The following is a 72,089-nucleotide window of genomic DNA, read 5'->3' as shown; positions in this document are numbered from 1 at the left end:
CTCTTCATACAAGGCCACTAATAATCCGTCTTCAAATCCAAATACATCTTTGTGGCCCCGGGGTGGATCGAAAATCTTGATCTATGTGCCTCCTCCATCAAAGTGGTGCGCGTCCCGCCTACATATGGCACCCAAATCCGACCCTGAACGGTCATAAGCCCGCGGCTATCGGTAATGAACTCTGACACCTACCCAATCACCTGCTCTCTCTTACGGTTCTCCGGTCTCACGGCCTCTGCCTGGGCCTCCCGAATGGTGTCCGACACTGGATTCATCACTATAAACCGCATACAAATGTCTCGAATCGGGGCACTCCCCGCTCTACGGATCAGGCATCAGCTACGACATTAGCCTTGCTCAGGTGGTACAGAATCTCACAATCATAATCCTTTACCACGTCCAACCATCTCCTCTGGCGCATATTCAGATTGGGCTGGTCCACAAAATACTTCAAACTCTTGTGGTCCATGTAGATGGTACACCAAACTCCATACAAATAGTGACGCCAGATCTTGAGGGCGAACACCACTGCCCCTAATTCCAGATAGTGGGTGACATACCTCATCTCATGAGGCTTCAGTTGCCTCGATGCATACGCTATAACATGCCCCCTCTGCGTAAGTACTGCACCCAACCGCAATATCGATGCGTCACAATACACCACAAAATCCTCCATCCCTTTAGGGAGGGCTAGCACCGGGGCTTCGCACAATCTCTGGCGAACTGTCTCAAACAAGGTCTGCTGCTCCGGACCCCATGAAAAAACAACACCCTTCCGGGTCAACCTGGTGAGAGGCACGGCGATCTTGGAGAAATCCGTGATAAATCTCCGATAATAGCCGGCCAATCCTAGAAAACTTATGATCTCGGCACCTCCCATCTCATAATCGCCTCAATCTTGGCCGGATCGACCAATATTCCAACCTGTTAACAAGGTGTCCCAAGAACTGGACCTCTCGTAACCAAAAATCACACTTGGAGAATTTGGCGAAAAGCCTCTCCGACCTCAATACCATGAGAATCTCTCTCAGGTGCTCCTTGTCCTGCTCTCTAGATCTCGAATACACCAAAATATCATCAATGAACATGATCACCGACCGATCCAGCATCGGCCTGCACACCCTGTTCATGAGATCCATGAATGTTGCCGGTGCAAAGGTGAGCCCAAAAGGCATCACCACGAAATCGTAATGCCCAAAACGAGTTCTGAACGCCGTCTTCTGGATATCTTCATCCCGCACTCTCATCTGATGATATCCCGACCTCAAGTCTATCTTGGAGAATCAAGACACCTCCTGCAACTGATCGAACAGATCGTCGATCCTTGGTAAAGGATAACGGTTCTTGACCGTCAACTTGTTCAAATCCTGGTAATCAATGTACATCTGGTGTGAACCATCCTTTTTTCTTGACAAAAAGGATCGGCGCTCCCAATGGTGAGCTACTAGGTCTAACAAACCCCTTCCCCAACAGCACCTGAAGCTACCAGGATAACTCTTGCATCTTTGGTGGCGCAAGGCGATAAGGCGCCTTGGCGATAGGCGCTGCCCCCGGAACCAAATCGATACGGAACTCTACCTGCCTCTCGGGAGGCACACCCGGCAATTCCTCGGGAAAAACATCTGGGAACTCGAGCACTATCGGAACCTCATCAATCAAACTTGGCCTCCCAGCGGCCACTCGTGTGTCCATCACATAGGCTACAAACCCGCTACAGCCCTGCTGCAAACTCTGCCTCGCTCTGGCAGCCGAACAAAACGCTGACCCACATCAGGTACCCTCACCATACACCGTAAGTACTCCCCCACTAGGGTCTCGTATCGTCACCAACTGACGCTCGCAGTCTATAACATCCCGAAATCGGCTCAACCAATCCATGACCACTATGATAGACACGTCCCCCATCGCAATCGGGACTAGATCTATCGGGAACTCCACACCAAAGATCTTGAGTATACATCCTCGAATCACATCTGTAGCATACACCGCTCACTTGTTAGCTATAAAAACTCGCAGAGGTCGACTCAGCGCCTCTCGTCGGATATTGATGTGCTGACTAAATGCCAAGGAAACAAATGACCGACTCGCACCTGAGTCAGATAACACCAAAGCTGGTGCAGAATTCACAAGAAAAGTACCTACGCATATCATAATATAAGTACAACAACTCAAACTCAACATAAATAAATGAAAGAATACATACCAGCCACAACATCGGGCGCTGCACGGACCTCCTCCTTTGTCAACTGGAAGGCTCTCCCGCAAGCCTTCGGTGCCTCGGCCTTCACCGGCCGAACCTCAGTAGCTCGCACGACGGAAGGGGCAGATCCCTGCTGTGCTCCCTGTGCTGTCCCTCGTAGCTGCGGACACTCGGCCTTCCGATGGCCCGTCTGGTTGCAATGAAAGCAAACCATGAATCCCTTGGGGCAATCCTTGGTTATATGCATCTCCTTGCCACATTTGTAGCACGCACCCGATTGACAAACCCCGTCATGTCCCTTGTTGCACTTTCCGCAAGTGTGGCCCTTTTGGCCTCCAGATCTCGAATCGGCGGGCTTTGCCCACTTAGCTGCCGGCTGAAACTATGTCGGCCGCCGATCCATCCCTTGAGACTCGGCCTCCTCCCTGGCTTGAGTCTCCAACTCAAACCCCCTCTTCCGGGCATTTTCCTGAAGCTCAACAAATGTCCGGTAAGCCGACTTCAATACGAACTCCCGAATATCCCTCCTCATAATGCTCAAATATTGGCTCATGCGTGCCTGATCGGTAGACACCTGTTTAGGGCAGAACATCGCCCTCTCATGAAATTCCTAGTAATCACAGTAACCGAATCAGTACCCTACTTGAGGGTTAAGAACTCCAGAGCGAACCGCTCCCTCTCCACTGGGGGAACATACTCGTCTCTGAAAATGGTGGTGAACCTCTCCCAGTTCACCTCAGAAATCTCCGCAAGAGTGAACCTCACCGTCACGAACTTCCACCTGTCCTTCGCTCCCAAGTGAAGCTGGTTCAGCACGAATCGTACCCTCAGATGCTCCATACATGAACACGTGTAGAAGCATCCCTCGATATCATAAATCCATCGCATCGCAGCGATCGGATTCTACATCCCATCAAACTCTGGTGGCTTCGTGTTGCTGAACTCCCGAAACAACAACGAGTCACCTCCCTGAGGCCTGGCAGCAGCCACAGCTGCAGTGGCTGTAGCAGCCGCAGCCTCAGTCACCGCTGCGTACCGCTCATCGAAAGTCTCAATCAATGTGGTCTTGGTAGACCTAAACATCTCCGGAATCTCGGCTCGGATGGCAGCAACCACCTCTTCATGAATCAACCTGCGGATCTCCTCCTCGCTAACACAACTGCTTTCAGGTGTGTGGCGTGTCCCAACCATGATGTCTCTCTAAAATACAACATAAAATATCAGAGACCCACTCAAGCATACTCGCACTCGATAAAACATCCCTACTTGTTCCCTAGTACCCTAAGGATTCTTACTTGGACTGTGCACTGATACAGTGTCTTCGGTAGTACGGGCCCTTATACTACCATCCACACCGCATCAGTATTCACCCCAAGTCCTCCTACTTGGATCTCAGTTCACAAGTACTCTACATCTCGCTAGCATAGGCTACCCTTCGGTAAACCTCTCATAAGCTCCTCACTGCTACCTACTCACTCTCAAGCATCTAATAGCAGCAGAAATCTTCCTAGGATAAGGCATCACAAATCAGGCCACTCTAGTCCTAATATGAATACCTAGCCTACTCTAGCATGGATATCATATCATAACATATCTCATAACACATAATGTAAGGGTATTTTAGGAAATCACCATTCGGGCGCTGACTGATCGTACACACTGACCCGTTCTGCCTTTTTCCAAAATCCTTTACTCTCTTAGAAAAATTGTTTATTTATGAAAAACTTTCTCAAATCCTCAGTTTGAGTTCAGATACATCCAAAGTTGCACCCGAATCCCTCAAACCAAGGCTCTGATACCAACTTGTAATGACGAAATTTTCAAAACAATTTTTCATTTTTAAATCATATTTTCAATCACGAAAAACAATATCCAACAACTGTATCCAATGTCATCATAATAAACAAATCCCATAATCTCAAAAGATCTCAAATACATAAATCCTCACAGTGTGTATGGATCATGTCGGCGCCTTCCCACGGTCCTCGCTAGTTCCTGAAACACACAACACAACAACTGTAAGCATAAATGCTTAGTGAGTTCCCCAAAATACCACATACAACACATACGCCTTTCCAGACCATAACTCTATGGGACCCTCCTGTCCAAGTGTCTCAGGGGACTTTTGTCTTGAATCCCGGTAGACCTTCTAGCCCTACCCGTATCGACCTTCTGGTCTGTAACCTCTTAACCTTCCGGTCCATGTCCTCTTGACCTTCCGGTCCTCATCATACATAGCATACATAACGCATACATATCACATATCAGCATATAGCAGATACATATCATAGCAAATAAGACCTTCTGGTCACACATAGGTACCCTTCCAGGTATAGTATAGTGAGAAGACTCACCTCGGGTAACTCGGTAATCTCGAACTCAGTAAAATCTAGTCTAGCCTCCGCCTAAACACATGGAATAAGCACTCTAATCAATACAACTCTCAAGGCTAGACTAGATCCCTCTCTTAGCACTCTCAGAAGGGTAAAAGATCGTTTTACCCCTCTCGAGGGTCAAAGACCGTAACATCGACCAAACCCTAAAAGTCAACCAATAGTCAACTCTCCGGGTTACCTTGGGCGTACCCGGAAACCTCACAAAAACAGGGAACGCGACCCCATACGCTGCGCGTACTGGGATTACGCCCCGCGTAACTCCCAGTTTCCGACTCCTTAGCATTTGGGGTCTTAAACGGTTAAGACCCACGACCAACTTTCAGATCTGACCACCCCTAACCCTCTTAATCCATAAAGTTGGTGGCTTTAAGCCTTTGTATGGCTGTGATAGTCACCAACACCCAAATCTTTCCACTTTCAACACTCTAAAGTTCATAACTCAAGCATGACTCCATAACAACGACCAAGATGGGATTTTTGATGGATCAGCATCACACATAACACTGAAATGGGGTAGATCTAGGTCCATGGAGCCCCTCTTGCTCATAAAGTCTCCACATTTGGAACTTAAATCCTAGAAATGGACCATAAAACACAAAACCAAAATAAAGAGGAAAGTTCTGAGCTTTTTACCACAAAGTGAAGCTCCTTCCTCTGAAGAACTCAGATCCAAGCTGGAACTTCAAACCCTAGCCTCCACAAGCTCCTCTCCTCCTTCTTCACTAACACACAAAGGCACCTTTAGCTCAAAATACTCACACACAAGCTTTAGGACGAAGGAAATGCTCTCTTAGGGTTTCACTCTCTAAAATGGTGGCTGAGGATAAGGCCTTAGTATTCCTTTTATAGTGCACAAGCCTTAATTTAGGGTTTGCATCTGGGCCCGCTACGCCCAGCGTAACCCAGGGTATACCCAACGTACCTAGGCGAGTCCGCGTCCAATTTAAGCGCATGAGTACGCGCAACGTACTCTCCTGTATGCCCAGGCTACTCATTTGCACCACTTTCCCACTCAAGGGCTAATATTGACAACTTGACAAAGGAGAAGGGTTAAATATCTATACCTGAATTTAGGGATGTTAAACCTTCTCGCCACTACTCCATTTTTTTGTCGTGTGTAAGGTGCCTAGAAGTTATGACGGATTGCCTTGGAGACTAAAAAACTATTCAAGAGTTGATTAGTAAATTCAGTGCCATTATCACTTCTTGTCCTTCTGATAGGTAGTTTAATCTGAAGCTCTACTTCCATGAGGAAATTTATCATGATCTGCGGTGTGTCTGACTTGAGTCTCAACAAGAAGACCCAAGTAAAATGACTAAAGTCATCAATAATGACCAAAATATATTTCTTGTGGTGAAGACTGGCTACGGTTGATGAACTGCAGAGATCGATGTGAAGGAGCTCTAGAGGGTCAAAGATTGAAAAATCAACTATCAGGCGATGGCTACCCTTAGTTTGTTTGCCACATTCACATGTTGCGCACAAAGTATTGTTTATATACTTCAAGATTCGTAGTCCTTGGACTAATTCTTTAGTTACCAAGTTGTTGATGTATCTGAATTTGAGGTTAGCAAGTTTCCGGTGACATAACCAACTTACTTCAGACACTGCTTTTGACAGCAAACACAACTATGGTTTGTCTATGATCAAAGAGACATCCAATGGATATATTATCCATTCGGCTTTATATTTGATCAAGCATGTGTTTCTGTTATTCGTCATGATATAGCAATACTCACTGTCGAACTCAACTTGATGACCAAATTTGCATAATTGACCCACATTGATCAAATTATGTTTTATACCTTTTACGTAAGCAACTCATTGAATAGTGCAGCTACCCATAGTCAATACTCCATATCTCCTGATAATCCCATTAGCGTTGTTCCCAAAGGTGACGTGTCCACCACCACTGATTGGCCTAAAATCATGAAGGTATTCCAACCTTCTAGTCATGTGTAAGGAGCTTTCACTACCGATTAACCATTCTTCTTGTTCATCCTTCCACATTGCTTACACAATCAGTTGGTTAGTTTGGGCACCCAAAAAAGTTTGGAGCCCGTGGTAATATGTGAAACATTCTTAACTGATGCATGCATGTGGGACTTGGAAATAGATTTCTATTTTGATGTTTGTTTGGGTCCATGATGTGTTACATCTTTTTGTATATTTCAAGTTAGAATTAGACTATTCTTTGATGTTAGTGGATAAAAGCAAAAAGATAAGTTCTTTTCATTAATCCACGTACCATACTTAGTCAACAGTCTGGAGGGTGTGGTCTTTTGCTTTTGACAGGTCCGAGGATTGTATTTCGTGGAATTGTCCACTGGATTATGAAAAGGTTTGTTAAAAGACTTTGTCGTAGGTTTTGACATTTCGAATGATGGAAGGGATTTCAAAAATTGTGATGAGTGTAAGATACCCTTCATTTTTGTGTCTTTTAAGGTGGATTCGATATGGGTCATTCTGGATCGGTTGACCAGGAGTGCACATTTCATCCCAATTCAGCAGAGTATTTCTGCGGAGAAGTTGGTTGAGGTATATATCAGGGAGGTTGCAACACGACGTCAGGTGCCGGTTTCAGTGTTTTCAGATAGAGATGTCCAGTTTACTTCCAGGTTTTGGAAGAGGTTCCATAATGAGTTGGTTATTAATCTCCATTCCAGCACCACATTCTATCCACAAACCGATTGTCAGAGCGAGGAGAGTATTCAGACGTTAGAGGATATGCTTCGAGCGTCTATTTTGGACTTCGGTGGGAGTTGGGATACGTACCTTCGATTAGCATAATTTTCGTATAACAATAGCTATCACGCCAGCATCGATCGACCTCCTTTTTAGATGCTCTATGGGAGGAAATGCAGCACCCTGATTTGTTGCGGTGAGGTTGGCCAACAAGTTATGGGGACTACCGAGGTGGTACTCAAGACCACTGCGTTGATTTAGTAGGTTCGAAGTAGGCTCCAGTCAGCTCAGAGTGGTAAAAAAATTATGCCGACAGATGTCGGTCATATCTACAGTTCTATGTGTGCGATATGGTTAACCTGAAGGTGTCACCATGGAAAGGTGTCATCCGATTCAGGAAGAAGGGCAAGCTCGACCCATGCTATACCAGTACTTTCAGGTTTTTGGCTCGGGTGATTCGGGTTACATATTGCTTGGATCTTCCAGATGATTTCAGTCATCTCCATATCATGTTCCATGTCTCTCAGCTACGGAAGTGTTTAGTGGATTATTTCACAGTGGTTCTATTGGAGGATATCCAGGTGGATGACCGCCTGAACTATATTGAGAGACCGGTGACGATCCTTGACTAGATGATGAAAACCTTGAGGAACAAGGTTGTTGAGATGGTGAAAGTTTCATGGCAACATTGTAAGGGTTCGGAATGGACATATGAGTCGGAGGATGAGATGAGGGAGCACTACCCGAAGTTATTTGGAGCAGCGGACTTCGAGGACGATATGTGATTCAAGTAGGGAGAATTGTAACACTCGAGTTTGGTAAGTTTCACATTTAACCCTTATTATCTAAAAACTTTGCAATTTGGTCCTTAAGCTAGTACGCAGGGCGTACTAGGTGGTATGTTTAGCGTACTATCCTAATAAACTAATCGTGGATCTGATCCACATGCATTGAGCGTATGTAAGCCTGTGTGAAACCCTAATTTTCAGGGTTTTCGCCCTATTTAAACCATATGATAGCCTCATTTGGTCATGTCTAGCCAGCCTCCACCTTCCCTTGTCCTGAAAATGGAACCCTAGTGTGTTCTTGTGACTTTTGAAGCTTAAAGATCGTTTGTTGGTGGTTTGTGAAGGAGAATAAGAAGAGGACCATTTGTAGAGGTCTCTTGAGCATGAATATCTAGGTTAACTCATCATTTGCAAGCTTTTTGAGGTAGAAATATCACATCTTGATGATCCATGATGCTAGATCTAGTTATGTTGTTATTTTATGCTTTTTGAGCCCTTCGTGTGATTAATGAGCTTCTTGACTCACTCCAAAAGTATTGGTGTTACATATAGGCTTCTTTTGGTCCCCTTGTTCATAAAATGAAAGATTTATGGTGTATCTTGAACGTTGCATGTGTTAACATCTTTGTTAAGCTCTTTTTGATCTCATAAGCCCCATTAAGCAATGCATGTGTGTGAAGTTGCCAACTTTACATGATAAGTGGTCTTATAGAATCAAATATGAGAGTTTGGCTTGAAGTATCAATGAATTAAGTGCTTAATGGAGAGGGGTAGCCAACTAGGAAGTATGGTAGGCATACCAAGCTGGTACGTTGCACGTACTAGCCCAAGAGGGTGTACGCTAAGCGTACAAGCTAAGTACTCCCTGCGAACTCAGCAGATGGGCTTTTTGCGCTTGCATTCTCGGTTTGGGCCTTAGATTGGGGTTTCTTCATTTGAGCCTAGTTGGGCCATTAGACTTCTTATTTGGGCTTGTGGCTAGTGTCTAGGACTCATTGGATTTTAGGCCCATGATGGGTTTGGGCCCAATTTGGAAGATTGGGCCATATTTGGGATTTGGGTTGTCAAGTAGAATTTGGAACTTCATAGTAGTTGAACTGGGCAATTGTCTTGGGCCGGATTGATTAGACTAATGGTTATGGATTTGGAATCCAATTATTAGTTGGATGTTATTGGTATTGATACCACGAGGATTGTCGGACCATCAGCATGAGATTTCTCTGTGTGATTCAACAGTCTGAGGTGAGTTTCATCACTGTTTTTAGCGGGTCGAAGGCACTAATATCGACCCATGGTTTATTATGTTATGATGCTAGATGTGTGCATGACTCTTTCATGTGTTATGCATTGATATGTATACCGAGTGGGGGCTCAATGTCGGGCAGGGCCCGATGACCGTATTGTATGCTATTGCCTTTGTGATTATCGCATGTGTTTGTATGATTATATGTTTATATGTTTATATGTGTATTGGGTGCGGCCCGATGTCAAGAGGTGCATGATGATCGACAGATCCGTAAATCGAGTCTGGCTCGATGTCGAGTGGGGCCCGAGGCTGGGTGGGACTTGATGTCGGGCAAGGCCCGATGAAGTTTGGGTTGCCAGTATGTGTTTATTATGTATTGTATGTGGTTTTTTGGGGAACACCCTAAGCTTTGAGCTTACAATTTTTAGTTTATGTTTCAGGTACTTTTTGTTCGAAAGGGAAGAGCCGGGGATGATTGAAGAGCACACACCACCTTATTCTACATTTTGTGATTTCCTCTAATATGTTATGATGTAGTGATACACTTTGATCCATATCTGTTTTATGACAATGTTTTGGGTTATCATTTATTTAATTTAAAATGAAATGTTTTGTTTCTTATTCTTGGGACGTTACAAAAACTTTGATGTTTGAAATTTGGTTGTACACTCATTCGTGTGAACCAAATAAGGAAATGAAATGAGTATAATTGAAAATTTTCAATGATTTTTGGAAAAGTTCAAATACGCTCTAAGAAGGTACTCTCGAGCCTAAAAAGTGTCACTTCCCACTATCTAAATCCAACTGTGATATGTCCTTAGATAGTCAATATAATGTGGAAAACAATGAAAACATAATTTGGTCAAATGGAGATCATTTGAGAAAAATATGAGGCTCAAAGTTGGAAGAAAATCAAAATGCAAAAAACTTGGTTTCAATGTAGGATATTACACAAAGTCACCTGGCCGAGTCAGCCGATGTGTGGCTGACCACTTCCTACTTTTTCAATGCATGAGACGTAAGACAACTCTACTAGATCTAAATTTTTGATATGTTCTACGTAGAATCCATAGTTAAATTTGGATATGATGTACATGTCATTTAGAGATCATTTGACAAATCTAAATGAAGTGATCTCAAGCCAACCAAACCTCATTTCATCCAAAACTCTCTCCAACTTTTATATATGTGTGTATGTGTTTTTGGGGCCATAGAGCTGGTATATAATATCTAAGTAGAAATCAAGATCAAATCAAGGGGTTTTTCTAGTTAATTGAAGAATACAGTGTATTAAACAACACCCTTTCATTTATATGCTTCAATTCAAGTATTGTTGATATTTCAAGAACCTATCTATGAAGGTTTGGTAATTTGATGAAATTGTACTTAAATTGTAACACTCCATTTTCACATTCCAATAGAACTCGATGTAAATCGTTGTTTATAAAAAATTAAACATAGAATATATATATATATATATATATATATATATATATATATATATATATATATATATATATTACTTTTTAGTGAGTACAATCATTATAAACATGTAGAACCGTTAATACGAATTATGTAGATATATAGAAAGCTTCTATCTAACTTCGTATGAAGAAGTTATGATCCTTAGAAGTTTTTGCATTCAACCTTATACGACAAAGCACGTCGTAAAATACGAATCGGAGACAAATTTTTGATTATCCTTAGTAATCTAAATGAAGTCTTAGTAATCATAAAAGCAAGAATGTTTATATAGAGAACATCTAAATGTGACTTCATATGAGGAAGTTATGATTCTTAGAAGTTTCAGTGCAACTGTGTGGACAAACAAATCGAAATTCAAAATGGTTGATTGTTAACCGAAACAATCTAAACAAGTGTTGAACATCTCGTAAATAGGAACCCGTCGATATAAAGACAGTCGAGAATGGAGTTCATATAAAGGAGTTATGAATTGTGCACGGGCTTTAACAGTCTAAACCGCTCTAAATACGAATTTAAGTTAGAAAGGAATTCGTTGTAGAGACCTAAAGGACGGTGGTAGAGCTTGTTGAGAGGATTATTAGGATATAAAGAATGTCAAAAACAGAACTTGTATGAGAATGTTATGGTCCTCTAAAGATTTCAAGAATATACCTGCTGCGATGATGTGGTGGCACCAGTGTGCGCCACGTGGTAGAAAGAGCGTCAGACTCTCTACCCGACATGATGACATGGCACCATAAGGATGTGACATGTTGCACCACAAAAACATGACATTTGGTATGTTCTAAAAGGAGGTGGTGTGGCACCACCTGGCATCGGCACATGGCGATGTATGAGAGGCTCCAGCCAACACGACCGACGAAGGGTGTGGCGCGCCCAAACCACTTGAGCAGCGTATGCCCCTTGCAAAGTCTATAAATTGTTGTTTTTGGCTATTCTTTTCTCACACCAAAACCTTCCTTCTCTTATCTCTCTCTCTCTCTCTCTCTCTCTCTCTCTCTCATCCAAATTCTAAGATTCTTACGGGGTTTCTGAGTAATGGTAGTATGATTTTTAAGGCAGTAGGGCAGATAAAAATAAGTGCTCAGTATCGGGGTCCTGCTCAAGAATTTTTTTGGTTTTTCGCTAGAAATCTTTGTAGGTTAAGCTACACTTGCTAGACTTTTAAGTGTAACTTATATTTATATTGATAGTTGTTATTAAGAGTGTGTAAATAAGATTTATCAGTAATTCCAGTAATAATACTGAAGGATCTACTTACCCTAAAAGGTTCATAGAATGGTCACGTTGGCTTGGTTGTTGGATTTCAAAAAAGCTATATGCGGAAATAATCATGCCTCCCAACTGTCCTACCTGACTGATCATTATTCAATAGAAGTCTCAGTATTCATTGGCATTATTGAAAGATATAACTTTCATTTCCAGATTACCACAGGGATTAACAAGTTATAGTATTATAGGTTATTACTTGTCAAGCACGTTAGCCACCAATTGGATTGCTAGTAGGATCACCCATATAGCTGCCAATCTTCTAATTAACTATCCAGGTAAGTTATCTCACTAGACCATGTATTAAAATATATATCCTTGTATGTTAGGATAGAGAGCTAGAAGACTAGAGCTTATAGTATAATATGTTTAAGTTGAAATGTGCATGCACTAGTAGAATCTAGATGTAGCCACTATGTATGTAATTATTGTAATATTCGATTTAGTTACAGGAATATGGTTGACCAACAAAGAGTTCGTGAGGCTATAGGCATGTGTGTTGACAAAAAGGCATACAGGACGTAAGTACACATAGAACCGTGTTTAAGACGAAATGGTTAGGCTGTAAGACTAAAATACACATATTATTGGCAGATCGTGAGCCATTGTTTGTATGTATGTATATGTGTTGTGGTATATGGTATTTTGGGGAACTAACTAAGTTTTGTGTTTACCCAATTGGATATAAATGTTTTTCAAGAACACCATTGATTTGTGAGAAGGGAAAGGCTCGACGGTGCGCACGCGCATTCGCAACATGTTTCCACATAACATAATTATACTCTGATATATTTGAATTATTAATAAAATTTGGGTTGAAAATTGCTATGTTACAAGTTGGTATAAGATTCTTGGTTTGAGAGATCCGGATAAACACTCGTGCGATTCCGGGAATAAGATGCATACAGTCAGCTGGTGCTCAGAAAGGAAAGTGATTCCCAAAATATCCATAAGTTTTATGATTACTGATGTAAGAAATGTTAGAAATACAAAATAACAATTAGAGTAGGGATATTTTTAGGAATTGCAGGATAGAATTGTCTGACACTTAAGATGCCTTATAGCCTAGGGATTTATTTGTTATTTGTTACAACCTATATTGATATCAATTAGTTATTCGAATAATGCGTTAGGTTGCATGCTCCAAAAATTAAATAGTTTTACATTGCTTGATTAGGCACTATTCCGTAGCTCTCGTCTGAGTCTAACCGTTATGGTGTCGGATCTGTCGGTCAACGGGCTACTTGATTTTAGAGGCATGTAATCGTATTCTTCAAATAATTAGTTAACATTGATAGAATTTCTTCCTCAATCAATAGTAGAGAGGAGTGGAAGGGATCCTAGAATGAGAGCCTAGGAAGTTTAACGTATGCTTGATAGGACATATATTCGTAAGGTAGGGCGTTGGTAAACACACAAGGTCTTAGTGAATTCTAGGAAAGAAATAATTAGGTCCTTAAAACAATGTATATCTAAAAAGACCTACCAATAGCAGACTATAGGCACTTGGAAACCTTGGACCAATTCTTGGGTCTAATATGGATAGGTGTGGAATGTAGTATGGGCTCATACTACCGGAAGAACATGATCCATACAGGAATCCAAAAAAGCCGCAAAGTTGCTAAGGAACTAGAGAGGATTCAAATATCATTTTAGAGTTAGTTCACTTTGTATTAACCCATTGTTGCTACGTCTTCAGCATGGTAATGATCACAAGAGCAAGCAGTTCGGGTTCTGGATCTAAAGGGCCAGGATCGAGCGAGACTGGTATATGCGATTAGATAAAGGCGGCGGTATCAACTATAAGAGTAATGATTCCAAAAATGTTCGGAACCATTAAGACTGAATTGATAGCCTTGTTTAATGAATGGTATGTTGCCATTTCTAGTATTGTTGTTGATGCACCCACTGTTGTCGTTACTGCTACAACCCCATTTGGAGAAAAGGAAATGCCCTATCGAGAGTTCAATGACAACAAACCTCTTGAGTTTAATAGTGTTAGTGTAACATCCGGGATTTCAGGTATATTAATTAATCCTTTTATTTTGAGTTTTGAGAAAGGACTCGACGAGTTGGTGCGTAGACTCGCCGAGTTAAGACGCGGGTTCTCATCCGGATGGATGCTCGGACTCGGCGAGTCTGCGTCGTTTAATGAAACCCTAATTTCTCGGGTTTGTGGCCTATTTAAAGGCCTTATGGCCGTCATTTGCGCTCATTAGTCCCCAGAGTGAAACCCTAGAATATTTGAGTGATTCAAGTGAGGGAAGGAGCCATTGTTGATTCTTGGAGTTATTGTCTAGCAAGGGAAGAGAAGATCTAGCCAAGAGGAAGCAAGTGAGGGGTGGATTCTTGAAGAGCTAAGGTCCAAGAGATCACATCTGAGGTACCATTCGAATCCTTCTTTGTTATTATGATGTTCACATAGATTTAGGGTTTTTGAACCCATTTGTGGCTAGATCTAGCATCATCATGGTCCCTTGGCGAGTTATGGCTCTGAATCTAGACCCATAGAGGTCCAGAGCACCTCCTTGCCCAAGCTTTATGTGCATCCATGGAGGTTTTAGATTGGGATCTATGTATTTGAGGCTAAACCTCCATTAATGAGCTATTTGATGCTTAATGAGCACCAAGACTCGGACTTTATGTGGTCAATAACCTTAAGGGGACTGGATCTATGAGTTACTAGAATGGATCTGACCTTAGAAGTTCGTTTGAGGTTGTGCATGGAGTGCACTCACTGAGTCCAATCCCAGACTCGGCGAGTTGGTGCGGGTTGTTCTGAGACATCGGACCAGGGACTGTGTAACCGATTCGGGTGAGTGACTCGGTGAGTTGGAAGAGATTCAGAGGGAATCGGGTTCCTGTAGGGACTCGGTGAGTCCACGCCAGACTCGGCGAGTCGGGTTGACCGTTGACCGTTGACCAGTGTTGACTGGTTTGACTTCGTGGTATTAGTCAGCCAGAGTCAAGTAGTATTAAGTAAAAATACACCTGTGTTGTAGGAGGACGATAGCTCGGGAGATCGAGCACTAGTGGTTAAGAGCTTTACGAGTTACCGAGACACGCGAGGTGAGTCTTCTCACTATACGTTACCTTGAGTGGTATTATGAGTTGACCAGAGGGTCTTATGTACTATGTATGAGATTATGTGCTATTTATGAGATTGTATGCTATGTGTTATTTGTATGCTGTATGACTATATAGACCGGACCGGAGGGTCCAACGATTCAGATCGGGCCGGAGGGCCCAATGAGCTATGACTGGACCAGAGGGTCCGACGAGCTGCGGGACTAGAAGGTCCCACTGAGACATCTTGACTAGAGGGTCGGGTTAGCGTCGAGTGGCGTATTTGTAGTATGTGGTATTTTGGGGAACTCACTAAGCATTTATGCTTACAGTTGTTATGTTTGATGTCTCAGGTACCAGCGAGGACCGTAGGAAGGCGACGGCTTGACACGTACACACACTGATAGAGATTTTTATATGTAGAGATCTTGGGATTTTTTTTGAAAACAGAATTGATTATGGATTTTGATTTGTGATGTGATACATTATGTGATTTTGGAAATGAAAAATTATTTTGAAAATTTACGGTGTTACAAGTTGGTATTAGAGCCTTGGTTTGAGGGATTCGGATGCACCTTCGGGCGTATTTGAACTCAAACCGAGGATTTGAGGAATTTTCAAATAAAACTAAAATTTTCTAAAAAGAAAAAGAGGTTTTGGGAAACGAGCAGAGTGGAAGGTGTGTACAGTCAGCCAGCGCCCGAACGGTGAATCCCCCAAAATACCTTTATATTATATGTTATGAGTTATGAGATAATTATGTGGTGCATGTTAGAGAGGCTAGGTATTCCTATTAGGACTAGAGTGGGCCTGATATGTGATGCCTTAGCTTAGGAGATCGCTGCTGCTAGGAGACACTTTGAGAGAGTGAGTAGGTAGCAGTGAGGAGCTTAGGGGAAGGCTATTGAGAGTAGCCAGTGCATAGCGAGAGTAGAGTGTTTACGATTTGGGATCCTAGGAGGAGGACTTGGGTTGTATATCGATTCGGTGTGGACGATAGTATTGGGCCCGTACTATCAAAGACACCGAATTGGTGCGCAGTCCAAGTAAGAATCCTTGGGAGTACCAAGAGAGAGGATGTTTGAGTTATCGAGTGTGAGTATACTCGAGAGTATTCCTGATATTTCTTATGTTGTATTTCAGAGGTTGATCATGGTTGGGACATGCCATAACCCCGAGAGCAGTGGGGTGAGCGATGAGGAGATCCGTCGGATCATCCATGAGGAGGTGGTCGCTGCCATCAGAGCCGAGATTCCGGAGATGTTTGGGTCTATTAAGACCACACTGATCGAGACGTTTGACGAGCGTTACGCTGCTTTGACTGATGTTGCTGTTGCTGCAGCCACCGCAGCTGTTGCTGCTGCGAGATCCTAGGGTGGTGATTCGTTGCTGTACCGAGAGTTCAACAACACGAAACCACCGGAGTTCGATGGTACACAGGATCCGATCGCCGCTATGAGGTGGATCTCAGACATAGAGGAGTGTTTCTATACGTTCTCGTGTCCGGAGCACTTGAGGGTGCGATTCGCACTCAACCAGCTTCGCTTGGGGGCGAAGGACTGGTGGAAATTCGTGACCACGAGCTATTCTACAGTTGAGCTAACTGTAGTGACCTGGGAGAGGTTTACTGCGATGTTTCGTGATGAGTATGTTCCCCAGGTGGAGAGGGAACATTTGGCTCAGGAGTTTCTGACCCTCAAGCAGGGGACCGAGTCGGTGACAGTGGTTACGAGGATGTTTCATGAGCGGGCGCTGTTTTGCCCAGAGTTTGTGTCCACTGAGCAGGCTCGCATGAGCCGTTATCTGAGCATCTTGAGGAGGGACATCCGTGAGTTCGTGGCGAACTCGACTTATCAGACATTTGTCGAGCTCTAGGAAAATGCCAGGAAGAGGGAGATCGAGCTTGAGACACAGGCGAGGGAGGAGACTGAGTTGCAGAGGGGTGATCGGCGACCGGCACAGTCGCAGCCGGCCACCAAGCGGGCAAAGCCCGTTGATTCGAGGACAGGCAGTTCGAGGGGCCGCACTTGTGGGAAGTGCGGCAAGAGCCATGACAGGCCGTGCAAGACTGGGGTATGCTACAAATGCGGGAAGGAAGGACATTTTGCGAGGGACTGTCCGAAGGGGTTCTCGATTTGCTTCCATTGCAACCAGACCGGCCATCGGAAGGCCGAGTGCCCCCAGCTTCAGAGATCAGCGCAGGGATCTGCACCTGTGGTTCGAGCTACCGATACCCGGCCAGTGAAGGCCGAAGCACCGAAGGCTAGGGGGAGAGCCTTCCAGCTAACTACGGAGGAGGTCCGCGCAGCACCTGACGTCATGACGGGTATGTAATCTTTATCTATTTTATGTTGATTTTATGCTATTATAATTGCTATATGTTATGCGTAGGTACTTTTCTTGTGAGTTCTGTACCTGCATTGGTTTTATTCGACTCGGGTGCGAGTCGGTCCTTCATATCTTTAGCTTTTAGTCAGCACATTAGTATTCCGAGAGAGGCGTTGAGTCGACCTCTGCAGGTTTCCATAGCAGATGAGCGTGAGGTATGTGCTACCGAAGTGATACGTGGATGCGTGCTGGAGATCTTCGGGGTGGAGTTCCCAATTGATTTGATTCCGATTGCTATGGGGGATGTATGTGTCATAGTAGGCATGGATTGGTTGAGCCGTTTCGGGGCTGTCATAGATTGCGAGCGTCAGTTGGTGACGATCCGAGATCCTAGTGGGGGAGTACTGACAGTTTATGGCGAGGGGACTCATGGTGGTTCGGTATTCTGTTCGGCTGCCAGAGCGAGGCGGAGTTTGCAGCAGGGCTGCAAGGGATTCGTGGCCTATGTGACAGATGTACGAGAGGCCGTTGGGAGGCCAAGTTCAGTAGATGATGTGCCGATAGTGCGTGAGTTCCGGGACGTGTTCCCCGAGGAGTTGCCGGGCGTACCTCCCGAGAGGCAAGTGGAGTTTCGTATCGATTTGATTCCCAGGGCTGCGCCTATCGCTAAGGCGCCATATCGGCTGGCACCACCAGAGATGCAGGAGTTATCCTCACAGCTGCAAGAGCTGTTGGGGAAAGGGTTCATCCGTCCCAGTAGCTCTCCCTGGGGAGCGCCGATCCTTTTTGTCAAGAAAAAGGATGGTTCACACCGGATGTGCATTGATTACCGGGAGTTGAACAAGTTGACGGTCAAAAACCGTTATCTGTTGCCGAGGATCGACGATCCATTCGATCAGTTGCAGGGGGCGTCTTGGTTCTCCAAGAGTGACTTGAGATCGGGATATCACCATATGAGAGTTCGGGATGAGGATATCCAGAAGACGGCGTTTAGGACTCGTTACGGGCATTACGAGTTCGTGGTGATGCCATTCGGGCTCACCAATGCACCAGCGGCATTCATGGATCTCATGAACAGGGTGTGTAGGCCAATGTTGGATCGTTCAGTCATTGTATTCATTGATGATATCCTGGTGTATTCGAGGACCAGAGAGCAGCATGAGGAGCATTTGAGGGAGCTCCTCGGGGTTCTGAGGTCGGAGAGGCTATTCGCCAAATTCTCCAAGTGTGATTTTTGGTTACGGGAGGTCGAGTTCTTAGGGCATCTCGTTAACCAGAATGGGATATTGGTTGACCCGGCCAAGATCGAAGCCGTGATGAGTTGGGAAGTGCCGAGGTCACCTACAGAGATCCGGAGTTTCTTGGGGCTGGCAGGCTACTATCGGAGATTTATCAGGGACTTCTCCAAAATTGTTGTGCCGCTTACCAAGTTAACCCGGAAGGGTGTTACTTTCTCATGGGGTCCGGAGTAGCAGAACTCATTTAAGACTCTTCGCCAGAGATTGTGCGAAGCTCCCATGCTTGCATTGCCGGAAGGGATGGAGGATTTTCTGGTGTACTGTGATGCATCGATATCGGCGTTGGGAGCGGTGTTGATGCATAGAGGGCATGTGATCGCGTATGCATCGAGGCAGTTAAAGCCTCATGAGACGATATATCCCACCCACGATCTGGAGTTGGGGGCTGTGGTGTTCGCCCTCAAGATCTGGCGTCACTATCTGTATGGGGTTCGGTGTACGATATACACAGACCACAAGAGTTTGAAGTACCTGATGGATCAGCCAAATCTGAATATGCGGCAGAGGAGATGGTTGGATGTGGTAAAGGATTATGATTGCGAGATCCTGTACCACCCGGGCAAGGCTAATGTGGTAGCCGACGCCCTGAGTCGTAGGGCAGAGAGTGCCCCATTGCGAGACATCTGTTTGAGGTTGACGGTGACGACTCCGATTTTGGACAGCATCCGAGGGGCTCAGGCTGAGGCTGCGAGATCAGAAAATCAAAAGAGGGAGCGGGTGGTTGGTCAGGTATCGGAATTCGTTACCGATGGTCGGGGACTTATGACGTTTCAGGGTCGGATTTGGGTACCGTTTGTGGGCGGGACACGTACCATTTTGATGAAGGAGGCACATCGATCGAAGTTCTCGATCCATCCTGGGGCTACCAAGATGTATTTGGACCTAAAGAAGGAGTATTGGTGGCCCTGTATGAAGAGGGATGTTGCTTGGTTCGTCGAGAGGTGCCTAACTTGTCGCCAAGTTAAGGCCGAGCACCAGCGTCCGCATGGTAAGCTGCAACCGTTGGAGATTCTCGAGTGGAAGTGGGAACAGATTACCATGGATTTTATCACCAAATTGCCAAGGACTGCGAGAGGAGTTGATGCGATTTGGGTGATCGTGGATAGATTGACGAAGAGCGCTCATTTTCTAGCCATCAGCGAGAGCTCTTCTGCGGAGAAATTGGCGGAATTATATGTGAGAGAGGTGGTATCGCGCCATGGGGTTCTGATGCCGATTGTGTCAGACCGGGATGTGCGTTTTACTTCCAGGTTTTGGAAGAAGTTTCATGAGGAGTTGGGTACGAGATTGCATTTCAGTACCGCATACCACCCGCAGACGGACGGACAGAGCGACCAAACGATTCAAACGCTTGAGGATATGCTCCGAGCATGTGTTCTGGATTTTGGAGGGAGCCGGGACACCTACCTACCTTTAGCAGAGTTTTCGTATAACAATAGCCATCATTCGAGCATTGGTATGCCACCCTTTGAGCTGTTGTATGGGCGGAGGTGTCGCACCCCCATCTGCTGGGGAGAGGTGGGGCAGCGAGTGATAGGTAGCACGGAGATTGTACTCCAGACGACCGAGCAGATTTAGTAGGTCAGGCAGAGGTTGTTGACTGCGCAGAGTCGCCAGAAGAGTTATGAGGACAGGCGTCGGTCCGAGCTCGAGTTTCAGGTCGGTGATCTTGTGCTCCTAAAGGTCTCTCCTTGGAAAGGAGTGATACGATTCAGGAAGAGGGGCAAGTTAGGACCCCGGTACATTGGACCCTTCAGGGTAATTGCTAGGGTAGGCAGGGTAGCCTACCGGTTGGACCTACCTGCTGAGTTGGGGCAGATCCATGATACCTTTCATGTCTCGCAGTTGAGGAAATGTATTGCCGACGAGTCGGCAGTGGTGCCGTTAGAGGATATTCAGGTGGATGCGAGCCTGAACTACGTAGAGAGACCAGTTGCGATTGTGGATCGAAAGATCAAGGTTCTGAGGAACAAGGAAGTGCCTCTGGTACAGGTTCAGTGGCAGCATCGGAAGGGATCCGAGTTGACCTGGGAAACAGAGCGGGAGATGCGGGAGCAGCATCCAGAGTTATTTCAGGAATGAGACTTCGAGGGCGAAGTTAGATTCTAGTGGGGGAGAATTGTAACATCCAGGATTTCAGGTATATTAATTAATCTTTTTATTTTGAGTTTTGAGAAGGGACTCGGCGAGTTGGTGCGTAGACTCGCCGAGTTAAGACGCGGGTTCTCATCCGAATTGATGCTCGGACTATGCGAGTCCCCATAGTGGACTCGGCGAGTCTGCGTCGTTTAATGAAACCCTAATTTCTCGGGTTTGTGGCCTATTTAAAGGGCCTTATGGCCGTCATTTGCACTCATTAGTCCCCAGAGTGAAACACTAGAATATTTGAGTGATTCAAGTGAGGGAAGGAGCCATTGTTGATTCTTGGAGTTATTGTCTAGCAAGGGAAGAGAAGATCTAGCCAAGAGGAAGCAAGAGAGGGGTGGATTCTTGAAGAGCTAAGGTCCAGGACATCACATCTGAGGTACCATTTGAATCCTTCTTTGTTATTGTGATGTTCACATAGATTTTGGGTTTTTGAACCCATTTGTGGCTAGATCTAGCATCATCATGGTCCCTTGGCGAGTTATGGCTCTGAATCTAGACCCATAGAGGTCCAGAGCACCTCCTTGCCCAAGCTTTATGTGCATCCATGGAGGTTTTAGATTGGGATCTATATATTTGAGGCTAAACCTCCATTAATGAGCTATTTGATGCTTAATGAGCACCAAGACTCGGACTTTACGTGGTCAATAAGCTTAAGGGGACTGGATCTATGAGTTACTAGAGTGGATCTGACCTTAGAAGGTCGTTTGAGGTTGTGCATGGAGTGCACTCGCCGAGTCCAATCCCAGACTCGGTGAGTTGGTGCGGGTTGTTCTGAGACATCGGACCAGGGACTGTGTAACCGAGTCGGGTGAGTGACTCGGTGAGTTGGAAGAGATTCAGAGGGAATCGGGTTCCTGTAGGGACTCGGCGAGTCCACGCCAGACTCGACGAGTCGGGTTGACCGTTGACCGTTGACCAGTGTTGACTGGTTTGACTTCGTGGTATTAGTCAGCCAGAGTCAAGTAGTATTAAGTAAAAATACACCTGTGTTGTAGGAGGACGATAGCTCGGGAGATCGAGCACTAGTGGTTGAGAGCTTTACGAGTTACCGAGACACGAGGTGAGTCTTCTCACTATACGTTACCTTGAGTGGTATTATGAGTTGACCAGAGGGTCTTATGTACTATGTATGAGATTATGTGCTATTTATGAGATTGTATGCTGTGTTATTTGTATGCTGTATGACTATATAGACCGGACCGGAGGGTCCAACGATTCAGATCGGGCCGGAGGGCCCAATGAGCTATGACTGGACCAGAGGGTCCGACGAGCTGCGGGACTAGAAGGTCCCACTGAGACATCTTGACTAGAGGGTCGGGTTAGCCTCGAGTGGCGTATTTGTAGTATGTGGTATTTTGGGGAACTCACTAAGCATTTATGCTTACAGTTGTTATGTTTGATGTCTCAGGTACCAGCGAGGACCGTAGGAAGGCGACAGCTTGACACGTACACACACTGATAGAGATTTTTATATGTAGAGATCTTGGGATTTGTTTTGAAAACAGAATTGATTATGGATTTTGATTTGTGATGTGATACATTATGTGATTTTGGAAATGAATTTTTTTTTTGAAAATTTACGGTGTTACAGTTAGGGATCCAATTGTTACCATGAGGAGGATCTCGGATATGGAAGGATGCTTTTGATGGGATTTAGGTAAATAAAAAAAATAAAACGCTTAAGTCCGCATGCAACCTAAATAGGATCTATGTTTTCTCTATTGAACCTATAACTAAGAACATCAAAACGAAACCTGAAAACCCTAGGAAAATTTTGAAATTAACATTAGAGGGTTTTAGTATTACATACCTTTTAGTTGTTATATCAAACAACTAGAATTCCTCTTTGTTGATCTCTTGGAAGCAAGCACCACAAGTGTTGTGCCTCTAATGGAATCACACCCAAACTAGCAAGAGGATGAATTAGGAGAGAAGAGGGAATTTCGTCCAAGGCAGAAGGCATAGAAGAAATCAAGGCTAGGGGACTCCTTACATTGTTGAAGAAACTTGGTACCAAAGCTAGGGTTTATTGATAAGCCTTAGAATCTTTTGCTTGGTGACCAAGTAGCCAAAACCCCTTGTCCAATTGCTAGGTTTCAGATAATATATTATTTTCATAACACATTAATAAACCATTTATTTTATTTATTTATCACATAATAAATTAATGTCTCTCACTAAAATCATCCTATCCAATTTCTAGGTTTTAGGGAAATCCAAAAGGACTGTGCTACTATCAATTGAAGTATATACCAATTATAGTTATGGGCTTAGACACTTAATCCATCAGCAAATTGTAGCTTCCAAAAGATGCTTTCGAAGTATGAGATAGTCAGTTACGTGTCCTAAGATAAACGATCATATAGTCCTCCGTTCTACAAGATATTTAGAGGCGCTAAGTTTACTTTCCTATAATGACAAGACTTTCACATCTCGTTAAAATGTGCAGAAAAAAAAAACCTTTTTAGATACCAAAAGTAAACCTTGTATTGTCCTAAAAGGAGGTAGAATTGTAGAGGTGACCTCTTGAAGAATTTGTTAAGAATTATTAAAGAAAGTATTATGTTTGTAATGCTTAGCATGCTTTTTATTTATTTTTTTTTCTGTTTTTCTATAAACATGAGAGGCTAAAAACATTGTCTTCCACTTAAATGTAGATAAACTAGAGTACTATAGTGTAATATTGAATTAGAAGTTTTAAAGATGATATAAAATTGATTTTTGATTAAATATTTTTCATTTCATGTTAAAGTTTCGATCTATATTACTTATATTTGAGTTGCATATAATTTGGACTTCAAATCTGATTATTGTAACTTGTATCTTAATAGCTTTTGATCATAAACTGTTATGACTAGTGATTTAACTAATCCTATGGTTAAGTAATATTTATCGATATCTTTAGCATCTAAAAATGCATTAGTCCTATGCTATGTTTAATTTTACGAACTCTAATATTAAACTCGTGATTTAATCATAAGTAGTTTTAACAATTAGGTGGTTTATAGGTTTCTAGTTTTTTGAACATTAAATTTCTAACTTATTAATCATCAAACTAGTGATTACATCATAATTGCTAGTCCAATTGATAAACTCTTTATACTTCATTACACTATCATTTATTGACTATAGGGAAAAAAAGATTCGAAGTTTAAGCGGAAGTGATCTAAAATTGTCGTCTTTAATTCTAGTAGCTTGAATCGATTGGGAGTGTTAGATAAAGGTTTTATAAATGAGAAATTAAATATCCTCCTACCTTTTGTTCCTACATATCCTCCTACCCAATGAAATGGTGACATGTGTAAACTTTAATGCTAATTTAATGAAATTTAATGATATTTTAGGATACTAATATGACACATGTCATCATTTAAATGGGTAGGAGGATTGGTAGGATCAAAAGGTAGGAGGCTATAAAACTTAAGTATTTTTAGTAATCTCACATCAACGTTTTTACTTATGAAAGATAAGGTCATTTAAGAAGTGCCTTTGAAGTAGTGTATAAGCACCTACTCTTTTCTAATGCTCAGTTAACAAAAATATGCTAAATACTCCCACTATATTTGTTCTAGTACATACCATAACATACATTCACCTACCAATTGTTAAGACACACTACAAAAAAGTAACATTTACTGGAATACACTTTTAATGCCACTATATTGTGCTTTTAAGTGGCATATCATATATGTTATTATAAAAATTAGTGGATTTAGTGGGACTTAAATTTTATGTCACTAATTTTAATATTGATTAGTTACATAATGATTTAAAATGTCACTACAAATTATAAATTTAATATCCAATATCTTTTAAAGTGTATGTGCCATATAAATTTAAAAATTATAAATCAAGTAAAATGTAAATACATTTTATTTAAAGAAATTATTAATGTAAATATAACTACGAACTAAGTAAATATGATATGATCTCATTAACACTTGATGTACATAAATATGATTTTCTACTTTATATCTATAACAAATTTTATTTCCCTTCGAATAGAAATTAGTTTTACCATTCAAATTCTCATTTTTAGGAAATTCAGCATTCCATTGCCCTTCAAAGTCAAATGTTTTTGTTTCCAAATTGATTTCACAGGTTACCCCATCTAATTGATTCCCCTAAGTTACCATATCCAATTGTTCACCATATCAGCCATCAATATCAACACTTCCTCAAAGATCACTTCTCAAACCCTAAAAGTTGTTATTTTACTATTTAATAGTCGATTGTCATTCGAAGCCATACTCCTTAATATTTTTTAGTCAAACCATGCTTTTGCTCCTCCTCAATCTCCTCATATCCTTGGCAGTTTACCCTATGAATAGGTAACCGTACGACGTTTTTTTATCTACTAGAAGTGGTGGCTTATGTCGCGAAGAATGGTTGTAAGGTGATCTTGTGTACAGTGAGTCAGTCATACTTGTCGTTTTTGAGTAACTGGTTGATTATTTTTGTAAGGAAAATACATCATAAGAAAGTGCTTAATTATTATTGTTTAAGATTATGCTACTTTGTATATTGTTAGTGAGAGGTGGCATGATTATGCGGTGTTTGTTGGGGTATAAATTATTGTCTAACATGGAGCACTTAGATCACAATGGAGCAATTGGGGTTCATGGATCATGTGACAAATGAATGGCTCATCTAAGAAAGGAATGAATCATCTGACAAAGGAACAGGTCATGCAGAAGGCGGCTTGGAGCACCTGGAAGAGGTTCGGAGCACTTGGGAGTGATATGCAGCAACAAGGGGATCTTTTTATTCCATATGTTAAAGGGATAAGCCAAGAAGGATGCTCTTGCACCATGACATTCCCTCTTGCGCCATGAGGTATGCTCTTGTGCCATGCATGGATTTTTAGCGCCATGCATGTTCCTATTGTGCCACATTGATGTTGTTACTCCAATGTTGATTTTCATGTGCCACACTTGAAGACACTTGCATTATTTGTATTCTTGTTGCACCATGATGGCGCAAGATGCACCATTGGTCCTTGATGAGCCAAGTATGCTATGAAGTCCTCTATGATGCTCAAGATGGAAGAATGTTCCAGAAGCTGCTACATGGAGGAATATGATTGGTTGTCACCGTTCATGGGCCTATGGGCCAATGGGCTTGGCTCATTAGGGTTTTAGGTATGATCCCTCAATTACAAATAGGCTCCTACCCCCATCATTATAAATTGTTAAATTTATGTGAGAGCTCAAAGTGAGATACAATTTTGAGTGCTTGTAATAGTTCCAGAAAGTTAATAAAATCCTCTCCTTCTCTCGTTTGCCCGTGGACGTAGGTCATCTTGTCCGAACCATCTAAATATTGTGTTCCTTTTATTTACATTTTTTCAAAAGTTTTGTGAGTTCATCAAAGTTTTTTTTAATATTTGTTTGAAGTGCTTAACTTCTTTTGGTGTCACCTAAAAAGCTGGTATCCAAACTATGAACCTTTGTTAGATAATAAGTCGTTCCTTATGAAGCAGTTTCTAGAAGATGCAAATTAAAGACTCAGTTTCTAGAAGATGGAAAAGATTACCTCTACCAAATTCAATGGAAAAGATTCAGTTTCTAGAAGATGCAAATTAAAGACTACCTCTACCAAAAGAATTTACATGAACCTTTGTTAGAAAATAAGTCGTTCCTTATGAAGCAGGAGGATTGGGAGTTGTTAGATCGGCAGGCACTTGGTATGGTGCGTTTAACATTGGCAAAGAATGTTGCTTAGAACATTTTCAAGGAGAAGACAACTTATGGGTTGATCAAATCATTATATAACATGTACGAGAAACCTTCAGCAATGAATAAGGTTCACTTGATTCAACAATTGGTAAATCTGAAGATGAAGGAAGGTGGTTCAGTGACTGATCATGTCAATGAATTTAATTCAATCCTGTCAAGGTTGACATCGGTTGACATAAAATTTTAAGATGAAGTCCAGGAACTGCTACTATTATCATCATTACCTGAAAGTTGATCAGGAATAGTGACAGCAGTCAGTAGCTCAGCTGGAGGTGCCAAGCTAACATTCGAAGGCATACACGATTTAATCCTTGGTGAGGATGTGCGCAAGCAAAATGCTGGAGAATCCTCTAACAGTCTTCTTAGTATTGAGAAAAAAGGAAGGAAGTCCAACAGAGGGAGTTGGGGTAGAGTATGATTAAAGTCGAGGAAGAGAGGTATATCGAAAAACATGAAGGACATCACCTGTTGGAACTACAAAGAAAATGGCCATTTCACGAATCAATGTCTGAAGCCTCTTACAGAGAAAGGAAAGAATAAGATGAACATTCCATCAAACTCTAAAGGAGATGCTCTTATATGTGAAGTTGAAAACTCACTTGAATCTTGGATCATGGATTTTGTTGCGTCATTCCATATTAGTCATTCTAAAGATGTAATACATAATTTTAGGCAATACCAAGGGAAGGTCAGACTGGCAGACAACAAGAGCCTTGATATTACAGGTGTTGGAGATGTGGTCCTCAATACTACTTTGGGTGTGAACTGGACTTTGAAGAATGACATGTTCATTATAGACTTGAAAATAATGTTGATATCAGTGGGGCATATTGATGATGAAGGTCACCATATCACTTTTGGTGATCATCAATGGAAGGTGACAAAAGGAAACTTGGTGGTTGCTAGATGTCAGAAGCGGGGTACACTCTACATGGTGGAAGTTTTTGATGATGAGGCACATGTTATTGAAGAACTTGGGGAATCCACTCTATGGCACCAAAGACTTGGACATATGATTGAAAAAGGAATGAAGATGCTTGCGTCCAAAGGAAAAATTCCAGATCTAAAGAATGTGATAGTAGATTTCTGTGAGCCATGTGTTCTTGGAAAACAGAAGAAAGTTACTTTCACGAAGGTAGGACATCCGCCCAACACAAGGAAATTGGAGCTTATTCATTCAGATGTTTATGGTCCCACTTTATTTTCTTCAGTAAGAGGATCCCGATATTATGTTACTCTCATCAATGACTATGCTAGAAAAGTTTAGTTCTATTTCTTGAAGTATAAGTATGAAGTTTTCAGTACTTTCAAGAAATGGAAAGCAACGTGGAACATGAAACTAACTTGAAAATCAAGTGTTTCGTATCCAATAATGGGGGCAAATATAGTAGCAAAGAATTCGTTGATTTCTATGCCAAACACAGAATCAGAATGCAGAAGACCGTTCCAAAAACACCTCAACAGAATGAAGTAGCTCAAAGGATGAACAGGACATTGAATGAAAGGGTGAAGAGCATGAGACGGCATGCAAGTTTACCCAAGATGTTTTGGGCAGACGTCGTCAGCACAACTACATACCTAATCAATAGAGGACCCTTAGCTCCCACATGGTTCAATATTCTATAGGAATAATGGAAAGGTCACGAGGTTTCATTCAAACACATGATGGTCTTCGGTTGTATCTCGTATGTAAAAGTCAAAGACTCTAAGAGAGACAAGCTAGAGGCAAAGTTAAGGAAGTGTACCATTATAGGCTATGGGTTGGATGACATATGATACCGCTTCTAGGATAACGAGCATAAAAAGGCTATCAGAAGTCGAGATGTAGTGCTCAATGAGAATGAGCTATACAAAGATGAACTTTGCTAAGGGCTCATGTTGTAACAAACAAACAAAAAGAAGAAGAACAAGTTGAGTTAAAAGAAACTTTAGGAGACGACATTATAAAATGTGTCAAGACTCCAGAAATAGGTAAATTTTCAGGAAGTAGTAGGAGCTCTAATGAAACTGTAGATAGTGGGAGCATAGATGATAGTAGTTTAGAGAATGAAGGTGTTGAAACTGAAACTCCAGTCGTCCGTAGATCCACTAGAGTACGAAGGCCTCCAGTCAGCTATTCTCCTTAAGCAAACATCTTGTTGCTGACAGAGAATGACGAACCTGAGTCTTATCCAGAAGCCTTGAGGATGAAAGAATTCATACATTAGAAGAAGGCTATGGAAGAAGAAGAATTGAGTTCGCTTGACAAGAATCACACTTGGTCCTTAGTTAAGCTCCCAGTAGGGAAGAAAGCACTACAAAACAAGTGGGTGTTTTAGGTTAAGGATGAGATTGATGGAACCAAGAGATATAAGGCAAGATTAGTATTCAAGGGTTTCCAACAAAAGAGGGGGTTGATTATAATTACATCTTTTCTCTAGTTGTGAAAATGACTACAATTATAATAGTTTTGTGAATTGTAGGCTCTGAAGATCTCCATCAGAATGGTGTTTCACATCTAGAGCAACTAGATGTGAAAACAACTTTTCTCCATGGAGACCTTGAAGAAGACATCTACATGGCACAACCAGAAGGTTTTCCCACAATTGGCAAGGAAAACTGGTGTGCAAACTAAAAAAAGTTTGTATGGTTTAAAGCAGGCTCAAAGGTAGTGGTACTTGAAGTTTGGTAGCTTCATGCAAAGGAATGGGTACAATAGATGTGAGATGGATCACTGATGCTATTAAAGTCAAGTCCTCTTATATTATCCTATTGTTATATATGTTGATGACATGTTGATTGCTAGATCCGACATGCAGCAGAACAGCAAGCTAAAGAAGCAGTTGGTCAGTGAGTTCGAGATGAAGGACTTAGGTGCTGCTTAACAAATATTAGGCATGAGCATTGCCAGGGACAGAGTTACCGGTACACTAAAACTTTCCCAAATCAAGTACATCAAGAAAGTTTTAGAAAAGTTCAACATGGCAGATGCGAAAGCTAGAAGTACACCATTGGGGAGTCAGTTGAGACTTAACAAGAAGCAATCCCTAAAAATGGAAGAAGACAGAGAATACATGGATAAAGTGTTAGATTAGTGTCTAATTCCATAACTATTCTGTTATGTACTTGACCCGATTGTGAGCATGGTCTTTTTGGGTTGCCTTCACACTGGTGACTAGACAGGATGATTGTTGAGAAGAGAGACTGGTTTATTGTTAAGAATAATAAATTGGGGTATAAATGTGATTTGTTAATATATTATATGAATAATATATTAATTTGGAATCATATTATTAATTAATATTTAATCATAAATTAATTAGGAATTAATTTCGGGATTAAAGGAATTAATTAAAAGTATAGGGGCTGTTTTGTAAATATTTGATAGTTGAGACTTTGGGCTATTGGATCACCTTTATTAATGCTTGAACGAAAATCCTATAAGGATCTAGGATTTTTCGTCCAAGGGCTTAAGGAAAGGAGTCCATGGACTTGCTTAGGCTCTAAGCTACGGAATTAGGGTTTCCACCTTGAAACCCTAATTAGCCTTAAGTATAAATAGCACCCTAAGGCACTAAATTCGGTGAAACCTTGGAGAAACCCTATTAGGGTCGAATTTTAGAGCCTCTTGCCTCCCTTCCTCTCTCTCTCTCATATTCATCCTCTCACCCAAAGTGTGTTTGTGAGCCATTAGAGGTACTACACTTGTGGTACTTGCTTTCAAAAGCTAAGGAAATTCAAGGAACTAGTTGTTATTGCTATATAACAACAAAAGGTATGTATTACATTCTCCTTTGTGATTTTCGAAAATCATAGGAGTATCCCAGGTTTCTTTTTGTGTTCATAAAGTTGTATGTCTAATAGTGAAAACATAGATCCAATTAGGGTTGCATGCACCCATAGGATTGTTTGTATAAAACCTATCATAAAGTTCCCTACGCATCTGTAGTTGGTAGTTTAATTTATGCAATGTTTTACATCAGACCATACATTTCTCATATATTGAGAGTTGTGAGCATACCAATGTCAAATCCAGGAAGACAACATTGAGAAGGAGTGAATTGGTTGTTATGCTAGTTAAAAGGAATAATTGAGTGTTCCTTGTGTTTTAGAAGAAAATGAGTAGTTTTAGAAGGGTTCGATGATGCATACTTAGGTGGATGTGTAGATTCAGGCAATAGCACAACTTGTTATGAGTTCATAATTGGAGGTACAACAATCATCTGGATGTCAAGATTACAAAAGAGTGTTGCTCTTTCAACCACAGAAGAAGAATACATAGCACTTGCAGAAGCTGCCAAAGAGCTCATATGGTTGAAGAGTTTCTTATCAAAACTTGGAATGTAGCAAGAGGATTGTGTACTGCATTGTGATAACCAAAGTGCAGTTCACTTAGCATAGAATCCATTGTTTCACAGTAGAACGAAACACATTCATATGAGGTACCATTTCATTCGAGAGTTATTCAATAAAGGAACTATAAACTTGAACAAATCCTTGGAACAAAGAATCCAACTAATATGTTCACCAAGCCGATTAACATTGACAAGTTGAATCTTTGCATGCCTTCAACTGACCTTTCAGAAGTTTGAAGAGAATGGATTGGTAGAAAGAGAGAGAGAGAGAGAGAGAGAGAGAGAGAGAGAGAGAGATGGAGTACTTTCAGGAATGGTGAAATTTGAATGGAAGATGAACTTGTCAAACCTTCAAGTGGGAGATTGTTAGGGTATGAAGTCTTGTCCAACATGGATCGTTAGATCACAATGGAGCACTTGGGGTTCATGGAGCATGTGACAAATGAATGGATCATCTGAGAAAGGAATGTATTGTTTGACAAAGGAACAGATCTAGTGCCAAAGGAACGGATCATGCAGAAGGGGGTTTGGAGCACCTGGAAGAGGTTTAAAGCACTTGGGAGTGATATGGAGCAACAATGGGATCTTGTTGCACCATATGTTAAAGGGATGGGCCAAGAAGGATGCTCTTCCTCCATGGCATTCCTTCTTGCACCATAATGCTCCCTCTTGCGACCAGAGGGGTTCCTCTTGCATCAAGGCATGGTCTTGCACCATGCATGGATTTGTTACGCCATGCATGTTCTTGTTGTGCCATGGTAGTGTTGTTGCTCCAATCTTTATGTTCTTATGCCACACTTGAAGCCACTTACGCCATCCATATTCTTGTTGTGCCATGATGATGTAAGATGGACCATCTTGTTCCTTGATGAGCCAAGTAGGCTATGAAGTCCTCTATGATGCTCAAGATGGAAGAATGTTCCAGAAAATGATGCATGACAGAATATGATTGGATGTCACCATTCATGGCTTGGACCAATGGACTTGGCCCAATAGGGTTTTGAGTTTTATCCCTCAAGTATAAATATGTTCATACTCCCTTCATTGTAAATTGCTAGATTTATGTGAGAACTCAAAGTGAGATACAATTTTGAGTGCTTGTAATTGTTAGTTCCAGAAAGTTAATAAAATCATATCTCACTAGTTCACCCATGGACGTAGGTCATCTTGACCAAACCACGTTAAATATCGTGTTCCTTTTATTTATGTTTTTTCAAAAGTTTTGTGAGTTCACCGAAGTTTGTTTTTGATATTTGTCTGAAGTATTTAACTTATTTTGTTGTCACCCAACAATGTTGACAAACAGTGCACTTGATTGTCAATTTGCTCAAGTTTGGATCTCGGATGAGGTTTCTTATTCATAAAATAAATAATTATAAGGTTCTCATTTGTGATTAACTAACATCAATTTTCGATTTAAAGTATAGCAAAATGGATATTACTTTGACAGTATTTCTATGTATCCCTTATCATAAATAAACTTGAACATGCACTACCTCATTATGTGTTGTAATTGAAGATGTCAGAATCATATAACTTTTGGTTGGTTATCCGATCGGAAGCCATAAATGCCTATCGAATTCTCTTGTTTTTTTACTATATTTTCTATTTTAGTCTTACATGCATTTAGTGTTTACATAGTTGATTGATTGTCGTCAATACGGTCAAAAATAAACCAAATCTACCCGGTAGTATACTAAGTACTCGGGTTGATTCCGCAAGGATTTCAAGGTTAAATTAGGTGTTCAAAATAATAAATAAACTATTGCAAATATGTTACTTAACGGTTGTAAATTAAATCTGAAAAACAATTGAAGCTTCGTAATTCAGAGAATACAAAAACAAGACATAAAGAAAAAGTGAGAACGATATTACTTTTATTTTAGTTGCTTAGATGATTATACTTTCCATGCTTATCTTCCCCTGGATTCCATATCAAATACAGAGACATATGTAAGGTTAATTAACATGAAAATGATATAATCTTGGGCACACAGTATCTTGATCTACTAATTGTATTTGTCCCTATGTTTATTGGACTAGGCATAACTAGTAGTTTCCTAATAGTGTGTCTTACAGTTTATCCATTAAAAGTTTATGCATTCCATATTAAAATTTTGGAATATTATATATTGATTCACTAACCATGTTAAATCCTATACTAATTGAAATTTTAACGTTGAGTGAATTTACAATATGATATCTTAGATCAATTAACAAACACGAGGTGAAAACACAACTTCAAGTACTAATCAAATAATTAACGTCTAAAACATAAAATTACTAGAAGTTATTTGGAATCAAACCAATAATCAAAGTGTGTTCATCTTAACATCATATAATATTACCAAAATCAATCTCAACATATTTAGCCTTCCTTTCTTTTCATAAATACATATATGCATCATGATTAATTTCTTCATGGGTGTAAGAGACTTGTAGGATGATGAATTGATAACAATCAACTTTTGTAGTTGAGTTTTTGATGTTCTTGATGGCTTGGGAGATGTTTCTTACTTCCATGGTTTGTCAAGAAATGTAAAGGGCGTCCCTTTAGGGTTATAAATCTTCATCTACTTATAGGAGAGGATTGGGAAAAACTGCTCTAGCATCTTGAGACGCACTGGGGATGCTCTTTTAGAGTCCTCAAACCTCGTGCTAGCTGCTATGTGAGACGTCATGTTAGGCTATTCGGTATCGAGTTACGAAGGCTATGCGTGGGGCTTACGTGGCAAGGCCACCTACGCGTGAACACCGCCCTAGGCGCGCTTAGGTGCCTTGTGGCGTAGTGGACATCAGAGACGAAGACATCCAATTAAAAAGAGAGAGAGGGTGTAAACGGCTATTTTTTTGACCGTTTGAGTTTACAAAAAAATAAATAAATAAATAAATTTTAAATTTAAAAAACACCCCCTTTTATCTATATCTATCTATCTCTCTCTCTCTCTCTCTCTCTCTCTATATATATATATATATATATATATATATATATATATATATATATATATATATATTACAAATTCACTCTTCATTTTACACTTTTAAATCCAAAAAATACTCCTACTTTCTTTCACTTTTCTTCAAAAAAATGGATCCCAACCAAAATACTTCACTCACTCCAAACACCCGAAACACTTCCAGTGATTATCAAGCTTATATGCAATTGTTGAATTCTCCAATCCAACAACAACATTTATTCACTAACCTTCTCTACAACCCACAATTCTTCCAACAACAACGACCACAACAACAATTACTCAACGTCAATTCATTCCCTAATTCCAATGTTTCCAACAACAAGCTTCTCCACAATTCCAAACTCAATCATCTCAAGTCCTATTATCTCAATCCCAAACCGCGAACCTCGACAACGACGATGTAATTGTCCAAGAAACACCACAATCATCTCGAAGAAGGCGACCAGAAGGAAAAGGGAAAAAGAAAGCAACGACTTGGAACGAAGAAGAGGAAGAAGCTTTAGCAAAAGCTTAGATTTTCATATCCAGTGATTTGAGAAAAGACAACGCACAATCTGGAGAAAAATTTTGAAATCGTGTCTTGGATCACTTTCACGCACTACTTGGAAGGAAAACGGATCGGTCGTACGATGCGGTCAACAGAAAATGGCATGATCTTCACGCGATTTGCACAAAGTTTAATGGCATATTTGAAAAATCTAAAAAATATGCATAAAAGTGGTTCGAACGATTTCAACATTTTATCAACCGCGTACTACCAATTCAAAGTGACCAACAACGGTAAACCATTTGGTCACCAAAAAGCATGGGAAGTTTGTCGTCAAGGTCCAAAGTCCTTAATTCGGAGACATTGCATTTAGACTTGACCACCGGCTCCAACAAAAGACCAAGAACTTCTAAATCAGACACGGGGTTTGGGTTAGACCTCAATGATGACGTCGATGTTGCCGAGGGAGAGGGTCCACCTGAAGTTCAACTCTGTCGACCACTGGGAATGGACAAAGCAAAACGGGCGGCGTCTTCAAGCGGGAAAGCAACCGCAACTAGCGACGACGGGCTTGTGGAATCCATAGATAAAACTTAAAGTTTTCTAAAAAGAAAATACGAATCCACGGAGGAATTTCGTCGCAAAAAAATCGTTCTTACCGATCTTCAAATCATAAACTTGAAGCCTCTACCGGATCTCGACCCCGAAAATCTCGCGATATTTCTCAAAATCCAAGAACGTGTCCGTGCTAAGTATGCTGATTAGGTTCTAATATTTATGTTTTAGTTGTTATGTTATGTGTTTTTTTAAGTAATTTAGGATAAATACGTAATTTGAGATTTTTTTTTTGTTTTAAATATTTTAGGATTTGATCTTGTGTGTTTTAAAATTAATGAAATGTGTTTTTAATTTGTGTTTTATTTGAATTACTTTATTTAATTTACTCTAATATTGTAAAAAAATTTAAAAAAAAAAATGATGTTGAGTGGTAACCATTTCTAAGGGTTAGTAGTTTGATAGTGGGTTTGTAGTAGATGTGATATAGCACTAATGTGACGTCACTTTGAATAGATTGGGTATGACCATACCCCTTAGCCTTAAACACCGAACTTCCATTTTTTTCAAATTATTTGATCTAAAAAGGTGTCTTATGTGAGGTTTAGAGTCCCAAGACGCCATACATGACAATATCCATAAATTATTTTTCCATTTAACCATACGAGACACTATCAAGAAATTATTTTTTCATCCGCCATACAAGACGTCTTATGTGAGACGCCATACAGGAAGCACTTATTCAGAATTGATGAGATAAAAAATTATTCTACTTTTGTCCTCAAAACATATTAAGAATTCTTTTGATCAACACAAAAATCTAATAAAGGAATTTTTTTGCCTTAATAAAAAGGGACGTTATTTTTAGAGAATGGGTTGAAGATTTGAAGAATATGGTTGGTTTTTCCTCTAAACTACATGAGGCCAATGGGACATTGAGTTCTATCATGTTTATTTTTGTCTACTTATTGTTTTAAGTGCGTATTGGGTTGTAATATATAGTCAAATCTTTTAAACAATAGTAGAATGGTAGGATGTTATTATGTTATTATGTTTTGTGTAACTTGGAAATTACGCGTAAATTTGCAACTTATTGTATTGGAATCTTTCTAAATTTCAGAATTTTTTTGGTGTGTTTGAGTTGTTGGATTTCAAATTATTCCTAAATAGTAGAAGTCTTTCTAAATCTTATAAATTTAAAGATTTATTTTTGCAATTTCAAAGTTTCAAGACCAGCCATATTCAGTGATAAAGTGAAGGTCAAGTCATTCCATAGCATCAAACTTAAATCTCACAGGACATAATATATGTTGACACCTTTGGACCAAACATAATCTGAATCAGGTTCAAAGAACGGAAAATTATATTTTGGAAGTGACAAAGTGAATGACATATAGTTCCAAAATACATAACTTAAATGTCGTGACACCGAATATATGTTGCAACCTGTGGATCCAACATAATCCGAGGCATGTTCAAAGAACATCAAACTGTTTTCTCAAAAGTGAGTAAGTAAAGGTATATTATTCAACAATATAATTTTAAATTTTGTGGGACATAATATATGTTGCCCTCCCAAATATATGGTGCAGCATGTGGGCCGAACGTACTTCTAATCAAGTTCCAAGAACGTAAATTATGTTAATGCACAACCTTAGGAATATATATATATATATATATATATATATATATATATATATATATATATATATATATATATATATATATATATATATATATATATATATATATATATATATATATATACAAAAGTTCAATTGAGAAAAAATAAAAGGATGAGAATGATGGAATCATTCTCAGCCAATCATTTTATATATGTAAAACATATTTAGATTAAGTCATTAAAGACTCGTTGTTTTTCTGAATCGTTCATTCGTTCTTCATCAACAACATCTGTTATTCATTCGTCTAGATCGTTCTTCTGTTCTTCATCAACATCATATCTTCTCCATCAACATCATCTGTTCTTCATCAACGTCACCTGTTCTTCATCAAAAAAACATCAACGTCTCCTGTTCATCATCAAAAAACATCGACACTTCATAAAACATCAATTCTTCATCAAATATCTTAATTATTTCATCAAAATGTTGTGATTCATCATCGGAAACATTTATTCGTACTATTAAGTGTAAGTCGTGATTCAATCTTGTCCAGTTTCATTGATGTCAAGCAAAATCAATAAACATAATCCATATTTATCGATGTCACATCATTTTGCGATCACCAGTCATCGAAACTTCATCAATCGAACCTTCACCAATATGAAAAAAATAGATAGCAATCGAAAGTGCATCAACATAACCATATATTTGAAGATTTTTTTTAAATCGATTTTCAAGCTTGAAAACTTCGTTTTTCATAAAAAATTTCACAATTTTTGATCTAAACCTACTGATTATTGATCAATTTTGATAGGATTTGATTTGTGTTGTAATTATTGGCTCCAATTGTTAATTTTTTTACCATAATTATATAAGTTAATTTATTTGCACGCCAACTGTTCGACGAAATGCATAAACTAAATATATCACGTAATATTTACAAGTGAATATGTCTTTACACGAGAATCAATATATGTCTTTTAAAAATACAGAGTAATTATGTAATTCATATGTGAATAACATATAAAAATTATTTTCACATGCGAATACATGTAATATTCACAAATGAATACAAGTAATATTCATAAATGATAATGTATTTTTTCGAGAAAAAAAAACATTGTTTTAAGGTCCTAAGCAAGTTTGTAATTCATATGTGAATAACATATAAGAATTATATCTGCATGTGAACATATGTAATATTCACAAATGAATATATATGTAATAATCAAATGTGAATATATATGTATTATTCACAAATGAATAAAACTATCAATAAAACCGATGACTACAAAATATATAAAGTTAAAGATAAAAAAAGTATTTGATAAGAATATATATTTATTCACATACAACTAATCTTTTTAAGTTAATAAAATAATTATATAAGCATATATATTTTTATTAATGTTCTATTCATTTGTGAATAAATGATAACTTTTTTCTCGGAAAATTATAAAAATAGAAAAACGTCATTTTGAGGCCCTAAACAGTCCCGAATGGCCGAAAAACACCGTACGTCACGACGAAGCTGTGAGTTTTGTAAATCGCACCATTTTACATCAAATATGCGAATTTCGTCCAATTCCGAGACTAAACTTCATTGCGGCAAATTGTTTTGATGATGTCACTAAATTTTCATTCCTACTAGTGATGACCTGCTATGTATTCATATATAAATAAACTTTAGAAATCATTACGACATATTTACTGTTGATGTTACTAACTTCCATCCCACTAGTAAAAACATCGTTGTAATCTGTTATTTGTACTTATGTGAATCAGCTATACATGTATATTTATTTATTTTGTGAATACAACCTTTATATATAAAAATAAACAATACACTATAAGAATTGGTTTGTGAATAGTTTTTTTGTATATTGTAACAATATTATTTTATATGTAAAATCAACATTATAGTAAGACAAACAACATTGTATTGGTTAATGAATATCATTTGCATTTGAATTTAACACGATCAAAATGAAGAATATATTAAATTGTATAACATTTACACGTGAATATAAAAACATATTATCTTCATCAATGATATCTTCTCAATTATGTCAACCAATCGTCAACCACCAGGATATGAACAAACCATTGATTGAAATGTTATTCTTTTATTGAGTTATAACGATACCTAAAAAACATGTGAATACACATAAAAAATGTTAAAAATATACTTTTAGTTCATAATAATAGCGATTTATCACATTCTAATTATCACATGATATATTCACACATGAATGTATAATCATATGTGAATATTATATGATATATGTTGTGTATATTGTATATTTACATGTGATATTACATTGTATATTCACAAATGAATATTACATAGTATATTCACATATGAATATTATATGGTAGATTTACATGTGAATATTAATTATATAATATATTTACTTGTCAATATTACACATTCTAGTCACATCTAAATATTGCATGGTATATTCATTAATGAATATTACACAGTATATTCACATATGAATAATATATAGTATATACACTTGTGAATATGATACAATATATTCATATTTAAATATTAAACGATGCATTCATTTATGAATATTACATAGTATTTTCAATTGTAAGTATTAGATGATATATTCACTTATGAATATTATATGATATATTCATATGTGAATATTACATAGTTTATTCACATATGAATATTACACAGGATATTAACATATGAATATTACAAAGTATATTCACAAATATATATAATTTTTATATGTTATTCACATATGAATAACATATAAAATTATATATTTGTTTTGTGTTTTAATAATTATATACTAATTAAGGTGCGAAAACATATTCATATGTGAATATAACGTGGTAATTTTAGTTTATGCATTTCATCAAACAGTTGGAGTGCATACAAGTAAGCTTTTTTAAAAATGCTAAAAACATGATACTTTCACTATTTAAAACTTACAAAATAGTAGATTGATAGAGAATTATATGAAATTTTTCAACAAAAAAATGATTTGATGTTTTTTAACCTTAATTTCGAAATTTTGTTTGATGATCGATGTTGAATGAATGATATGAAGTGAAACTGTTGTTGATTATCGATGATGTTGATCTAATGACACTGGGAGTATAATTAATCGTAGATGTTGAAGATATGCTCGTATTCAAGAAAAATTGAAGGTTTGATTGAAAGAACCAAAAACGAAATTTTTTTGTCTACTATTGAATGACGTTGATGAACGTGTTTTTGACGAAGATGGATGATTGATTAACATCGGATGATGTTGATCGAGAATTTAATTGAAGAAATCTGGATGATCGTTGAAGGTTGGAGAAGAAATTTGGATGATGAACAATCGAGTCGTAATGAATTTGAATTGTTATCAAATTATTCACAGTTACGTATCTGTGATTGAAGGATATCATATCATATTTACAACTTTGTCACCGTGTATTTTATGTTAAGGTGCTAATTAAATGATTGGCTGAGAATAATTCCCCCATTTTCAACCTTTTTTTCTCAATTGAACCCTCCTATATATATATATATATATATATATATATATATATATATAGTGAGGTTCAATAGAGAACCATAATTAACGAAGGAACCAAGTAACCAATCTTTTTTTCAACTTTAAAAACTTATTTTTTATCAAAAAAAAAATTAAAAATACAGAAATTCATAACTTTTTATCCTTTTTCCAATGATATAAAATTCGATTTTTTTTACGTCAAATTCACAATGTGAATCTTCGAAAATTCACAACGTGAATCCGAAAAATATTTTTCACATTCACAATGTTAATATATGAATTTAGATATTTTTAGATTTTTTTTCGATAAAGAATAAGCTCTAGAAGTTGAAAAAAAATTTTGGTTCTTTGAATAACCCATAATTATGGCTCTATATTGAACTTTTCCATATATATATATATATATATATATATATATATATATATATATATATATATATATATATATATATACCATATTTTAACTATAAAACATAAAAAAAATATTTAATAATATTATTTTCATTAAATGTGCCAAAAAATTACATAAGAAAAAATGAAAAGACAAAACAATATTACAAATATTCATCAACATCAACATAAAAACCTTATATTTAATTTTTTTATAAGTACCTTATATGATTTAACTTTCTCTTAAACATCTTATCTAGATAATTAATTAAGAATGTTATAGAAAATCAAATCATCCTATCTTATCACTGATTTAAATAAATACATAAAATTATATCACCTTATAATGTGTATTAGTTTTATTTTAATTTTTATTCTAATGTTATTAGTTTAATATAATTAAATCAGAAAATTTAAAATTTAAAATTTGAAATAAAGAATCAATAAATTGACAAATGGCTTGACATTAATTAAAAAGTCTAATATTATGACACATGACAAAAAAAGAATAAATATATTTTTTATTAACATAGGATGATTTGATTTTCTTTATTCGGTTTCACAATCACTCGGGATTATATAAACAAAATTTCAAATGATAATCACTTGATTATATTGCAATACAAGAACGATGATATGAAGTATAATGAATAATAACACAATGACTGCCAACCATTTGGGTTTCTAACTTAATATGAATGGTTAGTATTCATAATAATTTAACATAATAAGCATTAAAAGCTTCTTGTTAATGCAATGTAATCATTAACTCTGTTTAAGACATTAATACAATTTGAAGTGAATACCTCATTGCCAGTGGCGAAGTATGTATGGGGCCAAGAGGGGCAGTGCCCCCCCCCCCCCCTTATTTTTGTGCTAGAAATAAGAAATATACTTCAAAAAAATTAATTACAAGGCCCTTTATCTTCAAACTTGGTATTTGGCCCCTCCCGAATCAGACTCCAAGCAAGTATAGTCCGACCAAATCAGACTCCAGAAATCACGTTCGGTTCTTCCCCAATTTGGTTGAATCGTTGCTACTGTTGTCGCTAAATCGCTGCTTGTTGTCGCTGCTGTTGGTCTCACACTCTCACTCTCGCTATCGCCCATCGCACCAAAAATCAGGTATGAAATCCCGAATCTTGTTCTTTCTTTTCCAGTTCACTTGCTCTTTGTTCTGAATTCTGATTGAATGTTGTGTTGTATGCCTGCACTGTTGTTGTTGTTGCCTGTTTGCGAGTTACTCCTCTTTTCTCTCAATCTCTTGGTCCAAACTCCAAATTAGGGGTTAGAATTTCTCATATCAATTTGTCAATTTGGTTTATCAGATTTGGTGTAGGAATTAGGATAGTAGGATTCTATAATTTCTCTTGTCAATTTGTCAATTTCTCCTGTTTGCACTGTTGCTGTTGTTGCCTCCTGTTTGCACTGTCGCTGATGTTGCCTTCTAATATATTTATTCTAGATAGTGGACACCAAACTGGAAGTATGGAATAGAAAAAAAATTGATTTTGTTATGCTTCAAACAAAACTGATTAACTGAAAACAAAGATGGATGAAACCCTTAGACTATTTTTATAAAATTGATTTGGTTGTCAATTTGTCAATTTGATTTGGCTGTCAATTTGTCAATTTGATTTGGTTTTACTTTTCAATTTTCACAAACTAATAATTGTTAAATGAGTTATTGGTTATTGTTCTAATTTTGATTTTGATTGAATCATTTGTTCCCTCATTTTGATTTTTATAGATATAATCATGGGAAAGATGAAAACCTTAGACTATTTTTACAAAAGAAAGGCAGATGATAAAGAAACTAATCATGAAAGTGAAAAGAGTAAACATCACAAAGCTTCAACAAGTGAGCCACAACCGCAAGAAACGGAAAATCAACAAGAGAATGAGCCACAACCGCAAGAAAAGGATAAATAACAAGAGAATGAGCCACATCCACAAGAAAAGGAAAATCCTAATGAAGTTGATTTGAAGAATCTAGAAGGAGATCCCGCTAAACGAAAGCAAATGTGGGATTATCCGGTTAATTTAAGAGAGCAAGTGAGACGAGCTTATTTGAATTTAGGACCTTTCCAAATACATCTTAAGGAGTAGCAAGCTAAAGGTTCAACAAAACATCCTCGTAGATTCAAATATTCTTGGTTCAACATTTTCCCTAATTGGCTAGAATATTCTCCAACAACACACGCTTCTTATTGTTTTATTTGTTATATATATAATGATAAACCAAGTGTGTGTCATGGTTACGATGCATTTACTGTTAAAGGAGTTGACAATTGGAAAAAAGTTAATGACGAGAAAAATTGTGCGTTCTTGAAACATATTGGTTGCTCACAACATAGAAATACTGTTGCATTTGTTGAAAACTTGATGAACCAAGCAGCACACATTGAAAATATCATAGTGAAGCAAAATGAAGCGTGAATATTGAAGAACCGTTTACGCTTAAAAGTGTCAATTGACACAGTTTGTTGGTTGACCTTCCAAGCTTGAGCTTTACGAGGACATGATGTAAATCTTGATTCCAAAAATCGTGGTAATTTTCTCCAACTTCTAAAACTTCTAGCATCGTATAATGATGAAGTTGCAAACGTTATATTATAGAAAGCTCCTTATAATTCAAAGTATACTTCTGCGGACATTCAAAAAGAAATTCTTAGTATTATTGCAAATAAAGTTCGAAAGCATATTCGTAGTGAAGTGGGGGATTCATACTTTTGTGTCATGGTTGATAAGTTACAGGATGAGTCTAAAAAAGAGCAAATGGCGATAGTTTTGAGATTTGTTGATGCGAAAGGAATCATACATGAAAGGTTCTTGGATTTGGTTCATGTTAGGGATACCTTATCATTAACCTTGAAAACAAATATGTGGAGACAACTTTTACACTATCAATTTTATGTTATTAAAATCCATGGCCAAGGTTATAATGGTGCGAGTAATATGAGAGGGGAATGGAACGGATTACAAGCACTTGTTCTTGAGGATTGTCCTTATGCATATTATGTTCACTGCTTTGCTCATAGATTGCAACTAGCCTTGGTGGCTGTTTCAAGGGAAATTATTCCGGTTCACCAGTTTTTCACAAACTTAATTTTTACAATTAACGTAGTTTGTGCTTCCAGTAAGCGTCATGATGAGTTACAAAAAGAAAAGGCAACTGAGATTGAACAGTTATTGGAACTAGGTGAAATCGAATAAGGTAAAGGATTGAATCAAGTTGGGACATTAAGAAGAGCTGGTGATACACGTTGGGGTTCTCATTTTCGTTCCATTTGTAGTTTGCTTAACATGTTTGCTTGTACTCGTGTTGTTCTCCAAGGAATAATTGATGATGTATCTGCTACTTATTCTCAACGCGGAGATGCTGATGCAACTTACTGTTATCTGAAATCATTTGAGTTTGTGTTTATTCTTCACCTGATAAAGGAAGTAATGGGAAAAACTGAAATACTTTCTCAAGCTCTACAAAAGAAATCCAAAGATATTCTTAATGCCATGGAGTTAGTTTCAACAACAAAGGAGGGTCTAAATGATTTTAGAAACAAAGGATGGGATTCTTTACTTGCACAAGTAAAGTTTTTTTGTGAAAAACATCAAATAAATATGTCAAATATGAATGCCCCATATACTTCTACTCGATACCGGCCTCGAAAAACAGACAATCATGTTACTTTTGAACATTTTTATCGAGTGGATTTGTTTACAGCCACATTGGACAAACAGTTACATTAGTTGAATAGTAGATTCAATGATCGGGCGATGGAGTTGTTGAGACTTAGTTCTAGTTTAGTTTCTAAAGTGGTTAACGTTGATGAAATTTGTCTTCTTGCTGAGAAGTATTATCCTAAAGATTTTACGGAGCAAGAGATGATTCAATTACGATATCAATTGGAGATTTTTAATATTGATATCACAAAGAATCCCAAACTAAGTGGTGTATCAACTATTGCTGACCTATGCAAGCGTCTTGTGGAAACTCAGAAACGTGAGACATACTATTTACTTGATAGAGTGGTTCGGTTAATCTTGACACTTCCGGTTTCTACCGCAACAATAGAGAGGGGATTTTCAGCAATGAAAATATTCAAGAACCGTCTTCGCAATAAGATGTCAGATGATTTTCTCGCAAACAACTTGGTGATTTACATAGAAAGAGAAATTGCTGAAAACATTAATTCGAAGTCTGTAATTGATGAATTTAAAGACATTAAAGGTCGTCGGGCTGAGTTGTAATTCTTTTTCTAGGTGTTTTTTGTGTTTATTTGTTCAAAACAATTTGTTTTTTAAGAACGTTAATTTCAATTTATAATACTTTCGGTCCCCCCTAGTTAATTGTTCAAGCTTCAGCACTGCTCATTGCGTTGTGCACATCATAATACAATTTGCATTTGATTGAAAAAAAAACCTTAATTTATATTTGTTAATATCAACATATTTTTTATGTTATAAATATGTCTTAAGGTTTAGGGTTTAGAATTTAGTCTTTCTAAGAACCCAACCATGTTAACACCGAATTTTGAAAATATCTTCGTCATTAAATATATTACAGGCATGCTTCCTATGGTTTGAAAACCTCGTGTCCTATACAAAATCCTATATGTGCTCTTCTTTTTGTTAGCCTTTAAACTATTGGGCACATCCTTTCCTAGTTTATCACTCCTTAACAAAAGACGATTTTTCGCCTCCATCATACCTTTGTGTTTCCTCTCTTCCTCTTTTTTGCTCCATATACGGACGTCTCTCTTACACATCTCAACTTTTATATTTACTAACCCTTAAAAATGAAGTTTGAGAGGAGGAATCAGGTCGAAATTTCCCCAAACAACCTGTGTTTCGAATAATCTTACTTCCTTGCACATATTTTGTGTTCTATAAGTGACTCAAATCCATCATCTAATGTTGCACTCTTCACAATGAAGATGGTTTTCTACATCTAAGAGAGTTTTCAAACTCATAATCGAGCAAAATTTTCTAGTACCTCCTGAAGGTTTCATAAAAGAAAAAATTTCATTATCCAATAACTAGTGGTTGGGAATCATTTTCAGGAAAATAAGGTAAAATGTTCGGTATAGTTTCAACATCTAAACGAAGAGCTATTGCTCAATATGGATAAGATAATGACTCATGAATTGTGGGTTGATGATGTTTGGTTTATACAAAAAAATGGTAGGTTGTGTTCTTAGATCCGTTTTTAGCTTACATAATGTTGAAACATGTTTAATGGTTGGAATACATAATGTTTATATTAGTATGTATTTTAATTTATTGATTTTTGGAAACGGCAAATGATTAAACGGAAGCCTACTCGCATATTCGAACGAGCACCCCGAGTTCGAGCTCCTTTACAGGGCAAACCCAGCCCCCATAGGGGTTTCCAGGGAAAATTTCCCCACGTGTGGCACAAGTTTAAGCGGCACCCAAATTGGGTTTTGCGGGGATTGAACTCCCGGCCTCTGACCCCACGTGGGTATTAAACTCGGTACCTCTTCCCAGCTAGGTTGGAAGTCATTGGTTTTAATTTATTGATGTTAATTGGTTTTGGTATGCATATGCATGTGTAACATCCGCTATTTTTCGAAACCATAAAAAAAAGTTTTCTTTATGCTTTAAAAATCATAATATCTTTGTTTATGGAAAATCTCTGTAATAAAACATTATGCGGTCATTGTTTCGTTTTATTAAAAAATCTTTGAGTGAAGATATTTTTTCAAAATACAATACCCTAAGGATGTCATAATCAATACAGAACATATGTTACAGCTTAAAGACATAATGGTCCTGAAAACTATTACATGTTGTCTCTTAATCACTCGACATCCTAATCAAGTTCCAACAACTTCAGCCCTGTTACATGTGGTGAGACACGTAGGGTTTTCAATACGACAATATTATTATTATGATAATAATTTATAGTTATGAAACCTATAAAACCAACTATTGCCAAATAATATGGATATATCCCATAACTTCGACATCTATAACACCTTACACCTATACACACCCATCCCAACCGATTCTCACAAATCTTAGTCCATGATTATCATGAAGAATCAACTTAATTAGTGAATCGTTTAGATCAAGCTTGGACTACACAACTAAGTACTTCCTTGGCCAATGTAAGTCATAAAGGAAATTTACTCCATCAGAGTATTTAATGAATATGGCTTCCCATTTCACCTACATATGTGGGTTATAAGTCCACACTGTAACACCAGTCAAAATAGGTCGAGAACAGTCACATATGATCATGTCAAACAAATAATATAATAAACTTACTTTTGTAGTTCATGGAAAATTCTAATACAAATATGAACTTTCATATATACCTTATGGTATAAATCACAGTACACATCCATACAATTCCAAAAGATTTTAACAAATCTCAATGTCGCATGAAGAAGTTATGATAAAACTCTAAAACTATAAATCTCTGTAATAAGAAGAAATTAAAATATATTGCAAATTAGCTATTGGAATCTAAAAGAAAATTGTAGTACTCGGAAATACCTATGTGTGGATATAAAGAACGTCCTCGTATGCAAAAGATATGATCTTCCGAAGATCTAGCAGCCTAAGAGCATGACACGTGGCACAAACCCTAATCAGCCATGCTTCGTGATGTGAACATAAAGGTTCACGATGTGAAAGTGATCCAGGACACTTCTCAAGGATAGAATGTAGATGGAAAGTCTATGGGAGTGATGTGTTTAGACTTCACGACGTGAACATAAAGGTTCACGACGTGAAAGTGTTATCCGGACACCTTCCGAAACAAGGACCGAAATGGCAAGTCTACGAGGTGATGCAACTATGCTTCAAGATGTGAACATTCATGTTCACGACGTGAACTTGTCTTGGACAACCTATAAATAGCAAGTTCGACCCTAACCCACCTTACACCAAAATTTCTTTTCTCTCACTCGTTTGCAGAAGGTGTTCCTTGTCCCAAGCCCGACGATCACAAACCGCTGACTGTTTCTAGATAGATTCTATCAAATCACGCTACTATGATGAGTTTCACAGCCTCATTTTTTAAAGTTTTCAGGGGGGAAATACATGATAACTGTTATATATAAGTTAATATTATGTAACATCCCAAAAATCAAGGGTAAAAATTTCATTTTTATTATAATTAAAACACTATTGTAACTTTGTCCAAACAATGAAAAAGCATTTCAAATAAAACAATTATCATAGTTCATTCCCAAAGATCACATATTACTAAAAACAAGGGTGTATGTGCAGCGATCGTCCGGAGCTCTTTCATTTGAAAACTGGAGTACCTGAAACATAAATTGAAAACTGTAAGCACAAAGGTTAGTGAGTTCCCCAAATACCACATACCATACATGTCATGCATAACCGTGAGCCATACATATCATTCATATACCATAATCAATAAGAGTGTTATGTGCCAATCGCAGTCTTGCCATTATGTCACGGGTCGCCTCGTGGTCTTCCTTGCCAAGTCGACGACCACAACCCTGGGTCTTTTAGAGAAGTGCCAAGAGCCACCACCTGGTCTTCCATGCAAGTATCACAAAGACAGCTAGCATACAATCTACTGCTACTTACTAACAATTGTCAGGAGCCGCCTCCTGGTCTTTCATACAAAAATACCAAGGGTCACCCCCGGGTCTTCCTACCGTACACAACCAAATGGGTCGGCATTGGTTCCTTCGACCCATAGAACAATGAGGAGACTCACCTCGAATGTAGAACCTCACTGAAAGAATTACCTACCTGCTACCCTGACGACACCTCCGAACTATTAGATCAAAATAACACACAATTAGCAATTGGAATCCATCCCAAGGCCCACCAACCATACTTGGGGTAAAATGACCATTTTACCCTTGACCCCAACATGAACCCAAACTAAGGCCCAATTCCAATAACCAAGAAGGCCCAAAACCAAAAGATCCACAAAGGCCCACTAATGGCCGAATTATCCAAATTGGACCCAATCATATATGGGCCTTATCCTAAGCCTATATTTTCCTTAGATCCAACTCAGATTACTTCAAGAACCCCCTGGGACAAATTTAGTCAAATACATAAACCAAAAGACAAGATCCATAATCCATATCGACCGAACTCGTCGAGTTGGCTAATCAACTCGCTGAGTTGACCCACATCAACTCAAAAACAGGGTAAACCAGAACAACTTGCTGAGTTGACCCACCAACTCGTGGAGTTCGCCCAAGACCCAACAACTTAATGCATTAAGTTGCCTTCATCGAATCCAAGAGCTCCAAAGCTCAGATCTCGACCAAAATTAGACTAGAAAGGGTAAAGTTTTCAACTTTATCCCTAGGAACCACCTATGTGGGTCCAAAACCAAACCATGGACTTGAAAGAGTGAAGGCATAACCATTAAGCACTTAATCATCAAAGACAATACTCTAAAATGCAGATCTAACCCCATAAGGCTATATGGCCACGTAAAGTTTCCATCTTTGCGCTTAAGCATGACTAGAAGGAGCTCAAAAGCTCAAAAAGGGCTAAATAAAAGACTTAATGGATGCATGAAGCCCATAAACCCATAAATTTGGCACCTTTATGCCAAAAGAGCTCATGAAGATCATATATCTGAAAGAATAAACACTTGGGACTTCTACTTTCCCATCAACCACCCATCCATGGCTAAAAGCATAAATCTAACCTAAGAAGAGATCTAAGCAAATATTAAGCACGGTTAGAACTTTATACCTGAAACATGCTGGAAACAGAGAAGAGAATCAAGACCTGAAAGCTCCTACTTGAACTACCACCTTACACCATGCTTCTCTTCTTTTAATGCGCTTCAGACACACCAAAACACACCGACGATGAGCTCACAACACTCAAGGAGGCCCTAGGGTTTTGAGATTAGGGTTAGGGTCTATGGAGGCTGGGAATGAGGCCAACACCTAGGACTTAAGGTGTTTAAATAGGGTGCAAAACCCTAAAATTAAGGTTTCTCAATCAGCATCCAACTCGTTGAGTTCCCTTCACCAACTCGCCGAGTTTGTCCATAAAAACATGTGACCCAAAAGCCTCCAACTTTTCGAGTTTCCCACCAACAATTCGTCGAGTTGGTCCTTAGGAAAAGGGATTTATTTCCGAAATTAATTTTCTAGATTCCAGGTATTACAACTTTCTCCTACTTAAATTAGATTTCGTCCTCGAAATCGGTCCATATTAACACACATATCAAAACAAACAACCTGAGCAATACAATCAGAAATTTTGCACATAAGACAATCTTCCCAAGACACCCGAAACCCAAATGAAACATCCATCCCAAAAACAACAATCAAACCTTCAGCCCCTGAAAACCGCTTCTACCTTTCTGAGACCTAAAATCTATTATGGTCTGACTCCCCTGACAGACTGCCCGCGCTGAAACAACTCCAAGTCAAACTCTCAACAAATAACTGACCAAACACATCACTTCCAACTATGAATATACAACGACCTATCCAGCTCTACTGAAACCATCCTTAGAACAGTTCTTCAACCCCGATGAAGAATGAAACCACAATTCCTTGAAAAAAAACCACTCGTATCTCACCTGAATTCTGAAACCTAAAGTCTACATGGTCTGACTCCCTGTCAGACCTCCCACACCAAACCGCCACCATGCCAAGCTCATAGAGTTTCGTACCAACAAAATGCTTCCAATAACTGATCACATCGTTGCTTCCAAAGGAACAATGTCACAGACCGAATACTGCTATAGAACACTTTTACTCGATAGAAGGCTCAGATAATCCTTCGAGTAGAAGATTTATCCCTACAACGGTTTGAATCAGAGGAAAGTTGCAAAACAGGGTCAAATCAATTACTCCGAGAAGAGAATCAAGACCTGAAAGCTCCTACTTGAACTACCACCTTACACCATGCTTCTCTTCCTTTAATGCGCTTCAGACACACCAAAACACACCGACGATGAGCTCACAACACTCAAGGAGGCCCTAGGGTTTTGAGATTAGGGTTAGGGTCTATGGAGGCTGGGAATGAGGCCAACACCTAGGACTTAAGGTGTTTAAATAGGGTGCAAAACCCTAAAATTAAGGTTTCTCAATCAGCATCCAACTCGTTGAGTTCCCTTCACCAACTCGCCGAGTTTGTCCATAAAAACATGTGACCCAAAAGCCTCCAACTTTTCGAGTTTCCCACCAACAATTCGTCGAGTTGGTCCTTAGGAAAAGGGATTTATTTCCGAAATTAATCTTCTAGATTCCAGGTATTACAACTTTCTCCTACTTAAATTAGATTTCGTCCTCGAAATCGGTCCATATTAACACACATATCAAAACAAACAACCTGAGCAATACAATCAGAAATTTTGCACATAAGACAATCTTCCCAAGACACCCGAAACCCAAATGAAACATCCATCCCAAAAACAACAATCAAACCTTCAGCCCCTGAAAACCGCTTCTACCTTTCTGAGACCTAAAATCTATTATGGTCTGACTCCCCTGACAGACTGCCCGCGCTGAAACAACTCCAAGTCAAACTCTCAACAAATAACTGACCAAACACATCACTTCCAACTATGAATATACAACGACCTATCCAGCTCTACTGAAACCATCCTTAGAACAGTTCTTCAACCCCGATGAAGAATGAAACCACAATTCCTTGAAAAAAAACCACTCGTATCTCACCTGAATTCTGAAACCTAAAGTCTACATGGTCTGACTCCCTGTCAGACCTCCCACACCAAACCGCCACCATGCCAAGCTCATAGAGTTTCGTACCAACAAAATGCTTCCAATAACTGATCACATCGTTGCTTCCAAAGGAACAATGTCACAGACCGAATACTGCTATAGAACACTTTTACTCGATAGAAGGCTCAGATAATCCTTCGAGTAGAAGATTTATCCCTACAACGGTTTGAATCAGAGGAAAGTTGCAAAACAGGGTCAAATCAATTACTCCGAGATGATTTAATTGTTGGAATAGTGTCAAACCCATCATTAATCCCACTATGAGTGACTTAGCATTTCTCAATCAACAAGTTACCCGACTCTCACAAGAAACCTCAAATCATAACTACTAGCCGGAGCACCATGCCACCTTTTAACTGCTTTCCAAAGCATTCGAGACCTTCCTGGTTCCAACTTGTCTGCCAACTATTTGAAATGCTGGATTCCTGCCCGGTTGTTGAGCCAAAAGACACTCATCTAGTCGCCCCACGCGACTTCCGAAAGGAAACTTTGACTGGAAATTATTGCTAAACTAAAAGCTATAGAACCAACTATAGTATTACTTCATACCTGGTCTCCCACGGCCTACCAATTCCTAATTCCAAACCTGTTGTCGCCCTCCCACAGCCTTGCAAACAGACCCACCATGGCCTAAACCATCTGAAGAAATCCATTAGCAAATCACAGATTTGCCACAATCTCCCCGCTACACAGGGATCAGTGAATGCTACGAGTCACATCGCAGTCTTACAACACTCCTACTCTATCTGCGAACTCATGAATGCTACGGTCCACCCCGCAGTCTTACAACACTCCTACACTATCTGACCTCTAGTGAATGCTACGGGCCACCCCACAGTCTTACAACACTTCTACACTATTTGCTAACTAGTAAAGGCTACAGGCCACCCCACAGTCTTACAACACTTCCACCTTACCACAACTATCGCCCAAAGCCTTACCGCTAATCTATCAATTCGAACACATCCAATGTTGGGCATGCACTCGACCCAACACCTGAGTTGAACTCGAGTCATGACTGCAACCCCAACCTGGGTCCCCCAAATCCTACCATCAAACATTAATAAGATGTAAACCCAATGTTGGGAAATTTCCCGAACTCCCAACTTACACAATCCTCAATCCAGACAGCCACTTGGACCCCCCCCCCCCCCCGATGGGGATGCAAAACTCATCCTAGTTGCATATTTGCTTCTGTCTTGAATACTTGAACGGTTCTCCCCCACTTTGACTCGACTAAGCCTTTACAACACATGAGAATCGAAGGATTCCCAATCCTTCTTACCCTCTAATGATCGATCCACTGACAACCAACACTTACCAATGCTAGTGTCCCATCACTAACCATGCCAAAAGACCACACAACCTCTAAAGACCATCTGAACACTTTTCAAATTCCAGAAACAGTGATAATCCCAGATGTTCAAAATGATATCACACTGAAATCTTGAAGTCCATAGGACGTATGCGCTAACCAAAGCCTCAGCAACAGACTACCTCCCTCGGCACCCCCTACAAATCAATCCAAGCATAGTGACTGAAACCATTGAATCATGACGATGTCGGATAACCGGCCTGCTAAACAAGGACCACAGACCTTCGACCCAATGCCCTTGAATTGATCTCGACCAAAACCGGAAATAACAACCGAACACTTTGACCTCTCTATAAATGAAACAACTCTTACTAATCCACTAACGATTTATGGTAGGCAAACGGCATATAACATTTCTTGAAGATATAACCCAAACATAAGCAGAGATATAAACCAAAGATACGCTTAGCCAAAACCGATGCAAGATTCCAACAAAAAAATTTAGATAAAACCGAAAATAAAGCAAAAGATACATACCCACAAAATCGCATGCTAGAGTCCTGACCTCCCTTGTCTGACACTGCAAAGCCCGACTCCTCCCCCACTGGGGTCCTACCTTACCCTCCGTCTATTGGTAATCCTCAAAGTAGCCGGAGCAGACGCACTCACTGCTCCTCCCTTCAACATCGGATAGTCGCCCATCTTGTGGCCCACCTGATCATAGTGAAAACATAACGGCCTTGCCCCCTGAGGAAAATCCCTGCTGACATGTGTTGGACAAGGTGTCTAAGTCCATAACTTATTTGGTATATACTTGACCCGACCCGGCATGGTCCATTTGGGTTGCACTTCACCCAAACTATTTATGGATAATTTTATGAGAGTTATACACATATGTTTATTAATATATTATAAGTTATAATATATTAATATGAAGTCATGTTATTTAATTAGTCTTAGTCTTAAATTAATTATGAATTAATTTAGAGATTAAAAGGAAGACTAATTAGATTGTGGGCTATTGGTTTTATATACTGTGGGCTAACACTCATTTGTTAATGGGCTAGGCTTATATGGAAGTCCATGGATGATCCATGGAGCTTTTAACCCATGGATCCTTGGAAAGGAAAAGACATGGGTTATTAGGGTTTCACCCTAATCATGTACACTATATAAGCATACTTATGTTGCATGAAATAGCCACTAGTGACACTAGTGTGGTTTTGTGTGTGTGGCTGATTTTCTATGTGTGTATACACTCTCTCAAAGTTTTCCAAGTGTTTGTGGTGATTTTTGATTCCATTTGAGGCATTCACACTATTGGTGCTTGGCTCTCAAACTCCAAACAATCAACCATCATCAAAAGGTATGTATTTCTACTAGTAGTTTTATGATTCATAATCCTTATGCTATGCTAGCTAGGAAGAAACCTTGGAGATTATTATTTGCATGTATTTTAGAAGAAAACATAGATCCAAGGTTTATTAGGGTTGCATGCACACTTAGGAAGTGTTAGATTGCTCAAAACCCAACAGTGGTATCAGAGCCTAGGCTTGTTTTCTTGAATACTTGATGCAAATTGCTGAAAATCGAAGTTTATGTGTTGTCTGCACAACAGACTCGCCGAGTCCATGAAGGGACTCGACGAGTCCAAGACAAAATTCATCCAACTCGGCAAGTTGGTTCATGCACTCGACGAGTTGGACCCCCAGACAGCATATCTTCGAGTTTTGGTGCTGGAATTGGTCTAGAATCATTACCTTAAACTGTTTTGGACTCATAAAACCTATTTTTGATGTGGTAATGATGATGGTGGACCAATTTCAAAGTTATAATCAAATTTCAAGTTTATATGTGTTCATATGATTCTTGAAATTGTTGATGTGGATGTTCATGTTCATATGAGTTTGTTAGATCATAGGAATTATTTGCAAATTGTTTGTTAGTTAAGTCTTGATCTTAATGTGTTTTAATGGAATTCTTAATTTGTCCTCAAGTTATGGAATTCCAAGAGTTTTTTCTTTTAAATGTCTCTTTAAGAAGTTGTAGGTTACATTTTCTTGAAGAGTTTTTCCCATAAATGTTTTATGGACTCCATAATTTGTCTTCAAGTTAAGGATTTCCAAGAGACTCTTCATTAAAAGTTTTAAACACTTAATTAAAACTCATAAGTTATGAATATCCAAAAGTTTATGAATTGTTCAAAACTTGCCCTCAAGTTTTGGAACTTGTAAAGTCTCACACAAACTTTAATTCCATACCCTAGAAGTTTTAAAAGTTAAAATTCTACACTTATACTATTTATAACATTAATGGTTAATTATTATATATATGTATAAGAAAAATTCGTTTTACCGTTAGTAGGCCTCATTCACGAAGCCGGTCTATAAGGTGGGTATAAGGTTGTTGCCTATAAAATGGCGACTTAATGGGTGTCCACTCGCACCCACCGTTTGCTTGACTGGAGGAGGGTCGTTAGCCGAACGGGTGGGACAATGACTTTAAATTCTCATTAAAAGTATGATGAATATTATAAAGTAACTAAATGTTTTATTTAATTCCCAATCTTAGTTACTTTAGGAAAAATGTGAATTTGGTGCTAGCCCATGGAATTCACACTTTGTACCTTACCAAGTCGTTGGTGGAGCGTGTGTGGTTAACCGGCACACTAACTTGGACTAGTAAGGATCACGAAGGGTGACTTAATGTTTGTCATAGATCAATGGAGCGTGTGTGGTTAACCGGCACATTGATTGGGTGATAATATTAAGGGTACCAAGTGAATTGGTATGGTTATTCACACCTTGTTTTGTGATCCTCGGCATCCCAGTCACAAAATTTGAGAGGGCACACTCGAGATTGAAACATGCCATTGAAAAGTTCAATGAATCTCAAAAGATTTAGGAATTTCAAATCCAATTAAAACCTAATAAATTATTTCATTTTTCATGGTGGAAATTGGTGAATCGTCATTCGCCTACCTTCAAATATTTTATAGCTTGGATTACGGCATCCCTCTTCCAAATTATAAAATATTGTGTTGGGTCCTAGCCTTAATATTTCATATTGGGTGTTATATTAAGGACTTTGAATCAACTAACTTGATTTTCTCCCATTATAGATGTCTGGTTCAGACAACTATGATCTTCCAAATCTCTTGAAGATGGTGTCCCTCAACATCATGCTTCACTTCCTCCACCTCCACCAATTATTCTCCCTCACCCACAAGTTCTTGAAAAGTTTAAAGTCACTCAATCCCTATTGGCAAGCATAGTCTATGTGTGCTCACATCTTGGAGATAAAGTCACATATTGACAAGCTGGGACAGTTGGGTGTCAAAGTCCCGTGAAAGTTGGATGTTCAATCACTTTCTTAGTAACATAGTGAGTCTCTTTGGGACTACTATGAGACGGACTATGACATGACCCTTAATGATGTTATCTATTTGCTTGGTGTTGTGGAATCAGCAATGATTTGGAACACCAGTAAAGAAAATTTGATTAAAAGAAGAACTTCCCAAGTCTTAAATGGACATTGACAATGGTAGCATTGGATATCTAGAAAAGCATTTCTCTTCCCAATGGAAAGGGATCGGCTATAGTCAACTCGGTTGACCAAATAGTAAAGAGAAAGGCTAAGTCTGAGATAGTCCTATGTGCCATTACCAAAGGGTCCATGTGTTTTGTTGCCAAAGGAAGGGGCATTGGTTGCAAAGCTGCCCTATTCACCTGAAAGGTCATAAGGTTGATCAAGTCAAGAGGTTTGACTCTACTTCGGGTAAAGTCCACTATCTAACTCTATTAAGTTTCTATTTGGAGATTCTTATTACATAATGTGAATGGGTCACATGTTGATGTTTTAAGAATCAAAGAAAAGATAGGAAGCTTAAAATAAGTATATGTTGATTCTGATTGCGTAGGTGGATTTCGATCGTATGGTTCGGTAATCAGAATTTTGAGGTGTTGCTTAAGAGTTATAATATATTGCTTATGAATAGATAACAACAAGGTTTTCATGTGGATTGTAAGGATAAGTTTTTCCGCAAAGTTTTAAAATAAAAGAAAAAAAGGGTTTTAATTTTATTTATTTTAAAAATATCCTTACAATGGCATCTATGGAAAATTGTTGCTTAAATGTTTCCAGTAATAGCAATATTGGAAAGTGGATTTGATTCTTTCATTTGTGGTAGTGTCTGAATTTACCAAATGAAGAAAGTTTTTCATCACCCAAGTTTCAATTGGACAGAAACTTGGAATCATACAAGTTGTATTGTATGATGAATGAGAATTTTCATCTTTGAAAATTAAGACTAATTCTTTGATCACATGTATATGTGAGTCAATTGAAGGACTAAGGAATTAGGTACACTGGGTGTGCGCTGGTCAAGGTCCACCACAAAGATTGATTTGTCATGATTCACTAAAGATTAGTAAATATGATTATACTTATAAGGTTAAGTATAATTCTGTAACATTGGAAAGGTTACAATGTATGACAAAACAAATGAGAAGAATCAAATTAGGCAGAAAGATAAAAAGTTTCTCAAATCTAAAAGGATGGGAGAGTACTTTAGTATCGTATTACATGATCATCTTAATGATTATGAAACCATGTCACAAATTCATACTCTAAGGACGTCTTAGTGCATTGTTATGGCTAAGAAGAGAGGTCATGAATTGTTGGATTGGTTAAGATCGAGAAGATGAGTCATGCTTCGTTCCAAAACAATTCTTAGAGTCATACTCCAAGATTGTAACCTTGAGTGACATAAAGGAAGATTTATTAACACTAGTCAAATGTAAGAGTAAAATGTTTTCTACTCTTGTACATTTGAGATTGGTAAGTTGTGATGTCTTGGATGAGACAAAGACCAATTGTGTGAAGTGTTAGTCTTGATAAGAATCCACACTATCCCTTGAATATTTTTTTTGTCAAGGAATGGTTCTTGACTAGGGAAACTTATATGTCAAGGGGACAGTGGGAGCCTTAAAGATCCTGAAAGAGTTTCAAGATTTAATCAAGAGTAAAACCTGTAATTTATCACTAGCACACGACTTAAGGTTTGCAACCTATCGTGTTGACATAATTCTTATTTCTGTATCTACTTCAAATAAGTTGAATTTGCATGTGAGTTATCAGAGTTCAACTTGGAAGCATTGGTGGGCCTTGTGCTACCAAGGTGACAAGAAACTAAGATTGAACAAGTTTAATCCATGTAAGGCTGAATTTGTCACTAACCTTATCTTGTGATTATGGTTTTGACAAATTCACATGGATAGGAACTCATACACTATAAAATCTGAGTGTCATAAGGTTTCTCTCCGATTCATGAAAATGATGGTGAGGAAACGCTTTCACTAAGTAGATTTTACGTAGATATCAATTATGTTATTTGCATTTTCAAAAGTCGTTAGTGGAGCGTGTGTGGTTAACCGGCACACTAACATGGACTTGTGAGAAATGGCAAAGGTCTAAGAAATTGAGACTATGATTACGGCGTCCCGTTTCATAGTTCTTGAAATTGCTTAGACACACATGTGAGCTATCTAAGAAAGGGTGTATGAATCTAAATTTCAGAAGTCCAGCAGATTTCTGGAAATATGTCAGAGCTAGTGGGAGCATAAGTGTTATGCTGATAATCATCATGTTAATGGGAGCATGAAGCAATGTTAATTATAGAAAATAAAGTTTCAATTCGTGAAGTTGCAGGGGTTGAAAAGTTGTTTTGCTATAATTAAGGGAGAGGAAATTATACTTCATTTCAATTCTAGAAGCTTAGATTGAGATTTTAATCATCTTTAGTCAAGGACATATATATGAATTTTATGTCTGAATGGTTCAACTTAACGAAATTCTATATATATTGCGTTCTCAAAATTCAATTATGATTACGGCATCCCTCTTCATAGTTAAATTTTGAAAACATGGCAAATAAAAAAATATTGTAGCAAAAGACTGGTCTAGTATCATGTCTTTATGTCAAACATCATGAATCGTGTCCCATATGCTTCGGATATAGGATTGATTGCATGTGCTATAATATTCATATTTTCTAAATTTTCCAAATGCTTAAGGCATTGAGAAGGGAAAAGTCTAGAACTGGATATGACTAAAGTGATTAAGCAATTGTCGAGGACAAATCTGAGGTTCACCAAAGATTGGTAGCTCAGGGACAGTTGGAAGTATGATGTAAGTTGTCGGAAAGGACCATATTGATATATTCTGAAAAGAAGTAACTCTTGTTCGGAAGTGATAGTCAAAATGGGACTATGGAAATGTCTCCATAGGTGGAAGTTATTCAATCTATGTAAGATTAGAAAACCTTAATGCAAGAAGGATGTTCAAAGCAACGTACTTTGAATATGAGACTTTCGTTCCATAGAAGTTGACCTTCTTTGGAATACTCTGTAATGACTGGTGACAAGGTTTTGGTGACTTTGTGCATAATCATTACAAGAGGAACATTGCATAAAAGTTTAAAATCTAACAAACTTTTTGGTAAATGATAGGAATCAGGGATTCTCACATTTACAATAAGGATTTGGGATTGTGAGATGAGTATCAATGGAATCATGTTCAATTGATCTACATCACAATGTAAGGATCATAGACAAACATAGTGTGCATACTTGGAGTATGGCATAACTATTGTTTAGAAAAACAAAGTGTACATGCTAGGAGCATGGGACGACTGTTGTTTTTATTCAAGTCTTAAGTTGATTTTTTGAAACATTATACAATGAATAATGTGTAATCAATATGGTGATAAATAAAAGGTGGTTCTATTTATATTCAAAAGGGTTCTGAGACCATATTGGATTCGATTATTATTGTGTTTCACTTTGCATGTTTTGACTTCCAAAATAGCTAGGTTATTCTTTCCGAATGACTAAGTTATTTAAACACTCCATAGTCGTTCATATGTTGGAAGTAGGTATGAATCAAGACTGTCATGAATCGAGTTTGTAGATGGCTAAATGGGTTTAGTCATAGCAATGGTTGCTACAACATTCATGAGTGCTCATAAGTTATAAGTATTGGAATAAACCCACGCTCACTTGTATTACTTCATGGAATTTATCTCGAGTGATCGTGAGACGGTAATATCATATAAATCTTCAAACCTAGAGATATGAGTTGTTACCTATGAGTTGGTTGTGCATTGATTGCACGTAAACGCATCAGTAACTTGATGTTATAAAACGTGCCTTTGTGTACAATTCAACAAGTAGTAGAACAAGCATATGAGTCGAAGTTTATCTGTTCCTTCTAGAAATAGAATCGATATCTGGGCCCCTCGATGATTTTGTTGTGACCTATGTACCGGCCGGTCAGAACTAAAATTGATGTGTTCGATTAAGTTCTTCGTCAAACAAATCAGAAATCGGGAAACAAACTGCTGGACAATAAGTACGACGTTGTTCCATGTATTTGTCCGGCTGATATCATGAGAACAAAGGATTATATGATCACTTATCTAAAATGGCGCTTCATAGTTCAACAGAGTTTTCGAGAGCTACGATTGTTGGTTGGTTCCTGAAGTAACATACACAAATATTGTTATTAGACTTATCCAAGTGGGAGTCTGTTGGATAACGTGTCTAAGTCCATAACTTATTTGGTATATACTTGACCCGACTCGGCATGGTCCATTTGGGTTGCACTTCACCCAAACTATTTATGGATAATTTTATGAGAGTTATACACATATGTTTATTAATATATTATAAGTTATAATATATTAATATGAAGTCATGTTATTTAATTAGTCTTAGTCTTAAATTAATTATGAATTAATTTAGAGATTAAAAGGAAGACTAATTAGATTGTGGGCTATTGGTTTTATATAGTGTGGGCTAACACTCATTTGTTAATGGGCTAGGCTTATATGGAAGTCCATTGATGATCCATGGAGCTTTTAACCCATGGATCCTTGGAAATGAAAAGACATGGGTTATTAGGGTTTCACCCTAATCATGTACACTATATAAGCATGCTTATGTTGCATGAAATAGCCACTAGTGACACTAGTGTGGTTTTGTGTGTGTGGCTGATTTTCTATGTGTGTATACACTCTTTCAAAGTTTTCCAAGTGTTTGTGGTGATTTGTGATTCCATTTGAGGCATTCACACTATTGGTGCTTGGCTCTCAAACTCCAAACAATCAACCATCATCAAAAGGTATGTATTTCTACTAGTAGTATTATGATTCATAATCCTTATGCTATGCTAGTTAGGAAGAAACCTTGGAAATTATTATTTGCATGTATTTTAGAAGAAAACATAGATCCAAGGTTTATTAGGGTTGCATGCACACTTAGGAAGTGTTAGATTGCTCAAAACCCAACAACATGGCCAACATTGCCACACTTGAAGTAACCCAAACCCCTGGAACGAAAAATTCCATCATGCGGTTTCCCACACATGTTGCATAGACTCCGACCCTGCTAGCCTCTCAAACGTTGATCCGAAGTCTTGGGTCTCTTCCCGCGACCCTCCAATACATGCACCTGATCTGATCACCTCCTCCCGAGGTGCTCTAAATCGATCTCCCGCTATCAGGCTCTAGATACAATATCATTCACGGTCTCACTCCCTGAAATACTCACGAACTCCCTGATATAATCCCGCAGCATATCATGATACTTCACCTTCTTCATTTCCTCATCGGATGCATACTGCGGTACCAACAAAGCCCTCTCTCAGAACTTAGCAGTGATTTCTGCCATAGTCTCACGAGTCTGACAGAGATCCAGAAACTCTCATACCAACTGTTGTACCTCAATCGTCGGAGCAAACTCAACTAGAAACCTGGTCGAGAAGTCATCCCGTGACATAGCATCAATAACATCATCACCCAACTCACTACCAACCTCTTACCACCAATCTCGTGCCCTATCCTTTAACAGGCAGGAAGCATATATGACCTTCGCCTCCTCGGGGCAAAAACTCGTCCTGAACATGTTACCCTTTTCCGCTATCCACCTCCTACTGACAATAGTATCCCTTTCCCCATGGAAAGCAGGAGCTCCAAAAGCACAAAACACCCGGAAAAAAAGACTATGAGCTCCCACCATAGCCATAATCTCAGCACGGAACACGCCCAAGAGCTCATCCAAGATCTCTGAAATACTGTGAGAAATCTCCGATGAAATGAACTCTCACAACTACTCGCTAATCGACTCAGCACCTGCACCTAAGCCGGAACCCGAACCAGAACCAGATCCAAAACCCAAACCACCTCCCTGAGTGCTCATCTCCAAACTGAAATACGAAAAGCCAACAATCATAACATACCCAAGAATACTCCTCCCATCAGCTTCTTAGATTCTCCAAGACTCTCACATATTCAAGTATGGATCATGTGCATTCAGTAGTATGTGCCCAATACTACCTTCCACACCTATCCATACTTTCATCAACAATCCTCCCGAATCCTATAAGTCACTTCCTCAAACTAATGCACCTAAAACTCACTAAACATCACTACTAACCCACTGAAGCATATCCTAGGCTTTACTAGGTTCCTGGCCTCACCCAACCCTCAAATGCTTATAGTCACATGCAACAGAGATCAAATAATCCTTTGAGTAAAAGACTCAATCCTAGAACGGTTGGACTCAGAAGAGAGCTACACAATAGGGCCAAGTCCATGACTCTGAGATTATCCAGTCTACGCCACATGTGATATAACATATTCATTTAGTAGTTAACCCACATTTCTAAGAGACCCACAAAGCACAAAGCAAGCAACATTAAGGCAACAGAGAATCTAACTAGCATACACTAATCAAGCCATTCTATTCACTCATCAGGAATCTATACTAGCATGCAATTCTAAGGCTCATACAATCAGGCATAAAAAGGCATATCTCCTATCATATTTTATTGAGCAAATCCTTAGCCCTAATCTAGCATGCAATTCTTATAATCGTAGCATATATATATATATATATATATATATATATATATATATATATATATAAAATAAACACATATTGGTATTCTGGGAACCATTTACTTGAGCTCGGAAGATTGCACGCATATCACCCCTTTCTTGATTAGTAATTCCTTTATAACTAAATGTATGTTATATAAAAATTTTCACCAAACCCTAAGTTTGAGTTCAGGCACACCGAGAGTATGTCCGAATCCCTCAAACGAAGGCTCTGATACCAACTTGTAACATCCCAAAAATCAAGGGTAAAAATTTCATTTTTATTATAATTAAAACATTATTGTAACTTTGTCCAAATAATGAAAAAGCATTTAAAATAAAACAATTATCAGAGTTCATTCCCAAAGATCACATATTGCTGAACACACAGGTGTATGCGCTGCGAATGTCCCGAGCTCTTTCATTTGAAAACTGGACTACGTGAAACATAAAGCGCAAATCGTAAGCACAGAGCTTAGTGTGTTTCCCAAATACCATATGCCATACATATCAAATGAAACATACATGTCATACATAACCGTGAGCCATGCATATCATTCATATACCATAATCAGTAAGAGTGTTATGTGCCAACCATAGTCTTGCCATTATGCCACGAGCCGCCTCGTGGTCTTCCTTGCCAGGTCGGGAGCCATAACCCTGGGTCTTACAGACAAGTGCCAGGATCCACCTCCTGGTCTTCCATGCAAGTATCATAAAGAAAACTAGCATACAATCTACTAGTACATACAAAAAATTTTCAGGAACCGCTTCCTGGTTTTTCATACAAAAATGCCAAGGGTCACCCCCGGGTCTTCCTACCATACATAGCCAAATGGGTCGTCATTGGTGCCTTCGACCCATAGAACAATGAGGAGACTCACCTTGAATGCAGAAGCTCACTGAAAGAATTCCCTAGCTACTGCCCTAATGACACCTCTAAACTATCAAATCAAAATAACACCCAATTAGCAATTGGAATCCATCCCAAGGCGCACCAACCATAGTTGAGGTAAAATGACCATTTTACCCCTGACCCTATCATGAACCAAAACTCAGGCCTAATTCCAATAACCAAGAAGGCCAAAAAACCAAAAGAACCATAAAGGCCCCTAATGGCCCAATTTTCTAAATTGGGCCCAATCCCATATGGGCCTTATCCTAATCCTATATTTTCCTTAGATCGAACTCAGATTACTTCAAGTACGCCCTAGGAAAAACATAGTCAAAGGCATAAACCAAAAGACAAGATCCATAATCTATATCGACCCAACTCGTTGAGTTGTCTAATCAAGTCGCCGAGTTGACACACATTAACTCAGGAACGGGGTAAACTATAACAACTCGCCGATTTGACCCACCAACTCGCCGAGTTCGCCCAAGACCCAACAGCTTATTGCATTAAGCTGCCTTCATCAAATCCAAGTGCTCCAGATCTTAGATCTCGACCAAAATGAGATTAAGAAGGTTAAAGTTTCCAACTTTACCCCTAGGAACCACCTATGTGGGTCCAAAACCAAACCATAGACTTGAAAGAGTGAGGGCTTAAATATTAAGCACTTAATTATCAATGACAATACCCCAAAATCCATATATGGCCCCATAAGGCTAGATGGCCACGTAAAGTTTCCATCTTTATGCTTAAGCATGACTGAAGGAGCTTAAAAGCTCAAAAATCAATTTGTTACACTCATAATAAAAACCATACATAAGAATGAACACAAAAAGTATATCGGTTGTTCTTAGACTCGTAAGAATCTAAAATGTTCTTCTTTTTCATTAAGAAGAGACATAACCTTCTCATATTTCTTTCGCGGTTGTTCATCACTTTCATTCTCAGATGTATGGTATTTAATACCAAAATTCTAACTTTCATTTTTTGGGAATTATTGTAAAAACCCTCTTTCCTGCTTTCTCGTGTATTTCTCAGATAACTAGGCGAATGCCCACGCATTGCGCCGGAAAATAATTATATGGTTAATATATGTTAGAATTTATGATATGTCTACTTTTTTGCATTTTCCATGTCTTTATCATTAACTTTTAACAATATGTATTTTTCAATGAAAGTGACACGACAACAATGATATGATATGTAATGTAATGTGTCCGATTGTAATGATAATGCATGTGTTATATTAATATTACGATAAAGATCATAAAATTGATGCTTTTATAAAGAATATACACAAAAAAGCCACTTTGTAATGAAGTAAAGTTAAAATGACATTTTAAAACCGGAAATTGTTAGAATACATTGTTTTTTATGTAATATTGTAATAAAATGTTATATTTAAAAGTTAACAAAAATGAAACAGCCTCAACAGTATATTTCAATATACCAAACTTTATATATTGCAAGGTATGATATAAATAAGGTTGCTATAATATACATATAAATGAGAGTACGCTAATATGATGTTATATTAACGAAATTTCCTCCTTATATCAGCCTCCTCGTTGAAGAATTAAAAATAAGCACGAGAAAGATGTTAAAATGGTGTACCTCAGAAAGGGTTGGTCGTGAATAATGTTGGTCATCATGAATTGATTTGTAACGGTCATTATCAAGAGAATTGGGTTGTTAGCCTAAAAGCAAAGAAATAACCTATTAGTATAAAATTCCAACAACGTTTCTTTTGTTTCATACTACTCAAGTTAAGCTAAAAATGACAATTTCAAAGAGGTTTATAGGATGTTTGAGTCTTGCATCATCTATATTTTCAAATTTACTGAAAAAACTTATTATCATCATAGATGGCGTAGTTGTATACTTCCTTTTAACCCGACCAAAAAAATAAGAGTATTAAAAACTTGCTATCCAAACCAGAAAATAATTGCAACAATAGTCAAATTTAAAGCTAGCCATAGTAGTATTCTTCTTATTAGGAAGAACCATTCACTTGGATATCATCAAAAAAAAATTCGTGAACTTTTCAAAATAAATCATGCACATGATAAAATACAGTTTCCATGGATGTCAATATGTAAAAAAATGCAAGACAAAGATATGGAAATTCATATGACATAAACCGAACCTAATTAGCCCAAAATAACCGAGTAAATCAAGCATAATATTTATCAATGTTATGCCTCAGTTTAAATAATTATAAAAAAACAGCCTCTTTATTAACTTTTTTCACATGATTTGAACAACAATCTTACCAATAAGAAAAAGAAGCTGATTTGTACACAATAAAATTTCTCAATAAACAACAATTTGTGTTTTAAAATGTTGTATTGTACAACACTATTAAGCATAAAATCTTGTGTCAATGCCCGGCAAGCAAATTCATAATCATCTTCATTTACTATGACAATTATATCTTTCAGGAAGTTAAATTATGAATCTCTTTCTTTGTTATAGCCGATGAAACTATAAACCACTTACATTTAATCAGGCATCAAGAACTAAAAAAAATACAAGTTATAATCAATGTTATATAAATCCAATACATAAACCCTAAATCGTCCCTAGTGAGCCCTAAGAATGCATCGTTTGATTTATTAAATGTTAAATCAAGCCTTTCAAAGATCCTTAAATGGTTTATTAAATGTTAAATCAAGCCTTTCAAAGATCCTTAAATGGTTTACGGCAAAGAAATATTGGGTCAATTTATGTAAACAACAATTTTAATAGTAGAAGTTGCATAAAATATGCCCTAATTGCAGTCAACACTCCTGTCTTTATCAATGTGCATCGTTTAGGATTTTGTAAACTATCTTGGATGGAAAAAATATAGTCGATGAAATCTTACATTCAGACTCGATGGTGACGTGAGAAGACTAAGACGCGGTGGAGCTAGCCCTAACTTCTTCCATGAAGGAGGCAGAGGAGGAGGAAAATAAAAACTCACAGCGATGGACAGCCTATCGGTGCGAATTTATTGGGTTTTGATCTGTGATTGATTCCTCATTTATGGGATTGATTTGCAATTGTGTTAACTGATAAGAACCAGAAATTCAAAATTCAAAATTCCTAATATATATTAACACGGCATACCCAACATATCAGTTGCAATGAATAACATATCAATTAAGATGAATAATGATGAAACAGATATTGTAAAAGAAGCACGAGTAAAGAAGTAATTTAACTTTTTGGGAGAAAAGAATGTAAAAGTGACACGTGGCTCAAAAAGAGTCTTTTATTAGATTAGAGATTAAATATTTTTTCATTAAAGAAACTTACTTATTTATTAGATAAAAATTTCTTCAGAAAATTATGGTCGCACACACCTTTTTACACACAATATCATATTCAAGCATTCGCAACCTATGTTCTTGTCAAAGCATAAAATGATAATGTCTATAAAGATATCACATCTATATGATACTATACTTATAAATGAGATATTTTTCCTATCACCTCATGCATTTGAAACCTCCACACAAAATTCCAAGCACCTCATGCATTTGAAACCCCTACACATTTTCACCTTCAAAGTAGTTAATTACACATCATGGTAAATTTAGATCATGACATGAAGGAACAATTGATCAAAAGTCTCTTAATAATGATTAACCTTTCAAATATTTTATAACTTATATAATATGTTTAATAAGCCATTAATGGATAGTATACTATCAAAATGTCAATCTCATTGAGTAGACACACAAATACAAATCAAATATAAAAGTCACAAAGAAAATAAGTTTAAAGGTTTTGTGTTGGTTTGAGGAATTTGGACCATTTTTCGAGCCATGTTATTATGTTAAAGTTTTTAATTTCTAAGCTTATTATATACTACTTCTTTTTTATATTTTTCTTGGTTTAAGTGTTCTTTTAAGACAATCATTGTATGTTGTAGTTGAAACATTAGTGTAAATTAAAATAGATTCATATTATCGATCATATGTTATGGAAAGTGATATAGATAATATTAAACTTAATATTGTATATATGTTTGTATGTTTGTGTTTCTTCAAAGCAATAATTCATTAAAAATCATGGATATGCGATATTATCCATAGTATCCACGTAAGTCTCTTTTAAAATGCAAATTGTCTAACTTCTCACTTTATATTTTAATATATGTTTAACACTTAATTAGAAAAAACATCATAAATGGTCCCTGTGTTTTCCTAGATTCTGAAGTTTAGTCCCCGTGGTTTAAAAATCTCATAGATGGTCCCTGTGTTTTCAAAACTTTTGACGATTGGTCCTTATTGCTAACTCCGTTAAATTTTGTCCGTTAATTGAGGGGCATTTTTGTCATTTCACACCACAGGGACCATTTATGATCTTTTTAGTTATTTAAAAGAAAATGAAATAATATGCAAAGGGGTCTCTCTCCAAATATATCACTTAATTTAATCCAATTCACAGATCCATCTCAAATGGGTGTTTCCCAAATCGATTCACAACACCCACTTCCTGTTTATTCGTCTTTAGCTACAATCATCCATTTCGCCACTATAAATTTTGAAGAAGATGACGAATCTTATCAATACAATGACGATGGTTACCAAAATTCAAGAACTTTGTTTATAAAAGAATTTGGGATTTTGGGTTTGTTTGTTTTTCCAGCAATTTCGAAGAAGGAAGATGGAATGAAGAAGAAAACAATGAACAATTCGAAGAATAACAAGGCCTGCAGACTCCGGTGGGTGTGTTGTTGAGCTAGTAAATGTCGAACATCACTCGGTTCACTCGTTGTTCAGATTTAGACTCTGTTCGAAAGGTGAGATTGAATCTGTGAGCGTTAATTCGTCATCTGCTATGGTTTTAATGTGTAGGGTTTAGAAATAAAAACCTGATTTCAATATGGGTTTACAAAACGCATATGGTTTGAAGATGAAATCAAAATCGACCCCCTTTCCAGATATGAAGCTTCAGAAGAAGAAGAATCAAGATTTTGATGTTTTTCTCATTCAACGGTGGAGGAAATTCGAAGAGGGTGGGACCCCGCTTTGCTGAGGGTATGAACTTGAAGGGTGTTTTGCCGGAGTAATTTAAATCAATTGTCAATGCTTACGAATTTAGGTTTCAAGAGAATCAGTTCATCGAAGCTTTACCTTCGTTAAATGGGTTGTCGGATTTGAGGTGGGCGTATTTCAGTTGTGGCCAATTTGATTCAGTTTCGTCGAATTTCTTCCATGGACTCGACAGTTTAGAGGTTTTAGCTTTGGGTAGCAACCCTCTTAAAGCTACCACCGATTGCTCGATTCCGATTGATCTTCAGAATTCCGCCCGATTACAGAATCATTCATTGATGAGTTGCAATTTGGCCTGAACTTTGACGGAATTTCTCGGACTTATGCAGTCTCTTGGGGATCTAAAATTGTTGATGAATCGGATTTCCGGTGGAATTCCGGCGACATTCAACGAGTCGAGTGTAAGAATCTTTTGGCTAAATGGTCAATCAGGAGTCGGAATGAGTGGTTCCATTAATGTTATCGGAACTATGGCTTCACGAAAATCACTTTTCCGGCAAGATTCCTGATTCCATGGGCGATTTAACTGAACTCAAAGAATTCAACATCAACAGCAATGATCTTATCAAATTAATCCCCAACAGTTTAGCTTCTCTCACGTTGGATAAATTGGATTTAAAAAATTTAGAGAGAGAGAGAGAGGGTGGGACCCTTCATTTGCATATTAATTCATTTTTTTTAAATAACTGAAAAGATCATAAATGGTCCCTATGGTGTGAAATGACGAAAATGTCCCTCAATTAACGGACAAAAGTTAACGAAGTTAGCAATAAGGACCAATCGTCAAAAGTTTTGAAAACACAGGGACCATCTATGAGATTTTTAAACCACGGGGACTAAACTTCAGAATCTGGGAAAACACAGGGACCATTTATGATGTTTTTTCTTTTAATTATAATAATAAATGTCTTTTAAAAGTTTTCTTTCATTTATTAATAATAATAAGTGGTTTTAAAATTATTGAATAATAATTATAAATAATAAAATTAAATTATAAAAAGCTTGGATATGTCATATTATCTATGTAAGTATCTTTTAAAATGTAAATTGTCTATCTTATCAGTTTATTATTTAGTGTATGTTTCACATTTTAATAGTAATATTAAGTGTTTCTTAAAAGTATTCTTTAACTTATTAGTAATAATAATTGGTTTAAAACTAAAGAAAAATTATTTTAAATGATAATAACATCAATTTATAAATTACAACGCTAGCAATAAATAAATTGTATTTTAAATTAACATCATTGTTGAAATTAAAAAATAATCGCATAAGTATAAATTTAAATTAATCAATCATAATTATTGTTAAAAATAATATTAAATTGAGAACTATATTTAATTTTATTAATGAAAAATCTAGATTGATGTCAGTGAATAATATTGTTCAAAATATTATGTCAAATTTAATGTCGATAACATAACCATTTTAAAGGAAACATTTTTCCTTTCACCACATTCATTTGAAACTCTCATGCATATTTCCTTTCACCATATTTATTTGAAACTCCCATGACTTTTCAATTTCTTTCTAATAATAATTATATGTTGGTTAATAAGTTTAAATAAATACCAAACCTAAAGTGTAATCATATATAAACTAAATTTCAATATTAAAATAATATCTTTACTTCTACTTATCAAGTTATGTTAATTTAACTTTTAACATATTATAGTTAATTTATTAGTTTTAATATATTGTGGGATGTATATTATTGTCATTTTAAAGATACAATTTTGGAGCAATTTGTATATAATATTTAAATTATTAATTTGAATATAACATTATAGGGTCAACTTAAATATAAATTTTAGTTTAACTTACACAACCCAATGAAAGATGGACTATAATTGTAGTGTCTTTCTAATAATGATTATAAGTTAGTTAATAAGGTTAAATAAATTTCAAACCTAAAGTGTAATCATAAATATACCAAATTTCAATTTTAAAATAATATCTTTATTTCTACTTATAAAGTTAAGTCTTTAACTTTTAACATATTATACTTAAGTTATTAGATTTAATATGTTGTTCTATGTAAACCATTATCTGTTTAAAACTACAACTTTTGAACAGTTTGGACAAAATACTTAAATTCTTAATTTAAATATAACATTACAATGTCAACTTAAATATAAATTTCAGTTCCACTTAGAAAACCAAAGAATATTTTATAAATAGTTAAAAGTGATAACTTATATTGATAAATGCAAAAACTAAATTGTAATCTGAATTTAACTAAAATATTTCATAAATATATTTTTATAATCGTTAAAAGTTTTCAAATAAATAACTTAAAATAACTTACAATAACAATAGTTAAAAATAACTCTATATAAATGATTATATTGTTACCTTTGAAATCACAAAACAATGTTTGATGTTTTAAATGATTATAAGGATAGAAATTAAAACATTAAACAAATAAATTTGAAAAAATTAATTAAAAATAACAAAAACTATAAATAACATTAAACCATATATCATATTTAATTTTATTCATGTATAACCCGTGGTAGAAGTCATTCAAACGATTAAATTATACAGTTATAATAGATGTATATATTATCATATCATTCAAAATAATCAATATATTATATCAATTTAGTATACAAATTATTATATCAAATTTAACTTCAACGTTATTGTTATATTTAAAAAAAACATATATTTGTAAAGACTTCAAGTATATAGGTATTTCTGCGCAACGCGCGGGCATTCGCCTATTATACTTATAAAAAAGACATTTTTACTTGCACCACATATATTTGAAACCTCCATAACTTTTCAATTTCCTTCTAATAATTATAATAAATTGGGTAATAATGTTAAATTAATGCAAAAATTAAATTCTAATCTTAATTTAACTAAACTACAATATTAAAATATCATATTTTACTTCAATTTATAAAATTATGACTTTAACATTTCAACATATTATACTTAACTTACTAGTTTAGATATGTTGTGGTATATGACCAATTGTCATTTTAAAGTCATAACTTTTGTAAAATTTATGATTTTATGCAAAATAGTTAAATTAATAATTTCAATATAATGTTAAACGGTTAACTTAAATCAAAATTTTAGTTAAACTTGAAAAAAATAGAGAGACTAATTAATAAATAGTTAAAGGTTATAAATTATAGTGTTAAACTTATATTGTAATCATAAATTAACAAAAAAAACCATGAAAGTATTTTTTATAATCATTAAGAATTTTTCAAATAAATAGCTTAAAAATAACTTATAATAAGAATAGTTAAAAGTAATATCATATAAAAAATTATTGTGTTATCTTTAAAAATAAAAACGTTGTTTGTTGTTTTAAATAATTACAATCAAAGAAACTAACAATATTCCTCAAGTAATGTTTAAAAAAGTTAAATTTCTGAAATCAAATTAAAATAATTAAGAGTTACAAATATGTAATTTTAAATAACTTACAACAACAATAATTAAAAATTATATTATATACAAAAATTATATTGTTACCTTTAAAAACAAAAACAAATTTTGATGTTTTAAATAATTACAGTGATATAAATAAAAATCTTATGAAAATAAATTCTTTATAATTAATTAATCATAACAACATATAAATATCATTAAAA

At 37.4% G+C, this 72,089-nt stretch overlaps 2 protein-coding genes across 2 annotated transcripts; both read left to right on the top strand.

The window, feature by feature from the left end:
• The first annotated feature begins 43,850 nt into the window (after positions 1–43,850).
• LOC145050873 (uncharacterized) lies at positions 43,851–44,294 on the top strand. Its single transcript, XM_078999064.1, has one exon. The coding sequence runs from the start codon at positions 43,851–43,853 to the stop codon at positions 44,292–44,294; it is 444 nt and encodes a 147-aa protein (XP_078855190.1).
• A 27-nt stretch (positions 44,295–44,321) lies between these two features.
• On the top strand, positions 44,322–44,795 carry LOC145050872 (uncharacterized). Its single transcript, XM_078999063.1, has one exon. It carries the CDS (start codon positions 44,322–44,324, stop codon positions 44,793–44,795), a length of 474 nt encoding a protein of 157 aa, XP_078855189.1.
• The last annotated feature ends 27,294 nt before the right edge of the window (positions 44,796–72,089 follow it).

Source organism: Lactuca serriola, chromosome 5 (assembly GCF_051521515.1).
Source record: "Lactuca serriola cultivar US96UC23 chromosome 5, Lser_US96UC23_V15, whole genome shotgun sequence".
NCBI lineage: Eukaryota > Viridiplantae > Streptophyta > Magnoliopsida > Asterales > Asteraceae > Lactuca > Lactuca serriola.
Note: the sequence above shows the minus strand (reverse complement) of the source record. Positions and strands in the feature narration are given on the sequence as shown.

Coding starts and splice junctions, on each gene's coding strand:
- LOC145050873 (XM_078999064.1), top strand. CDS start 43,851: ATGTTTGCTTGTACTCGTGTTGTTCTCCAAGGAATAATTGATGATGTA.
- LOC145050872 (XM_078999063.1), top strand. CDS start 44,322: ATGGAGTTGTTGAGACTTAGTTCTAGTTTAGTTTCTAAAGTGGTTAAC.